Below are 72,089 nucleotides of genomic sequence, written 5' to 3'. Positions count from 1 at the left end.
TCCCACCCGGGACCCGTTTAATCTAACAATCTCCAGGTTGGTCTCTCTCTCTCTCTCTCTCTCTCTCTCTCTCTCTCTCTCTCTCTCTCTCTCTCTATATATATATATATATTCTTTTTCTTTTCTTTATTTATTTTTTCCTACCTTAGATTGGTTCCCTCGCACGCCATCTGGTGGCCAGTCTATTCCCTACCTACTTGACTAGCGTGACATGTTGTGAGTGTGATTGACACCCAGATGTGAGTATGAATGAGCAGTTAAAAGTAGGGATGCACCGGTTTCAGATTCAGCCCGAATACCTACTTTTTGAGCAGGGTTCAGATTCGACCGAATACTTAGGATTCCGTGATCCGAATCCTATATCTACCCAGACGCACATCCATTTTAATATATCCCTCCAATGTGCGCGGTTCTTCTTTAAATAAAAGACACAAATCCAGTATCAAACGTAACTTTTGTATTTAATAACAAGAACACGTTTGATGAACTCTTTTGCGGCTCTCAACTCCCTATTACTGGTGGCGCACGCACTAAACACGTCATGCAGGTGCTGACTGCAAACATACCCCCATATGCAACAGCACAGTCACATCACTGGCTGTGTGGTCCAGTGGTTAAAGCAAAGGCCTTGTAACCAGGAGATCCCCGGTTCAAATCCCACCTCAGCCACTGACCCTGAGCAAGTCACTTAACCTCCTTGTGCTCCGTCTTTCGGGTGAGATGTAATTGTAAGTGACTCTGCAGCTGATGCATAGTTCACACACCCTAGTCTCTGTAAGTCGCCTTGGATAAAGGCGTCTGCTAAATAAACTAATAATAATAATAATAATAATCACACTTTTCATGGAGTAAAGTTATGCATTAAACCTGTAATATATAGTAATGGGAAACTGTTGTAGACTTTTGTGCTTTGTTGCTTTATCTGAGACATGTTCTAGAGATCATACTGAGAGAAAAAAAAAAAAAAATGGTGCACAGATATATATATATATTTTTTGTAACTTTACAACTGTCAGATGTGCAAGACATTGTTGAACAATATTCTTTAGTAAATAAAATGTTACTTTACCAATACAAGTTGAACCATTTAGGAACTGCTGTGTTTTATTAAAATAATTTTTAAACTATTTTATAGCCTATTTGGTATGTGTTACACACACGGTGCATTTAAATCAACATGGGTTTTATTTCGCAGGGAGATTCAGGTCACTCATCACGGTAATTTTTTCCTCATAGCTCTCAGATAGGGTTGTCAACAGGCTCCAGAATCTCGGGACACTAAGGCATGTCAGGTTTTTCAACTCACCTCTCTAAACTGCAATGTATTTGACATGTAAAGTGAGTGTGAATTGCTTGAGCTGCGGTATGCTCAACTAGCCACTGAAGCGGAACAGCGAGGATGGAGAGTCCGGGTTTACCCAGTGGAGGTGGGTTGTAGAGGATTTGTGGCACGCTCTACAACCCGGTTTCTCAGAGACATCGGATTCAGTGGCTAAGAGTTGCATCGCACAGTGAAGAACTTATCTGAAGCAGCAGAGAGGAGCAGCAACTGGCTGTGGTTGAGGCGGAAAGATTCTGGCTGGGGATCTCAAGCACAATAGAAAGAAAGAAACGCTGATGTATGGGTAAGTAAGCTGGGCTGAGTTAAGTGGGGGACGGAGGGGGGTGATGCTGGGATGCCAGAATCATCGTCGAGCCCTCTTGAAGTGTCGTGGGCTAGTCGACGAAACACCGAGGATGGAAGTTGCCCACTTGAAGACCCCAGAGATGTAACCTACTTAGCTCAATCCAGACGGTTGTCACGCTGATGCGCTGGGGAGACCGCACTGTGGTTGATCCCCGGAGCCAGCATCGCAGCCGTTGTGTGTGCTGATACGCTAGGGAGGCAATAAGCTGATCACTGGAGCCTGTATTACACTTCAGCCGTCAACACCAGACAGAAGGATATCTACATCATCATATGGAAGGAAGCGCAAATGGATAGAGACACAGATGGATCACATTAGTTTACTGTAAAGCTACGTCTTAGCTGGTGCTTATCTTGGCGAGAGCCGAGTTCAAATTAGCATGAAGTTTTAACATCTACTCTCGTGTAATGGAAATCATAAATGTATTTAATTGTTTAATTGTGTTGACGATTCTATCCGGAGAGCCTCGTAACAACGATTAATCATATTGCTTGAATTTTTTTATACAGTAAACAATATCTATCAAAATAGTGCAACACCATTATTATAGATAACTTAGCACTCACCTGCACTCTTTCATTTAACCTTGTGACAGCAGGTAAAGTTTCTATTTGTTTAATATTTCTTGCTTCACACAGTCCTGCCCAGTCAGAGACTCAGAAAGCCAATCAGCTGCTGTATAGGTCTGATTGATGGAAACGATCCTCGCAGACATGTGTGTGCTTTTGGTGACTAAGTAAAACAATTCAATTAAATTTATCGACAGTTCGCACAATTCACACTCACTTTACTGAATACATTACAGTTTAGAGAGGTGTGTTACAAAACCTGACTTTCCTTAAAGTGTCCCGAGATTCTGGAGCCTGTTGGCAACCCTACTTTCAGATCAGCTGACACAGGTTAAAACATCATTAAAGAAAATAGTGGGTTATGGCAAAGATGCAGCTCTCCTTTCTTTTAAAGGTAAAGTAAACAGTTTTATATTTTTACGTGTCTATTGTGGGGGGAGGGGGCTAGCAGTAGATTGTGTAAGTTTCAAACTGAAATCTTATTCAGGGATATATTTCCATTCGATAATAAAAATACTATGAACTAAAAGGCTCAAAACAATAGATTGTGTGCGTCCCTTATTAGTAGCTGCCAGTCTGTTTTTCATTCAACAGTTTCCTTCAGTTTTCTTGACAGTTTTTGTAGATTTGGTATTTGGTTCGGTATTCGGCCAAATCTTTTGAGATAGATTCGGTATTCGGCCAAATATCAAAAACTTGGATTCGGTGCATCCCTAGTGAAAAGTGACAGCTGTTGTTATGATTCCAACATGACAGAGTCTTGAGTGATTGCAAGTCTGCCACTTGGGCATATAACAATATTCACCTCAAAACATACCATTGATTCAACACCATCATCTCTAAGGCTACACTAAAGGACTCTTATAGTAAATTATAGTTTAGTTTCTGAGCGTCTATATTTAAAAAAAAAATACGGACCCCTCTCTACAGGAGGAGGTTAACACGCTCCCCCCATGCCACATTGCTCGCTTAAAATACCCCTTTCAAAAATCTCCCGGTCAAGTGCCCTGTGACCTTGACAGGTATGACTGCAGTCACAATGCAAACCATCCACATGACTTCCAAAATTAATTACAGAAGAGTTCTGTACCCTTTAGCATTATTGAATATGGAGAATAAAATATACAGGAAATGCTGCAAATGAATAGTTTGGGTTGCTGAAAAGCAGAAAGGCACCACCAATATCTGGTATTTTATCACCTAAGTCTGCATTCAGTAACTGCATATTGTAGCCTTCCTGTCTATCTCTTGTACATTATTGAAGGTTTTCTAATCGCATACCCCAGCCTTGCTAGCCTTATACACTACATCACTTCTGACAAATCTCCAATCTATCTGCAGTTTAACTATTAATGTTACCTCGTGAGTTCCAGCAAGGCACCAAATCACACATGGCCTGCTTCCAAGAAAGCTATTTCCTGTTTCATTATTTTATAGATTATTTACAGTAATGACATGCAGTACACAGTTAGGATAGTAAATCACCTTATTTGGAGGGTAAATAATGGCATTCTATTAATAAATACAAGTACACTTGGACATACTATACAAACATACACAATGCATAGACCTCCAATACCAAATATGAATTCAATATTTTATGTAAGTAATAAATTACAAGGGAAGGTATAATGCATGGTTGTTGAAATGTATTTAATTGTGTGATAGCGATGGTGCAAAATCATTGCTATAAACAGTCAGCACTACTTTATCGGGACGCCTCGGGAGAAGAAAAAATATCCTGAATAAGCAGCTGTCCCAATTAAATGAGAGGCAGTTGAGATGACCTTAGTCACACTTTTTTTATTCTTAATGAAAAGAAAAAGAATGAAATCACATCACATTATGATTAAATGTTAAATACATAATTTAAAATTCAAGTCCATGTTTTTTTTTTATCCCTAAACATGATTAATTGCACCTGCGATGTTGATATGCCAACTTTCTTAAAGCCTGAGAAACCATAAGCAGCTCCTCCTACTCAAAGTTCAACATGGTTTACACAAGTGTAATAACGTACTCCCTGCACTGACTGCACTGTGCTACATGGCTTGTCTTGCTCTGAAAAGTGATCTCTGTTCATTATTTGAAAATACTGTATCCCAATTATATGAAGTGACATCCCAAATAGCATTGGGAAGAAACATCACCCGGAGTTGTATCCCATTTAAACAGCAATCCCGATTACCAGGATCCCAATTAGTCGGCGCTGACTGTACTTCTATCTAAACTATTTGGAATTCTGTCTGTCCATGACTTTGTAAAGTTACAGATTGTTAACCGATTGTACATTTTGATTCAATACTGGATGAAGGATACTGAACCATTACTCAATGCGACTGTGCTACTTATTCCTTTAGAAAAGTTGCTAAAATCTATTCACCAACAGGACCCATAGAGACTTTACAGAATCCAAGTCATGGATGCCCTTGTCAACGACACGTAAGCTTGATCATTTTCTTCTCTTTAAAAATATATACCTTGTGTGGCAGGGAAGGGGTTAAAATACGAAAATGTAATGGTTTAAGTGAGCGATTTATTTGTTAATTGTTTTGGCAGTTGGCTCGTTATTGTACATTAGAGCCAACTGCTAGTATTTAAGGAGAGCAGCCAGTCTGTTCTGGGTCTTTCCTGTGTGAAAAGCCCCAATTCATTGTTGTAGAAAAAGGTAATGTGTGAACCTTTTTTTTTTGGTTTTGTGTACTGTGTGTTCTTGTTTTTAACAAGTAAACAGCTTAGCCGTCCTATTTTATTAGTTAGGTTCCTGACGTGTGTAGTCAGCTCTCCAAAGTGGAGCTAGGTTTTTGTTTTTTTAATTTTTATTTGTGTTTAAAAAAAAGTGCGCTACCGCACACTTAACATCCATCTCCTGTGTGTGAGTCGGTCACTGAGTGCTGGAAAAAGAACCCGATGCGAGCCTGTGTGGCGAGTGTCTTATTACATATGGTGGCAGCGAAAGGCAGCACTCCGACTGGAAAAATAGATTTAAAAGAATTGATTGAGATGATCAACAGAAATACCGCTGCTCAGCTGGAGCAGAACAAAAGATGGAGACTGGTGAGAGGGCTGCTGGAGCGGGAGCCAACAGAGCTGGAGCGGCTGATTCAGAATTGGAAACTGGCACGGGAAGTCCCGCTGTCTCCAGCCCCAGAGTGGGTAGCACTGCAGTTTCCAGTACCAGAAGAGGTGGAACCGTTGCCAAATCCAGAGCCATGGGCTGCAATCAAGGGGGAGGAGGTGATCAGCATACCTCCATTACAGCCTCGGCCGCAGCCCATGAAAGCCACTCTGGCGCTGTTGGGTGTGGTCCCATACCCTGACATCGTGGACACCTGCCTGGAATGCTTGGTCTTCCCTCCACTCGACCTTGTGCCCAGGCCGCAACACTGCCAGGCACAATTCCTTGCCTGATCCCTTGCTCAACCCCCCCTTGAACCCCAGACATCGCAAAAGGAGGATGTCGATACGCAAGGGGCAGACATCAATGGCGTTCCCCCTGCTGGTCACTGCGTTCCCCCTACCTATTGCTTCGCTCCTCCTGGTCTCCAAGATGTCACTGCACCGGTCCACAGCCGCGCACCTCTGCCTGTCACTGCTCGCTCCCGGTCACCGGCCTGCACTGCAGTCATCCAGGGCAAGCCGTCCGGGTCCCTCGTCGCCGGGTTCTGGTTCCTTTCCATGGGCACCGAAGGAAGGACCAACCCACCCTCAAGCCCGCCCATGCAAAAGGGTGAAGATTAAATAAATAAGACTTGGGGGTGGGTGGTCCTTTAAGGGTGGTGGTAGTTGGCCTTGGTATGGCCTGTGTCTTGTTAAGACGAAGGGGAGGATGTGTGGCAGGGAAGAGGTTAAAATCACTCTGCCATATGAAAATGTAATGGTTTAAGTGAGCGATTTATTTGTTAATTGTTTTGGCAGTTGGCTCGTTATTGTAAATTAGAGCCAACTGACAGTATTTAAGGAGAGCAGACAGTCTGTTCTTGGTCTATCCTGTGTGAAGAACCCCGACTGTGTGAACTTTTTTGTTTGTTTTGTGTACTGTGTGTTCTCGTTTTTAACAGGTAAACAGCTAAGCTGTCCGGTTTTATTAGTTAGGTTCCTGACGTGTGTAGTCAGCTCTTCAAAGTGGAGCTAGTTTTTTGCTTTGTTTATTTTTATTTGTGTTTAAAATAAAAAGTGCACTACCGCTCACTTAAAATCCATCTCCTGTGTGTGAGTCGGTCACTGAGTGCTGGAAAAAAACCCTAGTGAGCATCTATTACACTTGATATCAAAAGGGGAAACTGTAACATCATTATTTATTATTATTATTATTATTATTATTATTATTATTATTATTATTATTATTATTTATTTCTTAGCAGACACCCTTACCCAGGATGACTTACAATTGTTACAAGATATCACATTATTTTTACATACAATTACCCATTTATACCGTTGGGTTTTTTTTTTTACTGGAGCATTCTAGGTAAAGTACCTTGCTCAAGGGTACAACAGCAGTGACCCCCACCTGGGATTGAACTAGAGCCCTAACCACTACTCCACACTGCTGCCATCATACAAATGCAACTGTACACTCTCAATCAGACAGGTAAGTCTGCTTAAAACCTAATTTTAAACAAAATTGCGTCAACTACTCAACAAATAACATAGCACTGTGTGTCAGTTTGCATTCTTTGCACTGCTGTTCTGAGATAGCAGCCTGATGATAGACATCTTAAAGGAAGTGCCACTGTGGAAATTAATAACTGCTTGCTGCCTTTCTGACTGAAAAGCATTTTATTTCCCGTGGAGCTTCTTTGGTTAACATTAAATTAAACGGCACACAGTTTATACAGCACAAACATGCTGACATTAAAATGAACTCAGCAAACCATGAAAATGTCACGAAAAACAGCCCAGCAGAAGACAAAATTATATTTATTTAAAGTTATTGCAATTTTCAACAGACAATTTTAAAATAAAATGTAAATGGTGTGACTTTGACAGTAACTTTAGCATAGCATTTTAAACTATTTCAAAGGGGGAACATATCAATAAATAATTAAATAAATAAATTAACACATATATAGTCAAACATGCCATCTGTGTGTACAGTATATGAATATGAGTGTATGAATAAAGAACACATTCTACCATTCTCATAGGAAACATATTTAATCACTCTGTACATTATAGTATCTTGCAAGAAGATGCAATATGCTAATTGTATACATTCAACTGATAATTAAATCTATTTTAAGGAGGATAAATCAGTATTTTTTTACATACTGTATCAGTACTTAAAAAAAATATATAGAGCAAAGCTTCCTTTAAGACAATGGCCTGCAAAAGTAGAGGAATTTTATGTTAAGAAGTAAGATGGCATAAGGGGGTTATAAATGTTAATGTCAGCAGAAATGCTCACTGGATTTTGTATTCAATAGAGCCTAATGTCCAATTAAAATGTGAATGCAACCAACACACTACATGAAAAAAAGATGTCAAAGTTATTTGTATTATCTTATTGTCTTCCAGCTAATTAAAAGGAACTGGGAATGTTACAGCTAGATGCAGTATACATTTATTAGTGTAGTATGTCATTGGAACCATTCAATATGGCATCTGTCTTGCAGTCTGCAGAAACTAGGGGTAAAATGAAGAACAAATGCTCCAACCTGTAGTTATGTATTGCTAGTAAATGTCCAATACATAAATATGCTTCTGTATTGCCTTTCTTTATTGACTGGGTTGAAATTAAACTGAATATAACCAACACTATTTAAGCATCGATGTATGGTAACTGCAGTGACAAGTAAGTGTTACTTAATGAAAAAACTGAATTGTGTCCAGTGACCATTGTTTATTTGGTCTAAGTAACAGACAAATTAAATCCATTTAACAAAAATGACACTTTAGCAAAGGAAAACAACAATACTCCAATATTTCAGAGCAGTTTCATCGCCCAGATGCATCTTGGGCACAGGTGACGGGCACATTGCAGACAGATGAGATTTTTGTATGAGGCACAGGAGACATTCGATGATGGACAACTGGATCACCTTTTCCTTTTGGATTTGAGAATATTATCTGCAGGGATTGGGTCAGCAGGCAGTGAATGGCATGAAATAGCACCATTAGCCAAAATAAGAAAAAAAAGTACAAAATAATTATTTTTAAGAAAAATAAATCAGAAAAAAAATTGAAAAATGTTCTTTCCTTTTGTAACATATCAACCCAACAAGAATTCCACCATACAACTGGTGCTGACTGGTTTATTTGGAAGAGGCACTTAACAGAACAGAGACATATTTCACCTGACACATCATAAGAAAAAAAAAACTTTAGGCAACCAGCATCCAAATTGGGATAGCATTTTTTTAAAAGAATGACAGGATGTGTTAGTTACACCAATGTAACATATTATATTTTTCATACTCTATACAGTGCTACCTCGTTATAATGGGGTCGGGGTCCATAATTAGGCGTTATTTATGTTTTCCCGTATAACGAATATTGGAATCCATGGTTTACTGGATGATTATTCCTGGCCCCTGTTCAGAAACAACAGACAGTCTTGCACTCTGACACAGCAGCTTGTCTCACTCGGCTCTGCCTGCGCTGAAGTGGGCACCCCCTATATCAGAGCTTCTCAAACTCCGTCCTCGGGACCCCCATGTGGCTGCTGGTTTTCATTCCAACCGTGCTCTCAATTACTTAACTATACCCTTAATTGAACTGATAATTTGCTTAAATTAGACCTTTTTACTTGTTTTCAGCTCTTAAACAGTTATATATTTCAAGTTAGCTATAACATTTTATAAATAACTTGAACTGCAACTGTTTAAGAGCTGAAAACAAGTAAAAAAAAAAAAGTCTAATAAAGCAAATTATCAGTTCAATTAAGGTATAGTTAAGTAATTGAGAGCTCGGTTGGAATGAAAACCAGCAGACACAGGGGGTCCCGAGGACGGAGTTTGAGAAGCCTTGCCCTATATGCTTTCATGTCCCCACCTCTGTGTTGACGTTCCTGCTGAAACCAAGCGAATAAAGCAGTCTAATTCATTGTCTTTAGCGCAGCACATTTTTTTCCCTAGAGCAGCCCTCTTTGGAGTCAATCTTACCAAGAAAACCTCTTAGTTTTTTTTCATCTTTTAGCCATCCACGCAATGTAGATTCTGCAACATTTATATATTTTGAATCTGCTGCTTGAGATTCACGTTTTCTTATCCTGTCCACCACATAGAGTTTGGACATGCGTTCACCAAATGTTCACTCAACGTCTGGGAGTCAAATTGCATTGTGGGGGAAATGGGAGCCAGGACCTTACTGTGCTATAACCGATTCCACACTATAACATGTTGCATTATAACAGAAGAGCACTGTATATATAAATGGTTTGTGCTTAACTATTTAAACAATTACTGATTGGGTGGCTTTTAGTGGATAACACCGTGTAACAATTTTTTTTTTTTTTTTTTTTGGTTCCTGGGTAGTAAGTGTTATTTCCTAATTGCTTATGCCTCAAAAGTATAGAAAATGGCTATTATTCCCCACAAACTTTGCTTTTGTGACCAGGACAGTGATATTTTGAAATTTACCTATTTCCAATGAGAAAACGGGCGAATTTATGTCTTTTCGTTCACATAAAGTCAGAAAAAAACAACATATGAATCCAAATTAACATGTATTTATTCTAAAGTAATACAAAAATGACTACAAAAGATTTAGTGAGTAGTTTTTCGAGATTTACGATTATACTGTAAATCACTTTCACGAATCAGCACCCAAATGTAGTCTCCCATCATGTTCTCGTTCTCTGTTTTCGATTATGCTGAAAATGATTTGTGGTAATTACATCATCGACTGGGCACAACCTGATTTTGACCTATTCAACTGGATTTTCAGCAGTCTCAGTTAACTTTTGACTGCCACAGCAGCCCCAAAATATTTGATAATCTCTGAGAAGCTTTATGCTGGATACTTCTCAATTCATATCATGTTCCATTTCTGCTCCACCTACTTGATGATTTTCTCTTGATTTCCCCTTCCTCAGATCCGCCAGCAGAAGCGATCACCAATCTTAAAAGTTTAGTTTTAGAGGTTGGCATCCCACTTTCAGAAGAAAAAACAATCTGCCCCCTTCAATCACTGGAATTCCTAGGAATCATACTGGACACAGAAAAGTTTGAAGCCAGCCTTCCCGTATCTAAACTCAACCATATTCGTTCTCTTATTCAGAACTTTCAGATCAGTAAAACAATCAGGAAACGTGCACGCTCTCTTTGCTGGGACATTTCAATTTTGCAATTAGCATTATCCACCAGGGACAGACATTTATATCTTGATTACTTGCTCTTTCATTGACAGCAAAAAACTTTGACTCCTACATCAGTGTTTCATCAGAAGCTAGGAAAGACATTAAAATGTGGTCTGCTCTTATACAGCATTGGAATGGCCTGTCTATATTCTATGATGATTTCATTTCAGCACCTCACGACCTGGCTTTATTCACGGATGCTTCATTCACAGGATTCAGAGGTTCTCTAGTGCTTGGCGACTAGAAATCAGAAACCTATCACTGCATCTAAAATCCACAGCTCTTCTTGAAATTTACCCAATAGTCATGGCAGCATATCTATGGGGTCATCTTTGGTCAAAGAAATCAATACTATTCCTTTGCGACAACAAATCATATTAAGCTCATATTAACAATAAAGGCTGTTTGAGTTCACCTCTTATTATGTAACTGCTGCGGCGACTAATATGGATTTCAGTATCAAATATTTTTCTAATCCAAGCCCACCATCTACTGGGCACTTATAATAATGCTGATGACACTCTTTCTCGTTTACAGATTTACAGATTTCACCATATGGTCCCTACAGCTCTGCCAACTCAGCAGTGACACCCCAGTTCAACCAGTTAATTTTAAACTAAATACAACTATCAGCGGACTACTCAATTCAGCGCAAGCATACATGGCTGCAGCACTGGCTCCTTCCACCGGCTGGACCACCTATTTCACTATTTCAAAGCAGGATTAATCCGATCCTATTCAACCAGGTCTGGATTATGGCGCTTATAGTGCACATAAAGGACTCTTTACATCTTGCACCAGCTACAATCAAATCCTATTTGTCAGGAATACAATACCAATTTCGCTTGATGTCCATTACCTCCCCCAACTCTCCTCCTGTACGGAATCTCTAAAAGCTTCTCCTTCTATTCTGAGCAGCCTGATTTCAATTCTCTGTCAAGACTGCTTCTCTACATTTGATGACCTAACAATGGAAACTATATGTCTAACTGCATTTTTAGTTTTTTTTAAGATGCTCAGAATATGCAGTTCCTTCTATTGCCAGCTTTCCTATAGTGGGTATTCACTGCAGTGATCTCACGCTCATCTTAGATTCCCACTTTATCCTCTTCTTGTGCATTTCCAAAACAGATCAGCTTAGGCAAGCTCAGTTTATTCAGCTATCAAAAATTAATTCTCTTCTATGCCCATATGCTTCCATGCAGATATATTTTGCAGAACGCAAACCTATTTCAAATTACGACCCCCTGTTAATCGATTCAAGCTGGACTGTTATATCCAGACATTGGTTCACATCTCATCTGTCTATGGTTTCCAGACCAGGACTTCCCCCTCAATTCTATACTCCTCATTCATTCAGAATCAGGGCAGCCACATCAGCAGCAAGAGCTTAACCAGCATCTAATAAAAAAATATGGGGAGCGGGACCTCATCATCAGTTGAATCATACATATGTTCTTCCACATTTGAGATATCGTCTGCAAAACAGTCTAATGCTAGTATGTCCAGAGTGGGGGCAACCCTTCCGCCGGGGCCACCAAAGGTTTCCCCCTAAAAAGAAACGTGTTTTTTTTCCTTCTTTGTTCTGTTAAATGTTTTCTTTCTTTCTCTGCTTGTATATGCATTGGCAGTTCTTTTGTTTGTCTGCACTCATAGGAATATTTAGCAGGGAGCCGGGGGTCCAACCTTTTGGGGGGTGTGACAAAAAGCGAACGAATCTGAGTCAAAAATCTCCCTTCCGACCTGTGAGGGCGCTGTGTGACAGGAACAGTGTGCCCCGGACTGGATGGTTTGACGGTTTATTCCAGGGTCAGGTGGAAGTTGGCCATCCAGGAAAGGGGCAGAACCACAATATCCAAAGTCTTCGCCATAATACGGTAGGCAAGGTGTCAGTCACGGATTGGAGGAGACGTGATTGGACTCACTAATGTAGGGGGCGGGACTGAAGGTATATCAGGGGATGTGGCTGACAATCTCTTCCTCTGTTATGGTTACAGCTTTGTTTTAACCCTTGAACTGTTGTTGGACTGTTGTTATTAAGGACTGCCTCACTTCTACACCTGTGCACTACAAACCACTTTGCCACAGGGGGTTAGTGAGTCACACTTCTTCAACCTTTATGCAAGCTACATTTCCTTTACCTACAAGAGAGAGATTCTCTCAGTGAGTCAGGCTAAACCCAACCTTTTAGCATCTCATGAGCTATCGCTCCCCTCGCAATCCGAGAATCTAAGCTTACTCTAGCTAACCTTGGAGAAGAAGCTCTTCCTCTGTAACACAAGGCAATCTTCTCGTTTCAGGTTCTCTGGGCGTGCCTCTCTGCCACAGCTTTGGAAGTCTATAATTCACCTCATCAAGGGCAGTTCTGACTGAGCCAGAGTTCCACTTTCTTTCTTCCTTTCAGGTTCTCAAGCCTCTATTTTATGTGCAGGGGATCTCCCTTGTGTGTCTGGTCCCCCAAACAGCATGGAGCCCCCTTCTATATGTTCTATGTGCAGAGGGTCTCCCCGGTGTATCCGGTTGTCCAAACAGCGGGGACCCCCTTTCTATATGTCGAGCCTTAGCAAACGGAGGGCCTTCTCTTATATGTGTTCAATCTTTACTAACTATTTCCCTGAGGGTGCCAAGCACCCAGTCTTGGAATTAGGCACATCATGATGCAGCCCTGTCATAATCTGCAGTGGTGACTTCAACGCGACCCAGACCTTGTCCTGCTGAGGGCTTGGTCCTAGCAGTGGGCGGCTCTCCGAGAAGTCAGGCAACATCTCTACAGGTAACCTGGCTCCCACCCCATGAACTGTGATATAAGTGAGTGGTTACTACTCACAAGAGACCCCCTGTGAATAAAAACTTGAATCTCAAGTAGTAACTTTAACCGTATTCAACACTTTACCCTTTAAAAAGATGTAGTATAATACATAAATAAATAAAAACACACACATCCAGTAGTGATGCAATTACAAGCTGCGTTGCAATTGGATGAACTAGGGGAAATGATCTTACTGATCTTACTCTCCTAACTGCGATACAATATTGGTACTGTCAACTAAAAAGCAAAGGATAAGAATACATGATAACAAGCAGTACATGATAGACATTTCTCAGTTGTTTGAATAATTTGCTCATTCTGAAAGACAAAGAGGAGATCTGATACCTTTTTTGTACTAACTAAACAATAATTAATCATAAGCTTTCCCGACCTCAAAGGTCTCGTCTTCAGGTGAAAATAGGAAAGAGAGGTTGATGTTTAATTCTGAAACAATGTTGACTTGCTGTTGTTTTTGTAGTAGATGAAAAAATGAACTATACCATCATGATAACAGTTTATCAGATTGAACTGGAAGTCACAGAGTCCCTCACAGTCCCTAAGGGAGTGCTTTAACACTGTAGAAAAGGGTAACTATTATCTCTAATAATTGAATCAAACAACAGAACATTCCTTTTATATCAGTAAGTGGCGATGATGCATACATTTTTCCATAGTTTGTTTTACATAATAGTTTAGGCTACTACTAATACAAATTAATTTATTATTATTATTATTATTATTATTATTATTATTATTATTATTATTATTATTATTATTATTATTATTAATTGTATATAAGCCAGTTACCTGATGTCTTTTAACAAGATATATGTAACAAGAATGTTGCTGTAGTTGTTTGTATTTTGCTGCTGAATGTCTGGAACCATAACCAACATGAATAAAATAGGTCAGTATGTACAGTATGTGTGATTATTGTGACCAGCAGCCAGTTATTACGTTAATCTCATTTAATTATTTTAAAAAGTAATAATGGTTGAAAAACCTGCTAACCCAGTACTATATACTGTACTTATATATGTATTTGTTTATGTATGTAAACACAAATTATATAGGGATTAAAGCACGAATGTGTCTAAACCCTAGTTAAAAAGAACAGTTGTGTCAAAAAGGTAAATCTGAACATTTATGTCTATCTTTATAAATGAAACACCCGTTTAAATGTACTGTGTCAAGGTTTTGGTAGGTTTCATAACCTCGGACAGCGCAGGATAAAACGGGCTGCGCAATCTATTATATCTGTTTTTTAACACAGGGCACTTCAGTGTGGAAAATATTCCAGGCAAACAAAGTCAGCTAGGAATTTATTATTAACAATCAGCTGCAGTTTTATCAACAAGCCTCTGGTCTGTTTGTAGCAAAGGCGATACAATACAACTTATACTGATATCAAAATTATAAAATTATATTAAAAGATCAAATATTTCATATATAAATAAAATATCAGATCCATATCTAGAGATAACATGTACTTCTCACAAAATTATCTGGAGTTTTCAACGTGTATTTTATTTATTTCTAAAATATTGAATACACTACAGGTAATAATTAAACGTTCATTTTCTACAATAGTTATAGTTGCACCCTCGCAAACAGACGCAGTGTGCTTTGATATAATAATATCCAGTTTCACAAATGCAGTGCCAGTTTTAACTTAGGTGTGCCAAATGACATACCGCGGATGCTTTAAAGCATACACATATTTGAAACAAGGTTTCCGAATATTGTCTGTGGACCAGTGCAAGAAGCATGTCTGTGGATGATATGAACAATAGACCTACCTCGTATTTTTTTTTTTAAACAGGAATGAGATCAAAATAGTTGACAAGCTGTTTTCTGAATAAACAAACTGACGCATAACCTTATTAAGCCAAAAGAAATGCGTTTTCTTTCAATGCATATAGAAAACGAGTAATAAAACACAAACGCTAGTATCTACACCTAAAATAACGCAACTGCAAACATGTCTGAATTGAGATGACTCTAAAGACTGCGTATTCCATCAAATCTTTATGTTTTGCTGTACCTTTCTGAGTAATGTCCAGTCGCCTGTACTCTCGGTGTGCATGTTTTCAAAACAACAAATTGAAATTGTAACCTATTTCCTCCAGTTTCTGTGAAAGAAAAACACCTGCCAGCCTTTGTTGTGATCTGGCTTCTGAAGTGGCTCAGACTATGATGCAGAATGGGAGGGTCAAAAGGACCCAGGTGGAAAGTGCTGACTTTATAAAGGATTTTTCCACCAACCTACACAGGCACTTGCAAGTTATCGGTGGTAAATTACACACACTTGCATGCATCCTTGTAGTATTTCCCCCCCAAATACAAGTATATCTTTTTTCTCGATTGATCATTGCATCATGTAAAGTCCTATTACAAAAACGTCGCTTCTTTTCACAAGGTTGTCATTTCCTCCTGGACCTAACTATTTAAATGTACATTAAGGTGATTCGTAAATAAGGCATTACTGAATACCTCAATTTATTCCTCGATGATCTCAAATAACAAGCTCTCGTTACCCTTCTCATCAAGTTTCTAACTGGACTGTTTCAGGGACACGGATATATTTTGTATGATTCTTTTTTTGATGGCGAGTTACGCTCATTCATTTGTTGTTGCTTTTTTAACCCCTTGTTAGACACGATGGACTGCTTGATGTGAAGAATAGGCTACTGTTTTATGGACAAAAAAACCGTTGAAGAAGCAAGATAATGGCATACCACTTTTTAAATCGTGTGTGCGGCTCACTTTACATTATGAAATGTGTCGGGATTCACTCTGGTAAGTTTAGAACCGTGCTTCCACTATCATCGCCTTCCTTTAAATCCAGTGTGCACTTTGAATCAAACTTGACTTGTTTATAAATGGGGTATTTATTTGACCCACCGCAGTGCTAAATAGAATTAGAATCACTTATTATGATGTATGCATATTACACACCACATTTTAGCGTACATGTTTGATGCATTACAGTATCTTTAACGTTGTTGAATCTAATGGACTACTAAGTTCATTCATACACTCAAATATGTTTGAACTAATTCACCAATTCTCTCGTGATTATTTTTTTTTAGTTGACATAGACCCAATAGAAATGTGTGTTTATGTATGTGGTGGTGGCCGTGTCTTTGATTATAAATTGCACTGGTACAAAATTAAATGATTTGATTTCACAAGCACAATTTATTGCACCAGTTTTGTCCAAAGATGTGTCATATTGGAATTATCTGATGTATACGATTTTTTCAAACACCAGGGTTTTCTTTTCTGCCTTATCTAGTTTCTCCAGATAGGTGTGTGTGTCTGTATAATATAGTGTATCTATATAATAGAGGTTTTTTTTTTTTTTTTTGTGGGGAGTGGAGATTTCAATGTGCTGTTTATACCAGGTACTGAATCTTATGAATACTGAAATTAGTTGGCATTGCAGGAACCCTGTTTACTTCAACACAATTAAGTGTCCCACACGCTGTGTACATTTACAGATATGAACCCATGCATACCATATTTTATTTTTAAAGTAACTTTAAGTCTCACTTCAGTATAATATTGTGGTAAAAGAAACATGCTTATTGGCAGTCTCAGGTAAATTAATCTGCAAGCTCCTTAAGAAAATATAGTCTTTATACATATACATGGAGCAGGACAGTGTTTTTATTTAGAAATATTTTTAATGAATACTTAAATACTGGAGTACATAGTTTTACATTCATTGGAACATGACATGTAACTATTAATATTACATATTAAAATTCTGAGGCAGTCTGCAATTTCTCTTGGAGACAATTTATACAACATTTATCTTATACATTTATAAAGCGGACTTGTTTGTTTATGGGAGTCGTTTTTGTTTGGAATGTATTCCTGTTTTCATGAAAAAATGGCAGCACCTCTAGAGATTCAGCACTGCAGTTGTGAAGTATCTTTGCCATAAGCACTAGTTTAGTCTATTATTAATCTACCCACAGATTAAATGACTGTCTGTAAAGGACATGGACTTCATATTGACCTGCCTTTGAAATATGAGATTGAAAGTTTATTAAAGAGTGGGTGACTAAATTGAATGCTTGTGGAAAATGACAACTTCAATAGTGGTACATATAGTTAAGTGAATGATAAGAGGATGGTGTATGCAGATTATTTCTGTAGAACTTTGGTCACCAGCAATTTGACATTAATCATTTTCACATTGTCTTTTCTATTTGAACTCAACAATGAGAAAATCAGGGATTAGACAAGATATGTGTCACTTCATTGTATTAAAGCTATCCCCAAGGCAGAATGTTTTTAGATGTAAAACTGCATGGAAGCACATTAGACTTGTTATCCAACAGAGCTATGCATAGTACTGCCTCCTGTTCAAGGCACATGTCATGGCCCCAGGACACAAACGGCAACGGAGTTTTCATGTTATAGAATATGGTTTAATAATCTGTGTCACAATTTAACCAAGTTATTCAAGACACTGGGTACCGTTTCAGTTAGACTGTGTTAAACACTGCACTCAGATGCTAAAAAAAATGGTCCATTAATCTAAAAGGCATGTTGTGTTTAATTTGGTCCCCATACCAACAAGAAACCAATGGTGACAACAGAACATACAATCATGTCTTAATGTTTAAAAATGTTGTTTAAGGAAAACAAATGGCATTCAATTTCAAGATCATTTATATGTACCTGAAACAGGAAAACTGTTTCTTGAAGAGAACAATTGGAGCAGTAAAAACAACATACATAGTGTGCAATGTAGTAAGTGACATGGTAGTAATTTAAGTAGTAATTTATTGCATTTTGCATTTGGGTTTGCTTTGCTTTAGTTTGTAACATTTTGTAGCATTGCATTCTTTCCTGTGGTGTGTACCGAATATACTATTAAAGTGACAATGTATTAGAAATTCACATACCATGCTTTATCTTATTATTATCATTGTTTTTCTATGACAGATTACCATCTTCCTGTATAATAATACATATTTAAAATCATTTTGCCCCCACATGTTGCATTTAAACTTATCTTCAGGTTTTACAAATTAAACCTTTCTAGGTCTTGTGCAGGTTAAGAGATCATTGATAATATATTGAGCACTGTGAATATTCATATCGCCTGTATTCATTTGTACATTGTTTCTCACCATGTAAGAAAGAACCATACATAGACTTCTAAGACAGACATATAAACACCCCTGATAGGAATCTCTCGACAATGCTGTTCCATTCCTGAACCAAACTTCAAATATAAATGCATCTGCTCTGTAACTGGTTAGACTCATTAAATGTACTGCCAACTGCTTAATATGCACAAACGTGATGAGCTATCATGATTGGTTTCAAAACACGATGGACTGATCTGCCAGATTTTTTTTTCTTCTAAAATGCATTACACTGAGCCTTTAGTAAAAATCTATATTTTAACTGACAGGCGTAAAGTAAAATGACAACGTTTTTTCCATTTGTACAGATGTATTCATCTCCAGGTTTTATGTAGTTTTGTTATGTTTCTACACAGCATAGTTTTAATCACAGGAGCTCTATATTTATTTCTACATAGTAATAATTTCTTTTTTTTCACAGCAGCTTGAAGTTACGGGGTTGTTTAAAATCAGCGCTGAGGAATACAGATGGATTCACTGCATGACCCTGTAGTTTCTACTTCATTGCAAACTTTAATTTATGTCAGCATTCAGTGCAGGTGTGTTCAAGGCTCTAAATAAGTCTAAGCAGTAATTTATATATACAATGTTACAATAATCCTATACTTAATGTTATAGCCAGGGGCCCTTTTAGCAAGACATGACAGACATTCAAGCATACAGACTGTTTATATTATATATGTATATATGCATGCAAACCTTGGCTTTAAAATGTATAGTGTTTGTACTGATACACAACAAGAACCACATGTTACTCTTCAATATCCCTCTTGGGCTCTTACAAGTGTTCCCTTTAATGATCCATTAACATAAGTCGTCTTCTGCAGGGGCTTGTTGTGGCCTTTTCACTGAGGTCCTTGAGATATACATGCAAGGCTGTAAAAAGGGGAAGTGGTTGTTTTCTGTCGAGGAAAGGACTTCAGGCATATACAAAAGGAGATAAAATTGGCTTTTCTGTAATTCTTAGTGCAGTCAAGTATAGGTGTCAGTTATGATTTTGTACCTTCGACACAATTATATACCTTTGGTATAAAACACACCAAATCAAGTCTAAAGTGACTGTAACTATAGTATACTGTAATTATAGCTACCATTTTCCTGTTTTCATTTCCACCAGGTACAGTACTCATTTACCTCTAGATCAACAGTTAAAATGATGCATTCATGGCACATCAGCTTTAAATATCAGCAGATATACGCTTTCAACTGATGATTGGTTAACTATTTGCCTTTTTTTCCCCAGTCCAGAGAAGCATAGACGTGGAACATTTTCCTTCCCTGGCAAACTGAAGTAGGAACTGGAGTCCTGGGGGAGACTGTGTCTCTGTACTCTAATTGCTTGTTTTGTGTTGTGTTTTTTTTTTCCACCTAGGTGTGCAGTTAGAACGGAAAGAATGAAGACTCCAAGTTCCCAGTGGAGGCATGATATAGCAGTGTGGTGCTGTTGCTGAACTGCTCTCTCTGATGGCTCTATGGGAGTGGATAACATTGAGCCTCCATTGCTGGGTTTTAGCTGCAGCCTTGGTTTCGGATCAGCATGCAAGCGGCCCCCTCGACTGGCTCCTTTCAGACAAGGGACCTTTCCATCGCTCGCAAGAGTACACTGATTTTGTGGAAAGGAACCGGCAGGGATTCACTACCAGATACAAGATATATAGGTGAGTGGTGGGGCCAAGTCAGAAGTCTTTAACTTAAAACCATATGCAGGCATTGAGGATGAAAGTCTACAATTAATACAAAAAATACAATAATAATAATAAAAAAATATTGTATTAAAAGGTACAGTTGTTTAAAAGGTAGAGCATGTGTCTTGTTGATATTTAATTGGTTAATAGGATGCTGTTGAAAATCAATCAGATTTCCTTGCCACTTTTGGCATGTACGTCATGTACTAATATGTATAACATAATACCTAAAGCTTGGGGTGCTTTTATACCATATTTTTAAGTAACCAACGTAGAAAATATTAAAAGAAATGGAAAGCCCCATTAATTTTATATAAATCCTAGAAACTGCAGACAGTTTTATGGAATGCATATAAATCTATGTCAATCTGTGGATTTTGAAGACAGGCACAGTTCTAATAAATTCATTTCTCAGTGTCACAGTAATTTCCACATGCTACTGAGTTAATGGACTATGTGCTGTGTGTTTCTTGATGCTCATTACTGTGCAGGGTCCCTTGTGTAGAAACTGCAAGGCTGTTTTCTGGATCTTGGGAGACAGCAAGTTTCCTTTCATTAATACCCGTCCATTATCTAGTTTTCATTGAAAAAAAAGGAAAACTACTGAATGTTAATTTATTCAGTATCTGATCGGTATATTGAACCAATGCTACATCTATAAGCTATATATATATATATATATATATATATATATATATATATATATATATATATAATTTATTTCTTAGCAGACACCCTTATCCAGGGCGACTTACAATTGTTACAAGATATCACATTATATCACATTATACAGATATCACATTATTTTACATACAATTACCCATTTATACAGTTGGGTTTTTTTTATTGGAGCAATCTAGGTAAAGTACCTTGCTCAAGGGTACAACAGCAGTGTCCCCCACTGGGGATTGAACCCACAACCCTCCAGTCAAGAGTCCAGAGCCCTAACCACTACTCCACACTGCTATACAGTACTGTGCAAAAGTTTTAGGCAGGTGTGAAAAAATGCTGTAAAGTAAGAATGCTTTCAAAAATAGACATGTTAATAGATTATATTTATCAATTAACTAAATGCAAAGTGAGTGAACAGAAGAAAAATCTAAATCAAATCCATATTTGGTGTGACCACCCTTTGCCTTCAAAACAGCATCAATTCTTCTAGGTACACTTGCACAAAGTCAGGGATTTTGTAGGCATACAGTCAGGTGTATGATTAAACAATTATACCAGACAGGTGCTAATGATCATCAATTCAATATGTAGGTTGAAACACAATCATTAACTGAAACAGAAACAGCTGTGTAGGAGGAATAAAACTGGGTGAGGAACAGCCAAACTCAGCTAACAAGGTGAGGTTGCTGAAGACAGTTTACTGTCAAAAGTCATACACCATGGCAAGACTGAGCACAGCAACAAGACACAAGGTATTTATACTGCATCAGCAAGGTCTCTCCCAGGCAGAAATTTCAAGGCAGACAGGGGTTTCCAGATGTGCTGTCCAAGCTCTTTTGAAGAAGCACAAAGAAACGGGCAACGTTGAGGACAGTAGACGCAGTGGTCGGCCAAGGAAACTTACTGCAGCAGATGAAAGACACATCATGCTTACTTCCCTTCGCAATTGGAAGATGCCCAGGAGTGCCATCAGCTCAGAATTGGCAGAAAACAGTGGGACCCTGGTACACCCATCTACTGTCCGGAGAAGTCTGGTCAGAAGTGGCCTTCATGGAAGACTTGCGGCCAAAAAGCCATACCTCCGACGTGGAAACAAGGCCAAGCGACTCAACTATGCACGAAAACACAGGAACTGGGGTGCAGAAAAATGGCAGCAGGTGCTCTGGACTGATGAGTCAAAATTTGAAATATTTGGCTGTAGCAGAAGGCAGTTTGTTCGCCGAAGGGCTGGAGAGCGGTACACGAATGAGTGTCTGCAGGCAACAGTGAAGCATGGTGGAGGTTCCTTGCAAGTTTGGGGCTGCATTTCTGCAAATGGAGTTGGAGATTTGGTCAGAATTAATGGTCTCCTCAATGCTGAGAAGTACAGGCAGATACTTATCCATCATGCAATACCATCAGGGAGGCATCTGATTGGCCCCAAATTTATTCTGCAGCATGACAACGACCCCAAACATACAGCGAAAGTCATTAAGAACTATCTTCAGCGTGAAGAAGAACAAGGAGTCCTGGAAGTGATGGTATGGCCCCCACAGAGCCCTGATCTCAACATCATTGAGTCTGTCTGGGATTACCTGAAGAGAGAGAAGCAACTGAGGCTGCCTAAATCCACAGAAGAACTGTGGTTAGTTCTCCAAGATGTTTGGGCCAACCTACCTGCCGAGTTCCTTCAAAAACTGTGTGCAAGTGTACCTAGAAGAATTGATGCTGTTTTGAAGGCAAAGGGTGGTCACACCAAATATTGATTTGATGTAGATTTTTCTTCTGTTCACTAACTTTGCATTTTGTTAATTTAAAAAATATAAACTATTATCATGTCTATTTTTGAAAGCATTCTTACTTTACAGCATTTTTTCACACCTGCCTAAAACTTTTGCACAGTACTGTATATATATATATATATATATATATATATATATATATATATATATATATACACACACACACAGTATATATATATATATATATATATATATATATATGTGTGTGTGTGTGTGTGTGTGTGTGTGTACAAATACACAGAGTCACTGTCTTCAGGTGCAAAACAAACTTTATATTTTCAAGTGAACACAATAGAAAACACAGTCCCACACAAACAGTCCCAATCACCACTATTTACACTATACTTAGATATCATTGCGAGAAGGAAACATATGCCTCCTGCTGCAGGTTTCTCCATGTTAAGTAGTGACAATGCTGTTCTGTCCGCTGGCCTAGTTCTGTTTCCACATACACCGCCATCGTTTCTCTACTTGTTCCACTGCTGCAGGCAAAGACACTGCAAGTTAGAAACAGAAACCAAAACAAAACACTGCAGACCTCCGGCTTGCCGTCCTTCCTGTCCCGTCTCCCCAAACACCACCAATCCACTGATTAACACAGTTACCTTTTATGATTCAAGCCACCCCCTCCCTGTCAATCCTCCATGATTATCTCTATGGAAAAACACTGGCTTTGAAACACTTGTGTGATTGCCCTCGCAAAGATGGCCACAGCAAGCCGACTATACTTAATGTATGCTCTATCTTGGCGCAGACCTGCGGGATGATAGCTGTAGCGTCAACACGTTGGGAGGCCAGATTTTACCTCACCTTTTAACTTCACCCTGCCACAACATTATAAAACTTATAATAACTAACTGGATCCACGCATATATATTTTAAAACTAGAAATTATATATGCATCGGACTTCAAATATATAAATAAAAAACATATTATAGTATGATGCCTAGGGACGGTAAGCAGACTGAAGTCAGAAGAGCAATGGGACTGGGTCAGTGTATAAGATCATGAACAGTTTTATGGCAACTGATGAAGGAGGATCTCAAAGTCAAACATGAAACTGACCAATAACGAGTGTAGGGATGCACAGACAGGTGTTAAACGCTCTGAATGTTTAGTTTTGTCAGAAGCCTAGTTATAGCACCCACAGCATACTGTACTACTCCCTAGACAGACATACAGAATAATCATTTTATCAGCCTGTTGAGTTGTGGTATGTTGAGTAGTGCTAGGTTTGTCATTTAATTATAATACTAAAACAGCTTTATAAGCTATAAGGTCAGAATTTGTTGTTGCCAGAGTGAAGCCTTTTTTAAGCATTTTTAAGCTTTATTTCCATCAAATTCTTCAGCACATTTGCATCTTTATTCTTGTAACATCTGAACCATTTCCAAGTTGTCAATGTTTCAATAGAACGTGTTGATACAGAGAGTCACAGCTGTACAGTAGAAAAGGTCTAACTGAATACTAACTGTTTGGCAGGGTAATGGTGTAGTGATGAATGTATCAGCAGAAACTGTCAAATGTCTTGCCATAATGTTTTCATTTATCATGATTCTTACCCTTTTTAAAGACAGTTTTGTGAAGAAATAACATAAAGAACACCAGTTATGTGTAACTGTGCCATGTAATATACAGTACATTGCTGTCAGGAGCATTGAAGACCCATTAAATACAAATTAAAACCTAATTGCCGCTATGTTAAACATGCCGCTGATGAAAGAGGTCAGATTCTATTGGTGTTTTATTGAAAGAGTTACATGCTACCTCAATGATTAGTTTTCTGACATTTATTACACCTATCCCCCCTGTTCTAAAATGTTAGTAACACTTTAGTTTAAGGATCTGTTATAAACATCAAATAATGCATCATAATTGCGTTATAAAGGATTTGATGAACAATATTAGACATAATAAATGTATAGCAATCAGTGGCTTACATTGCATGTCACGAGCCCCACAGCAAAAAATTAATTTCGCCCCATTTACCGCTCTTTACTGACAGGTAACTGCAGAATGCGGAGTTAGTATGTATACTTACCAAACAATTTGTTAAAACGTCCGTCTTCGGGATTTCATGGCAGGGAAATCATCCACAATCTTGGCCGTGTTGCTCGGGCTTGTTCTATACTCAACAAGGCTAGTCCCAACAGCCTTTCTTGACACATGGTACTTCTAGTGTATGTTTTCTTTTAAATAAATAAATGTAGTCGTCGCCAATGCCTCTGAAACGTGTTCCTGCCAATCTGTCATTTTTCACACTGTGGATCCACAGCGAAGCCACCAGACCTATAGTGCCAGGGACAACACAGATCTGAATGGCTCCACTGCAGACCTGCAGGTGCGCTATCAGCCACAGGGGTTGGTGGTGCACGGTGAACCGTGGATTCCCCTGCCAACCTAATCCCTCCCTACCCGGGCTGAACTCGGCCAATTTTGCGCCGCCTCCTGGGAACTGGTCATAGTCGTCAATGACATAGCCTGGACTTGAACCTGTGATCTCCAGGCTACAGGGCGCAACCTTTACTCCACATGGTGCGCCTTTACTGGATGCGCCACTTGGAAGCCCCAAGTGTATATTTTGATCAGCTTAAGTTTAGAAAATGATCTCTCAGTAGTGGCAACGGTGACAGGAATGGTTAAAAAAAAATGTCAGGAAAAGAAGACAATAAGGCACAACGAGGAGCTGGGTAATCTCTTTAACTGAACTGAGTTTCTGAATGTCATTCTTTAGAGTTGTTTGGAAATTAGCATTTGACTTGGAAATGATGGTGATATGTCACTGCTATATGTTTTCTGGAACTCTTCTGCTTTGTCAAAAAGCTCACCATCTGTTATAGACACCATTCTACACTGTGGTTGTAGAATTCCAAAACTCTGAACAATCGTGTCCATGCCACAGAATTGGTTTACCAGCGTTACAATGTCCAAACAAGAGTAAAACACTGTATTTTTACATTTTTCCTCTGGATCTCTTAGTCTCTCATCCTCGCTTAAATCATGAAATTGTCGTTTCACTTTTCTGAACCTCTTTTCTTCGAATTTGCAGTCAATGCCCCACTTTAAATGCAAGAGGAACAGCAGTCTCTCTTGCATTCCCAAATTCGTTACAATAGGCTAACAGTGTTTCAGCAGCACTTTGAATCAGTTCTACAGCTTTCATGAGATCAAATGTCTCTCGTGTAACATTTTAGAGACACCAGTCACAGTTTCAAAAATTTTAATCTGAAAGACTACAAGAAAAACAAACTGAAAACATTCAAGCTTCTTTTTAAGCCCCAGTGCTTCAGATACTTCAGTGCTTCAGAAGAATGACCCTAGACAGCGCTTTCAATATGTCCATGTAGCGAAAATGTAAGGCTATCACGAGACTCATAACGGGATAACCAGCACGTTGGACACAGCTTTTTCAAATGCGCCCCTGACTCATGAAAGATGATCAAATTGTCCATTGTTTAACATTTTCAGCAATTAAGGTATATAGTTTCTGCACCACATCAAAAAAACATGACACTTCGCGGATGTTTCACAGCTGCATCATTTAGTACTGGATTCAGATTGTGTGCTGTGCAATGTACATAAAATGCATTTGGCTCTTTTGCAGCGTTTCTAGATTGTACACCACTGTAAACGCCACTCATTGCTGCTGCTCCATCAAAGCCTTGCCCCTGACATTTATTTAATTCCAACCCTTTCTTTCTATGGACTTTAATTTCAGATTCAAATCCTGAAGCTCTTTGATCCTGAATTTCAACAAAACCTAAAAAAACAAAACCTTTAAAAAACCTTTAAGTTGGTCTGTCATTTTCATATTCAATGCTGACATAATGAAAAATGTGGCTTATTTGGTCAACCTTATTAATGTCCTTAGTTGTATCCATTATGATTGAAAATAATGGTGCTTGTTTTATTTCACTCACAGTATCGCTTTCAATATTTTTAGACGGAACCTTGATTACTTTATTTTGAACTCTAGGGCTTAGGTAGTTAATTGTGTTGCTTGGTAATTGTATGAGCTGTTTCAGCACAGGATCCTACTCAGCTAAAAGCTCCATTACAGAAAAAGGGTAGGCCGCGCGTAGCTAAAGTTAAAGTCACTGTAACAACAAGCTTCAGAATTTGTCTCCAAAAGTTCATTTCTTTCTGGATTTCTGATTTATTGTGTGCAACCACTGTGCAATTAAAGTCTCCAGTGATCATATACAATGCATGCATCTTTATGTGTTTGAGGTGTTTTTTGTTGATAAACCTTTACAATTACTGATTCCTTTAGCCCAAGCAGGCTCAAACCCTAATTTACTACAGTCGCCAAATAGCCAGCAGGGTTCACAGTATACTGAATAGAGTTCAGGTGAATAACATAGCCATGTTATACGTAACTGGACAACTGCTTTTTTTGTATGATAATAATACTGTTCTGAAAAATGTCTTCCACCTTGTTATTTATCCCTTGGGAAAGCTCCTTTCGGTTGACATGATCCATGATCTATTATAATTCACTTCACTTGGTAATCACTAATATTAATAGGAAAGTTAACCCTATCTGTTGGATATTCCTCTCCTTCAGGGAAATGATCAATAGTAACTTCAGCACTATCATTTTCTAGTATTCTTTCAACTATTACTTGATTGTCACTCTTTCTATACATTTAATTTTTTTTGCTTGTATTTGCCATTGGATCAGGCACAGACTGTTCGGTGTCCCTCACTTCATTTTGTGTTTCGATGCTGTCACTCTAGGGCTGTCAACTGGCCCCATTCCGGGACAGTCAGGTTTTTTAACTCGTCTCTAAACCAAAACAAGTAAAGTGAGGGTGAATTGCGTGAGTGGCCTTAACACTAGAACCGCCGCGGTTATACTCATACCTAAAACCGCTGCCGGCAGTCATTATGACGGTTACATTTTAAACATCAATATTAAAATGAAAGGCTACCAGATACAGCTCAAAAGGTTTATTCAAGCACGACATATCAAATATCTGCAAAGCCGAAACGCAGCATTTAAATGACAATTAAACATAAAAGGGTTTATTTTCTAACTTACCACATATAAAGCACTACTTCAAAAAATGAAAAACTATTAAAATAAACATTTCAAAAGAAACTAGGGTGTAAACAGGTATATCTACATAGAAAACTGTAAAAAGTAGTTTTTTAATTTAAAACAAAAGTAACATATGTTTTCTCTTGCATGTGTCAGTGCAGCACAGGATCCAGGTTGAGCTGCTGCAGCCTGCTGCTTTGCAGTTTTCTGATCGAAATGCTAGCTTCAAGATGAAATCTCTCCTACCGATATTTTCCCTGGTGCATTCCTTGTACAAAACAAAGGAATTGATGGCTGCCAGGTCCAGTAGAGATAACAACATACTTGCATATATATGAAAAAAATAAAATATTGCAGGTTATATTCAAAATAAAAACATTTATTGTAAAAGGCAGTCAAAATTACTGCTTTTGCGGTTCTAGGTGGGCAGGATTATAATCTTCCTTATTTTTGTGATCCTGCCTTTCAAACGCTGTCAGGGTATTTAATACATGTATTTAGGAGAAGTCATAAACGGACAGCTGCATAACTTTCAGACATACAGAGTAATTTCAATTTGAAAACCTCAAACCGTCAAAATGACTGCCATGGCAGTTCTAGTGTTAATTAATGTGTTTAATTGCAGTGGCGATTCTATTGGGAGAGCATCATATTAAAATCGTATTGCTTGCAATTCCGTCATTGTAGAGAATTTTGCAGTCACCCACACTCTTTCTTGTTTAACCTTGTGGTTAAGTTTCTATTTATTTAATATTTCGTCGTGCTACACATAGTCCCACCCCAATCAGAGTAATTTCTGCTACCGGACAGGTGTGTACTTGTGGTAACTAGTTAGCAAAACCATTCGATTCCTTTAGCGACAGTTCACACAATTCAAACTCACTTTACCTGTACATTTCTTAATCCTTCTTTTTTCTTTTTCATCTTCTGAGCTCCACTTTGGTAGTAATATTGAGACATACTGCCTACCTATCTGTTTCGAGCTCTCTGGTTTTTCCAAAAAAAAAATCCCACACTTCCCATTAAGTAGTTCCTTAGCAACCAAAATCAAAAGTACTCCAAGTGAGTTGGCCTTTATCAGTCTCATGACCTTTGACCAATCAGTTAAGTGTTTACATTAGAATTTTGGCTGGGGTTGCAGGAATATCCGTAAAAAATCTCTCTCTCTCTCTCTCTCTCTCTCTCTCTCTCTCTCTAATTATTATTTTATTATTATTATTATTATTATTTTTATTTTATATTATTTTTTTATCTTCCTCCTGGACCCCCTTGGTGCCCGTGCCCCGTAGCCGTGCTATGGCTGCTACGGTGGTATGTATGCTACTGATAGCAATATGGGCAGCAGTGTGGAGTAGTGGTTAGGGCTCTGGACTCTTGACTGGAGGGTCGTGAATTCAATCCCAGGTGGGGGACACTGCTGCTGTACCCTTGATCATGGTACTTTACCTAGATTGCTCCAGTAAAAAACCCCAACTGTATAAATGGGTAATTGTATGTAAAAATAATATGTAAAAAAATAATGTAATTGTATGTAAAAATAATGTGATATCTTGTAACAATTGTAAGTCACCGTGGATAAGGGCATCTGCTAAGAAATAAATAATAATATTGTTACAAGAACCTAGGGTAATTATAACTGAAGTGTTACACTGGCACTGAAAATGTTATTGTTATAAACTATTATACTTGTTAATAATTTCCAAACCTTTAATAACACATTTATATATGTTTTATAAATAGATCTAATTTGCAATGATCCAAAATCAATATTTTACATGATATTCTGAAGGCTGTGTCAAAGACCACTAAGTCATGGTTGGCTTTAATTACTTCAAGCACCCTTAACACAAGAACCGCCATGGCAGTTATTTTGATGGTTTGAGGTTTTCATATTTAAATTACTCTGTGTGTCTGAAAGTTTTTATTTTGAATATAACCTACAATATTCTATTTTATTTATATACAAGCCTGTTGTTATCTCTACTGGATCTGGCAGCCATCAATTCCTTAGTTTTGTACAATAATGCACCGGGGAAAATATCAGTCGGAGAGATTTCATCTTGAAGCTAGCCACAGCGCTTCAGCAGAAACATTTTGATCAGGAAACTGCAAAGCAGCAGGCTGCAGCAGCTCAACCTGGATTCACTGCTGCACCGACTGACACATGCAAGAGAAAACATGTTACTTTCGTTTTAAATTAAAAACTATTTTTGTTTTTTACATTTTTGTATGTACATATACCTATTTACACAGTAGAGTCTTTTGAAATGTTTATTTTATTATCATTTTTCATTTTTTGAAGTACTGCTTTATATGTGGTAAGTTTATACCGTGTTTTGGTTGTGCAGGTGTTTGATATGACGTGCTTGAATAAAACTTTTGAGTTGTACCCGATAGTTTGTCTTTCATTTTAATATTGATGTTGTTTAAAATGTAACCATCATAATGACTGCCAGTGGTGGTTTTAAGTATGAGTATAACCGTGACAGTTCTAGTGTTAAAGGCCTTGGAGGTGATTATTAAAGGTTGAAGCTCTGCATAGGCTTAAATTACTCCTTTCATCTCTGGTGGTCATGGTAAGCAAGTAAACACAAATAAACATTTATATGTATACATACAGTATTGCATACCTGCCTGTAGTAATACCCAGTGTTTTTCAACCAGTGGCATTAATGCTGCATGCAGCATTTTGTACGTTCTATGGCATTATGCAAAATCTTCAAAAAAAGCTAAATGTTTTGAAAGCATTTATTGTAATTCTTCCACATTTTTTTTATTTCCATCCATAACGTTTTCTCATCAATCACTTGAAGGTAATACCGGCACAGCTATGTTTCCACTTCTCCCACGTACCTTTGCAAGAAGTTTAAAGAGAGGTCAAAAGGTTACAGTTACCTTGGAAACAGTACCATAGCAACAACCACTTCGTCCTCATACATCAAACATCTGTATAACTTCACTGTAAGTGCTGTACTATTAAAATAGTTAATAAATAGTTATTATTTCAAATGCAACTATGTTTCTAAGAAATGTATGCCAATATGTAGAGTCCTGTGTTTTCTGCAAATATGAAATACCACCAAATAAAATTATGATAAAATAAGAAAAATGAAAAATCCCTATGGGAGCATCTGTTTGCTGTTTTTGAAAGAGAAGGAAAGCCATTTAGTTGTCAGTGCAGGAAACGTTTGTGTGCAAGTCAGATGTTGTGAAAAATCACTGCAAATCAGCACACGACAGTCAGAAAGGAACGCTGGTTTTGGAGACGGAACTTATCTCTGTTAAAGCTGCACAAGAAAGCTTTTCTTGCTTTGGTAGGAGTGATAAGACAACAGAATTGTGGCAGAACATCTTTTCACATCCTGATTATTCTGAAATGCACAGACTTGCTGCCAATTTGCTATCAATGTTTGCTTCAACTTACTTTTGAGACAACATTTTCTGTGTTGAATGTTTTATTAAGGAATTAAGGAACAGAACTGCTGATATGAAACTGGAAGCATAGCTGATCATTGCAGTTGACCAGTCCTTTAAACCTGATTTCTCTCATTTGGTGACTGAAAAACAAGCTCAGATTTCCCATTAGATTTATTTATCAACCTTTACTTCTTTTTCTCTCTAATAATTTTCCTTTAAATCTGTGGAAGTAAAACCTTTGCTTCTTTTTGTTGTTTTAGTTATCCTTTCCTGGTGTAAAGATCATCATAGGCTGTATAGTACTTACTTGTGTGAATTTTAGTTTTGGTCTAAAATGATTCCAATTTTATTAGTGCCGGCATTTTTCGATTCTCAAATGTAGCCACTGTGGCATTAGGGCCTAAAAAGGTTTAAAAACACTGGCTATACCGATAGATATAGTGACACAGTAGTTATTCATACTCCTATCTATTTTACTTATAGGATTGATCTTATTCTGATAAATTTTAATCTTCCTCGACATCATGTCAGCATTGGAACAGTTATAAGTAGGGTGGGTGAACAGAGTGTGATCGTGTTCATCCTCTATGGGAAGGACTGTGTGTCCTGCAGCAGTTTTAAAATTGATGTCAAATTATCTCAGTAATCATCAGTTGAAAAACATACACATATATTAATAGGACTTTTTGTCCACTACACGTCTGTCTTAAAATATTTAAGTATGTTTGAGTAGTTTTACTTTTACAGAGTCGCTACATATCGCAATAGACAATGAAACCTGCCGTATTAATATTTTGAGAAACTATTATTATTATGCTGACACAAAAAAAAAACAATTGTAAAAAACAATTATATCAAACAATGTTTTCATTTGCATGCCACAGTGTAGATCTTTTCATTTTTCCCCTGTAAAATGACATGTTACATTATCTTTCAAAAATCTAAAAGTGATAGACTGAGCTTGATTTCAAATGGAGGACCCCAGAATAAACTACATAGAAAGAAATGAACAAATGAAAGAAGAGATTGACTAATCCAGTTCCCTATGGCAACCCAGGGACAGGTTAAACAGTTATATTCCATTGTTTCCTTCAAACTGTATTTGCACTTGCATCAGTTTGTTGTCTGCCCAGGGTTTACGATATGAAAGGCAAAGCTTATCACAATCTGTTGTAACTGAAGGAGCATATAATGGAGGGGATTTGTTTCAATCTGCACTTACACATGAATTTGTGTAGCCCTCTGCCTTCCTCATTTTTCAGTAAACAAATTGAAACTGCTAAAATAATGGCTTGACATTATAAGACTAGCTTTTTTGTTATAAAAAAAAACTGAAATGGAGGATTATTATTAATTAAAACGTCTGTGGCTATGTTGTCCTGCAGCCTTTAAAGTCCTTAGTACCATAGTATAGCTAAAACTGGGCCGTTGCTACATATGGAATTTTTGTTTTGTTTGTTTTTCCTTTTTTGATTGTGTGTTGTTCCAATGTTGTGCTTTAGTTAAAATGTCAAAATCAACAAACAAAAAGAGACAAGACAAAACCACAACACAGACCGATAGCCTTTCTCGAGGGCTCTTTTTGGTGCTATTGTAGCTCAGTATCTAAATGTAACTTTCTTCTCATTTAATTCATAAATCTAAGATTGACCCTGCATTCATATTTTGTGCTTAATACCTGCTCCTGTTATACAACATGGAGAAGATTTCTTCTGTAAAAAATGGGAAGACAGTCTTCATAATTCTACATAAACATATCATTCTGTAGCGCTAGGCTGTATTGCCTGTCAGTGGCACACTAATCCATAATCCATGAGATTAGAATGGTGGTGCAGAAAGATTCAGTCCAAGTTTAAAACATAAATATTGCAATGAGACTTAGTGACTCGAGTCTAGTTTATACACTCCTGATCTTCACAGCATCGATCTGAGCGAGTATTATAAACCATGGATGATTTGGGGGATAAAAGGAGTCTTTATTTAAGGGCTTTATATGATCATGTTTGCTTGACCTTTGTCAGGAAAGGCCCTCAAAACCAGTTTAAACTGTTTTTTGGGAGTTGTTTTTTTTTTTTTGTCAGAATGTGAATTTAGCACAGTCTACAAGGCAAACATGGTGAATGTAAAAGCAAAGAAGCTTCATGAAAACAAAACTTTTGTTTTTAATAGTTTTTTTTAACACATTGCACTAATGCAAACAAGCACTAAACAAGTGGAGAACAGTCATTTAATAACCAGAAATAAAATAAAAAAATAACACAAACTAATATGTTTATAACAAAAGAAAGAACAGATTGGAAACACACCCATATAAACCTGTTCTATCAATGAAAGGAGGAACATGCTGTCTAAATAATCAGAGATAAATGGGTATAGAATCAGGCAAGAAAACATTGTTGTCAACCTATTCTGGTCATGAAAACACTGGTCTTTTTATTCCAAATAAAGTTAATCTGGAACAGGTTATTAACAGTGTGTTTCCAACACAATTTTCATCTGTAGCATAGTACACACCCAATCAAATCTTTTAGAGTAATATTTTACTGTTGTTCATTTTATTAAACCACTAGTTGGATGGTCCTTCAGAACCATCTCCACTTCAGGATTTCAGTTAACCACTAAGGAGGTTTGTCTAATCTATGTGCATTGTGTGTGTGCCATGTCATAACATTTTGTTTTCCTCAAAAACAGAGAATTTGGTCGCTGGAAGGTAAATGACCTAGCATTTGAAAGAAGGGATTCCCTTGGCTCACCTTTACCCCTTGCCCCTGAATTCATCAGGAACATCAGACTGTTGGGACGCAGACCAAGCCTTCAACTGATCACTGAAAATCTTATCAAGAAATACGGGACCCATTTCTTGCTGTCGGGGACATTGGGAGGTACTATCAATTTTATAGGGAGAAGATGATTTATAGTACTGTATTTCTATGGTTCAAGGTCACCAAATCCATTACTTTGTTAACTGTTTATGGGAAAATTGCCCATCTTCAAAAGCTTTTAACTTATCAGATACATCCTATGGTATGCACACCGTGGAGTGTCTTATTGCTTAAACTCTTTCTGTTGTATTAACACTGGAAACATAATCTGAACTTAACCAAAGGTCACACTGAGATATTTATCAATGTCATCTGGATGTTAGAAGACTGTTCTTCACTGAAGGAACAGTAAAGTGTTTAAAGTACAAAATGTATTAAAGCAAGAGAGATGTGATTCATGTACAAGAGCTTCTTGAGATTCTCAACCAACTGGTGGGAATGGTCTGACATAAAGCACATCTGATCACATTACCCTTTTTCTAGCTCAGAAAAAGGTCAAGGTTATGAATCGGTCTGCTAGATACAAACATTATCCATCTGGAAATGAAATAAAGTCCCAAAGCCTGGCATCCACCCAAACATCAGGGGTCTTAAGGAACATATTGCAGAGAACTGGACCTGCATGGATATGGATTAGTGCCATAAACCTGCAGTTTATAAATTGGTTTAACTCTCCTTATACTTGTAATGTGCAGCATGCATTTTAGTCAGAGGTGATTTAGTAAGAGGTGATTTTGACAAATGGAACATAAAATTATTTTGAGCAACAAGTGTGCTACGATATCCTCTTGTCATTTTGTGTAGTAACACCGACTTGCTTATAAAACTGGTATCTGTATTTTTTTATGTACTCTGGACATAGCAGATAGCATATGACAACAATCTCTTCCACTGTCCTTATAACTGTGTCAGTGCCACAGAGTTGATGCTGCAGATACCTTGACAAGAACAGGTAGTCTGCAGTGTGACGACCTGCTGTAGGTGACTCTAAATACTCTTTAATCTACCCACATAAATAGAATTGCTTTCATGTTTAGAACTTACTGAAAACTTATTTTGTGGCTACCAGTCTTGCAAAGTCCAATCATTTCTTTACAATGTCTAAGGGTAGCTTCTTCTAGTAGTAGTCTATATTTAGAAAACAGTAATCTGTCATAGCGTGTACTTATTAATGGATGGTTCTTTAGTAAAGAATGTATTACTTTCAAAGTGCGTACGTTGGTCTACAGTCCCAGTTTTCACCAGGTTTATGTTGGTGCTAATTTCATGTATTAGTTATACTGAAACATTGGATAACTAAAATGTTATTTGGTTTGCAGAGCATAATAAGCTTTCATCAATAATGCTCTTAACAGCTAATAACACATTCTGATAATTACATAAGAGATTTTTTTTTTAAGTATTTAAACTTGTCCTTTATCTGTGCCACTTAACCTGCTCAGATCAAAGTTTTGTGTTCTTGGATTCAAATTCTTCTCACACAAATATGCATTTATTTAAACCATTCAAAGGAACATTAATTTTGGGGTGAAGACAGCCGGATGCTTAACACAACCCTAATGCTTAACACAATGGACCTGTCATTCACTTGCAATTAATTTAAAGAGATGTGTCATTGGGTTTCCTGATTGGCAGGTAACCGCTTTGTTCAGCTGTTGTACAGGCTGTATGTACAGGCTGTATGTACTGAATTTATTAAAGAACAAATAGGCCAGTGAAGTTGTTTTTCACATGCAGGAGAAGAGGCACTGACCATATTTGTGGACCAGCGGAAACTGAGCAAAAAGTTGGATGTGAGCGACTACATGACGAATAGCTCCTCAGTCTCACTGGAAACGCTACATCAGCTAGCTGCCTCTTACTTCATCGACAGGGAGAGCACACTTCGCAAGCTGCATCACATTCAGATTGCTTCTACAGCTATCAAGGTAAGTGTTGTGTTACACAGCTTTCATAGCCAATATTTTGGTTTCCAATCTGAATAGTATCCAACTGTATTTTTGAAACTCACTGTTAGAAAGGTTTTTTTTTTTTTTAACAGAACTAGACTGACAACTAGACTAGCAACTGATGACTGCTTGGTTCATCCCATGAAAGGATGACACAAAATAGCTCATATCAGTATTATGAAGGCCATTAAATGGTTTAGTCACCAATGTAACACTTCAAGAAGGGACTTGATATTACGCTAAGTACGTGTTCAAACCATTTTTAAAGGCAAATAATGCAATTGTGTTCTAACAATTGTTTAAGTTTTCCCTCTAACACAGCTGCCTTTTGCAACTCTTTGCATCCTTCAGTATTGGAAACTTTTCTACAATGTTCAGGTTATTGAGATATAACTTATCAGACCTTGCTTCCCCTCGTAACTTCTATTTGCAGAAGTGTAGAGGATTTAGGGTAAATTGTGTGACCAAACCTAAAGTGGGTAAAGTTTAGGACATGTCTACTTTTGACTGGCTCCACCCAAATCCTGCACTATGACATCATACAATTTAGCAGGAGATTGACCAATCAGAACTTTTGTTGTTACATGACGTACATGTCTGTGATTAAGATGCCCACAATGGGGTCTACTTTTAGGGAATTAACAGAGGCATATCTAATAACTGCTGTTTAACATTAATATATACTGTAAAAACTTAATTAAATGAGGTCTGCAAAAATTTAGGTTTATACATTTTCAGGGTTGGCAGTTTTAAGATCAGTGTTTAGACCATTGAAATAGCTAGCTCTATAGCTGTCATAGATTTGTACTTTCAATCAAATAAATTAAATGGTTTATCTGCATTTTTGTCTACTCATTGGTCTGGATGAGCAAAATTTTAATAAACTAGAAGTAATTTACTGAGTCATAAATTAAGAAACCGCCATAAAAAGTACATACAGTAAAAAAAAAAAAAAATGGACTAACGTTTTACCACCAGCAGATAGGAAAGTATTTGTCAGTGACCAATCCAAGTCTGTGGTGCTTCTGAGTTAAAAAAAAATATATATATATCTAATTCTTTTTATTCCCCCCCTAATCCGCTTGTTAGGTTTATCAAATAAACTTGTGGTAAAGGTAGTGCTTGTGGAAGAACAGGAATTGGTAGCAGTCAGAAAGGAATCCAGGGGCCAAGCATTGAACAGATGAGTACACTGTTAGGATTTTCCAAATTTCTCTGCCAATCTGCTTTGGACACCCGGATTGATAGTTTCGGCTATAATCGATACATCTTTCCTATCTGACATGATTTTCACTAAGTGGAGATGCAAAGCAATATCACACAATAACAGTGATGTACTCAGTATGTATTCAATTAATGTGTATTCACTTTATTAAACATTATTTTCACGAACAGAGAACACAAAAAATACCTGTACAATGCAGTCGCGCGTCTTTCTTTTTCCTGCCATGTCGACACACACAAACTGCACTACTTGCTTATGTTCACACTGTGTATGTGTCTAATCACGAGAGACGTGATCAAATTAATATCTAAAAACAGCTTTATTGGTTGTACACGTCACTGCACTTGATACAGTATTGTATTACATGCAGTCAGTTTGCCCCGAAATGGTTATTATAAGCGGATTGCTTGATTCTTACAAGCGGCATATTTTAGCATGGTTCGTATAGGAATGATTTTGTCCCGGTGGTTTTAAACACTATATGCAGTTGATTCTTATATCAGTAATTCCTATAAATGGAGTGCTCTGTATATATATATATATATATATATATATATATATATATATATATATATATATATATATATATATATATATATATATATCATCCAATTAATTACAGTATGATCAGCAAACAATATTATTTAAACCAATTATGAAGGAGAGTTTCTCTGCTTTAAGAAAACTGCATGTAAACCCAAATTGCCCGAAAGGTACTACCAAAATAGCATGCAAAAAAGGTGTGACTTATTTTACATTGTTTTTAAGTTCCGCTCCAATCAGTTCAGAATAACCAGTGTACATGTCCAAAGATTTACAAGGGGAATGGCATTTGACCTGTCACAAGCTGACACTTTTCTGACACCTTTCTCAAAGTATAAACCTTTTGGACCTTTGTTCCAAAAGGTTTATACTTTAATAAATGCAACACAAGTTTAAACATTTTGAAATAAAAGTTTTTTTAAAAAAAGCTGTAATTGCCATGCAGGAAATTCCTATTTTAAGACAGGCCTGAGTAAGTAAGTTGAAATATTTTTAAATAAATAACAAACGCATTATTTAGACAGACACATACCCCCATAAACAAAGCATAACTAGATTTATGTTTGAAAACATGTATATGTTTAATGCTTTATATAGTAAATCTTGTATTAGCATGGTTCTGTTTCTATGAAGGGCAAATGAAAATACTGTACATCATTATGCTGTAAGAGCATTACAGATATGCCTTTAAGCTTGAATGGGTTTAAACCATGGCTACATTTTAAATAGACTGTGAAGCTAAGCCCAGAGTTATTAATAGCTAAATTAATCCCTCTGTTTTGTTCTGCAGCATCATCACAATTAAAATGCATCCCTGTAGCAGTAGATACTTTTTTGGGGGGGGAGGGAGAGGGGAGGGGGGTGGATGATTTGGAGAACATTGACACTTTGGTTTTGAGAAAATGAAGTGTTAATGAAGTGTTTGTTTTTGTTTTATTAAAAGCAGCCTGGACAAAATAGTATATTGAATTTGGGCAGCATATTTAACCTTCTACCACTTTTATTTCCATCAAACGCAAGTATTAGAACACTCCCGTGCTCTTACAAAACTATCTGAAATAGTGTTCAAAAAGCTCCCTTTCTTTTCTAACAGCATAACTTGTCATCAGATGTACTATGTTGGACTCAAAATGAATAAAACAAAAAAAAAACCTTTGGTATTAATCTGTAAGACACAATTCACTGGCTACAATTCTATCTCAGTCTTCTGAAATATATACATGGTATCATATTAAGCTTTTTGTATTGGAAGACGCTTTCTCATTATTATTGATTGGTACTGAAAAAATGCAATAAATGAAAATAAAGGAAAAGTTAGGAAATACCATTTTGCAATTTTTTAATAAGTTCCTATGATGTTGTGTATGGTGTACTCACCTATTTCAAACTGTGCATATGATTTGTATCAAATTAGCTTTATACTGTGCTTGTTTGTATCCGAATATCTCATAGAGAGCTCAAAGTAACCCACAAACACAAATGAGTGAGTCTCTACAGGGCTGATGGACCACCCTGTAGTGTATGAACTATCCCTAAGAGTGCAGAAAATATAAACAGTGTTCACAGCTCTGTACTGGGGCATAACCAGAGAACTATATAAGAGCAATATAGGCTATGTAATAACCGCAGACAGATGGACACACGTATGACGTTTCTCACATTTTTATATGGCACAAATGCAGCTCCACAATCGGGAGAATATATATTTTTCACTCCACAAAGAATTATAAAGTGCAACAGCAATCACATTGAACATAAAAGAAAAAAAAAAAATCCAAGTCTGCAGAACATAAAAGTGCCTAATTTTGGTTTGAAACTGGAAAATTAGGTTAACATGCACAGGCATGATGGAAAATACTGTAAAGTGACTGCATCTGTTTTTGTCACCTTTTTAAAAAAAAAAAACTTTTGTGCAAACTCCATGGCCGAGCATGTATTTAAGAAAAAATAAAACCGTCCTCAGTTCTTTTCAGTGTTGTGAAATGTCTGCTCCGCGCTCTGCTCCATATACAATTGGAGTGCTCCGCTCCGCTCACACTCTCTAGTCTAGAATACCAACTGGATCTTAGAGTGCAGTTACACAGTAACTCCAAACCCACAGTATTTACTCTACACTATCAGAGCATTAGAAAGGTCAGCATACTTTACATTATTTCATTTACACATTAAGAATTCAAATAAAATATGAATAGCACTTTAGATTACAGAGCGTATAACCATGTAATAAAAGTGTAATGACTGGGTAGCTACCAACATGTCTTTAGCACTGCTCTTTGATGGTCACTACTGGTGTAGTAAGTGTGTAATTGCATGTAGATGGACTGTGCCATGGTTTTACTGTGTAATTACAAAAAAAACTAAATTAAGCCAAATTAAAACCATTTCACATTTCCTGACACAGCTTAATCTACATTACAGTTGTATAGGCCTTTTTAGGACTATATCTTTTTATATTTTAATCTACTATTCTTCAAATAGTGGTCAGTTACTTTCTGGATCATAAATCATTTCCCTCACCTCCTGGAAAAAAATAAAATAAATTGGCACTGTGATGAAATATAAACTAAGGTTAAGGTTTATATTGACCCCATCAGACTTGGATCTTTTTAAATTAAAGAAGAAAAAAGAAAGCAAGAAAAAGAAGGCGGCTTCAATATATAATGCCTTTTCTTATCATTCTGCAGCCTTTCCAGCCCAAGATCAAATGTTATCTGACAGATTAAAGCCAAGAAGCTAATGAAAATGTGGTGCTGCACCAATAATGAGAACACTGTATCAATTATACAAAAATACAATCATACAAAAAGAAAGGAAATAAAATAGCTTCACCCTAGCTTCCGCAAAGTTAATGAGGACAAATAACTGGGCAGAAACGTGGCAAATGACATTTAATACAAAAAAGTGCAAGGTACTGCAAGCAGGCAATAACAATGTACATTATAAATACCATGTGGGAGATACTAAAATTGAAGAAGGAATCGATGAAAAAGACCTAGGAGTTTATGTTGACTCAGAAATGTCTTCATCTAGACCAGGGGTTTTCAAACTTTTTTTGAAACTGTACCCCTTCTGTCTGGAGTGTTCAGCTCAAGTACCCCTTTACAATTTTCACTTGACTGAAAGGTACCACAGTTGCAATAAAAATGCAGAATATTCTGATTAACACATTTCTTTTTTCCCTGTTTTATTTAATATATAATATATGTCACAACAGTTTGGGACTGCTGGTTTAGGACAGAATACAGTAGGCTTAATTCATTGGACGCACAGAATTAAAAGACAGTATTTGTGAATCTCTTTGGAAACACTCTATTTAATTTCTATTCAGCAAAGTTATTATAAATAATACAAAACAGTCTGCACTGTAAATGTTTATCACATTTACTTACCATCTCAGCATAATTATGTGCCATTTAAAATGTTTAAAATATCAACAAAATTAACCAAGATACAACTATAATAATAACAGTAATAAACTTTTTTTTTTTTTTTTTTTATTAAAGTCAACATAAAAATGATCCAAACGGATTCGGTATAACTTTCTGTCGCTTTGCATTTTCTGTGCTCTTGTGTTTTCTTCCTTCGTTATTCTTTTGCAAGTCCGTTGCATCCGTTATTGCTGTTTCTAAAAATGCAGCCGCGCCTAATAAATAAAACAAAAAACGTTAAAGTATGAGTATTGTGATTGTTATTTATGTTAAAAATGCATAAGACCTCATCTAGAATGCTGTGTTCAGTTCTGGTCACCTCGCTACAAAAAGGATGTTGCTGCTCTAGAAAGAGTGCAAAGAAGAGTGACCAGAATTATTCCGGGTTTAAAAGGCATGTCATATGCAGCCCCATAAACAGACATAACAGGAAAAAATACAAAATAAAAATAAATGTTTTAACTTCCTTTCTGTAAGACTAGTGGAACATTTATAATGATGTAATTATAAGTGAGAAATGTATCTCTGAAAAGAACAACCCACTCACTGCTTAAGAAATTAAGTTAATTTAGGGATTCTAGATTCTTCTTCGTTTTCTCCATAGTAGGGCAATTATTATTTGAACGATATAATGGCTAAGAGAATGTATATAGTGGTACTACCTCACTAGTACCTGATTCTCTCTCAATTAACAATAATAATAGAAAACATTTGTTGTCTTTTATAATTTGTTTACAGAACCATCAGGGTTTTATTCCCATACTGCATCATTAGAAATCGTGTAGATATAGATTTAGAAAAACCCTATACAAAGACACCCACTTAGTAAATGACAAGTACAAGCATGTGTTAACCAGTCACTTTAAATAGATACAGATATTAGGTTGAGAATGTGTTTATGGACTAATTAATTCTTATCACTGGTGCATTTCAATTGACATTCACACATTTTAGATTACATGTATTAAATACAAGTCTTAATTGTGCATCTGGTTGTTTCCAATACATGTTCCAATCCTTGTTGATTTATTGATTTGTCTTCTTCATATTTGGATTCATGGCTTAATAAAGTAAAGATTTTATTTGTTGTTTCTCAGGTAACTGAAACTCGTACTGGTCCCCTTGGATGCAGTAACTATGACAACCTTGACTCTGTTAGCTCTGTTCTGGTTCAGAGTCCTGAAAACAAAGTCCATTTGCAAGGTAGGTGTCACTTTTTGTAGAAAGGGGAGACGTTTGTGTGTATTTGTCAGAAAATGTATTTTCCTACTATTTCTTTTTTTATTACTTATATTTACTGACACATCCAAAATTGCTTTTGTCATATACTGTATAAACTAAAGCACAGAGCTGCAGACATTTCTGATGTTTTCAGTTAGCACACCATTCTGTTGTATCTTATACCATCATAATTTCCATATTATTATTATTATTATTATTATTATTATTATTATTATTATTATTATTATTATTATTATTATTATTTAAGGTCTGCAGGTCATTCTCCCAGACTATCTGAAGGGACGCTTTGTGCAAGCTGCTCTCAGTTACATTGCCTGTAACACAGAAGGTGGATTTATCTGTAAGGGCAATGACTGCTGGTGCCAGTGTGACCACAGCTTCCCAGAATGTAACTGTCCTTACATGGACATTCAAGCAATGGAGGAAAGCTTGATTCGAATAAGTGAGGCTTGGACCACCCTCTACAAGGAGTTTGAAGATGCAGGTAAAAATACAATAATGGAACCAACTTATAAAGATATGTGTTTATGTACCAGTGTCACATAAATTCAGGCTCTTGGGATGGAATATAACTTTAGCAATCTGGCAGGTGATGATTTTTGTTAATAGAGAAAGTATACTAAATGTTACATGTCTGCCTATCTGATCAGAAGATAAATGGCACATTGTACTATATTATTTTATTACATTTCTGTATTATTGGGGTGATTTTTTTTTTTTTATTGTATTTTGTTATATTGTATTAAGTCATTATTCATCTGACCATTACCTTGCTTGGATTTTAGGGGAGCCATTAATGTAAAGCAGGTGTGTTTTCAGGTCAAATGCAAAACAAAAGTACATTTGCTTTATTTAAATATCCTGTTGTGGCATGGCATTAACAGCTGTTTTTGACTTTCCCACACATCTGTGAAGTAGTGCGACTTGTTTCTAAACATTAAAGACAGCACAATAATAGTTATACTTTTGTGCTGTACTGAATTTATAAAGTCAATGTTAACAGTTTGCTGTTAATCGTGCTTTGAAAAACATGATTACTGTTAAGTACATTCAGTTAGTGTAATAAGACGTTTTCAATGTCCCCATCTGTTCTTTTAAAGTGTCACAGTATAATCAATATAAATATGTAGATGCCCAAACAATTCCAGTTTCCTCAATTATGTACAGCTAAAACACATTACAGTATTTGTAAATAGTATCCTTAGAATATAAAACCAAATTCATTTTCCAAAAAAGCATTAGCATACAGCAATCGGTGCACTATTTAAGCATTCATCAGCATACTAATGAAGTTTCATGAATGCATGTGGCAAAGTTGCTTCCAGTGTACAGGTGCAGGAGCAGAGTTAAATGAAAGGCAAACAATGGTAATCCAAGTGCAAGTGGTTTTATTTATAATCCTGGTCTGGTGACCGTAAATAATATTTCCCAGGCAATACTCAGCAATGGGTATTGCACTGTTCTAAATAAAGGAATTGCAGTTCCAAATAATAAACACAGTCCTGTTACAAACACAATACACGGCTACCAGTCCTGGGTGCGTGCTGTAGTGCTTGTGGTGCTATTACAATTATTTATCGTGATACAGGTGGAGTGCTGTCTGGGTTCGTGCTGGTCGCTGGCGACAAGCTCCGGACGTGTCAGCCATCTACTAATAATAATAATAAACAATTACACACAAAACAAACACTCACAATACGATTCCACAATACACAGGTCCATCCAGGTTCTTTCTTTAACCAAAACGAAGGAACAGATTAAGTCGCTTCGTCCCCTTTTTGTACCGTCACACATGACCCCTTGGTAAACGATTGCAGTCGCTCCTCCAATCCGGGGCTGTCACATCATTTCCATTTCGGGTTGATGAGTTAGTGCACCAAAGCTCTGCCCCCTTTCTAGATGACCGACTTCCTTTTAACCCAAAGAATGAATTGTCAGGCTAAACAGTCCAGGGAACTTGGTTCCCATAACTTAGTGCCCTCACAGGTAGGGAGGGAGATTTACCACCAAAGATCATTCTATTTCTGTCACATATCCCACCGCTCAGAGTGGAGCCGAAGGAACACTGGGCTGAATCTATCTCTCCCATTACTCCCCCCTCCCGGGAAAAATAATCAGCATTTTGACGGTCTTTCTCCGCACTGTGTACCATGTGGTACATGAAGGGTTGCAACGCCAGATACCACCGAGTTATCCAGGCATTGCTGTCCTTCATTGTGCTTAACCACTTGAGTAGGGTGTGGTCTTTGACAAGATCAAATGAATGTCCCAGGAGGTAATATTGTAAAGAGTGAGTAGCCCATTTAATGGTCAAACACTCCTTTTTGACCACAGAGTAGTTGTGTTCCCAAGGGAGCATCTTTTTATTGATATACAGTATCGGGTGATCAACTCGGTCTACCTTTTGGGTCAAGACCGCACCCAAACCCACATCCGACGGATTGGTGTGGAGGATGAATCTCTTGGTGAAATCAGGTGTGATGAGAGTGGGGGCCTGGCAGAGTCTTCGCTTAATAGTATCAAACACCCCCTGACATTCTATTGACCATTTAATTAAATTTGGTGCACTCTTTTTGGTGAGGTTGACTAAAAGTTTAACCACTGTGGCATACTCGGGGATAAAGCGGCGGTAATAACCAGTTAATCCCAGTAGCGACCTCATCTGAGTCTTGGTTTTGGGGCTTGCAGCATCTACCAAAGCCTGGATTTTGGTGACAACGGCATTGGCATTTTTCCAAGTTAGCTGTCAGCCAGGCTACCCTTTGAGACTGAAGGATGGCCGTAACCCTAGCCAAATGCTCTTGCCAAGTGGAGCTGTAAATAACCACATCATCAATATATGCTGCTGCATATTCATGATGTGGGCATAAAACCTGGTCCATCAGTCTCTGAAAGTCAGCAGGCACACCTTGCAGCCCAAAAGGCATGGTTTTGAAGTGAAACAGCCCTACAGTGGTTAAAAATGCAGTTTTCTCACTAGAGCTGGGATCTGCCAGTATCCATTTGTCAGATCCAGAGTAGAGATAGAAGCTTGTCGACCCAAGGCATGGGGTACACATCAAACTTGGTAATAGCGTTTACCTAATGGAAATCAACGCAGAAGTGGTTGGTGCCGTCCTTTTTTGCCACTATCACAATTGGACTGCACCACTCGCACCTGGAAGGCTCAATCACCCCAAATTCAAGCATCACCCTTACCTCTTTGCTAACGCCACTTCGTCGACTTTTTGGGATCCGGTAAGGTCTCTCTCATACTGTGACACCTGAGGGAGAGATAATGTCATATTCAACCAGGTTAGTTTTGCCGGGCAAGTCAGAAAAAAACATCATTGAACTCCTCAATAAGCTTACGCAGCTCCTGTTGCTGATCTGGAACCAATTGTTCCACCATCAAAATGAATTAGTGCTAGGGGTCTGTAGACATTGGCCTAAATCATCCTCTACATCATCTGGGGCTATAAATAAGGCCTCCCTTGCCTGCCAGGGCTTTAATAAAATTACATGATAAATTTCACATTCATTACAGGGATTGTGCTGTCTAATTTCATAATTCACCTTTCCCATAGCCCGAATCACTTCATATGGCCCCTGCCATTTAGCACATAATTTTGATTCTGATGAGGGAAGTAACAGCATTACCTTGTCTCCTGATCGAAAGGTTCGAATTCATGCATTTTTGTTGTAGTGCTGCTGTTGCCGGTGCTGAGCCGATTTGAGGTTGTCCTGGGCCAAACGACTGACCAAATCCAGGCGATGTCTTAGTAGGAGCACATGCTTCACTACATTTTTGACCGAGCCTTTGTGCTCCTCCCATCACTCTCTCAGCAGATCAAGGATGCCGTGAGGCTGTAGGATGTACAAGAGCTCGAAGGGGGAGAACCCTGTCGAACTCTGCGGCACATCTCTCACTGCAAAAAGGAGGTAGGGAAGAAGCGATGAGCAATGCTTTTGCTCTTGATTCACAAAACGTCTCAGCATCTACTTTAAGGTCTGATTTAAAGTGTTCCACCAAACCATCCATCTGTGGATGATAAACAGATGTCTTGATGGGACGTACTTTTAATATTTTATAAACCTGCTGTAGCATGTTAGACAAAAAGTTGGTTCCATGATCAGTCAAAATCTCCTTGGGGATCCCTACTGTGGGACATATTCTCTGAATATGATAATACATGAACGTGTATTAGAAATGTAACTGGATTCATTTCTGAAACTGTGTGTCTTGAGAAACAGGGCAGACTGCTGTGTCTTGAGAAGGGGGCCTCTGACTTGCAGACAAACTGAACTATGTGACCTACTGATTAGAGGACCAGCACCTGAACTGGATTAGGCTGAGTGGAGTGTTGAATTATGTACAGATAATTCACACGTGCAACAACAACCGTTTTGAAGCAATGAAGACATAAACTAGTGATGTCCCAATGGAAAAGGACATTAACACATCAAAGGACTGTGAGTTTAAAAAAAGGTAAGATACACAAATGATCTTATGAAAGTGGCTATTTAGCAGGGTGAAAAAGACTATAAATATCCAAGCAAAACTAAGCATTTTGCACTCCACATCGAATACTAAACAAGGTGCTGTCACTCTGCTAAGCAAAGCTGCAACTACTGGACTCTGCCTAAAAACTGAATCAAGACAGGACTCTGCCTGAAAACACACCCAAGACAAGGAAGCGAGCTGCAAGTGAGTCAACGACCACAAGCAACGAGACTGAGGCCCGGCTGGAGGACTGCCGTAAAACTTACAGCGACTGTTATCAGACAACAAGTCTGGGTCTGCTGTAGACCTAAAACCACAGTATCCAAAAGAAACTGTGCCCTGCTACCTGCGTCGCTAAAAGATTCAGCGAAGAGGACAGAGCGGATGGGTGCTGTTGTGGATCCTATACCGAGGACTGAAGACTTTGTTGCAGCTGTTTGTTCATTCTATCGAGAATTGAAAGCTTTATTGCCGAGTTTGATCCAATGTGGGATTGAAGACCTTGTTGCAGAGAGGAGTGTTTTTGTACTGGACACTTCAACAGATTGAGTTTCCAAGCCAGCAGACCAAAAGTCTAAGCTTCAAGGAACCATTGAGTATAATTCCAGTTGCATTTTCCTTTCATGGAACTAAATTAATTAATTGTAACACATTCATGTAGAATCAAACTGTTAATTATTTAGTTTGCACACTTTGCGCATGAAATAACATTTAGTGAAACTTGATGAAGTAACTATAAGTAATCCACATCATATTGTTGTATGAAGAAATTTCTTTATACATGGCAAGTATATGACAAGTAAACTAGATACCATTAATAAGCTTAATGTGATATATTCTAAGACTGGCTGCATTGTTTCAGTCTGAGGCTTTGATTGTATGTGGGCGTGTGTGTGTGAGCAAGCTACTACGTTACAGCTTGCTCGAGTGCTGCTGGTGTGTGAGGAGACAGGCGGTGTCATATTTCAATTGCCTGCTAGTCAGGTTAAGGCAGTGAGAGTTTGGAATTGTGTTTTGTACTTAGAGACTAAGAGATTTACAACTTTTCTGATGTCTGTTTATTATTTGTGTACTTAATAAAATTCTACTATTGATTAAACTTTCCTTGTGTCTGCACATGAATGTGTGTTGATAGTAAATCCTCGATCTTTGTAACACGTCAATTAAATATTGTTAGTAAGAGAACTAATCAACCCAGATAAACATTAAATTATCAATTATTGAATTATTCCTACACTACTCTAGCCATAATCTGCACTAATTCTGTGGCTATTGCAGCGGCACGAGTGGACCTCAATGGAATTGCTTCTGGGTATCACATTGCATAATCTACCACCACTAATATATGAGTATACCTGGAATCAGAAGGTAGCAAAGGGCCCACTATGTCCATTGCAATGCGTTCAAAGGGGGTGGAAATAATCGGCAGTGAGACCAAAGGGGCGGGGCGCACTTAACACAGCGCTACTCGGCAGTCTGGGCATTTGGCTATATATTTCAATACATCAGTATGAAGTCCTATAGAATCGAGACAATATCAGTTCCCTTGTCTTGTCAGCTCCGAGGTGCCCCGCAAAAGGGATATCATGCACCAGCCTTATGACCTCGGTCCGACAAGACGGGGGAACCAATAATTGTGTTACAGGCTGTCCTGTGCCCGTGGCTAGGTTTACCCTATACAGTAATTGCCCCTTGATACTGAACTGCGGAAATACTAGCGCCCCAGTGTCGTCAACATCCTTACCTTCAAAAGATCGGACCTGTCTATTGAATTCTAAATTCTACTTCAGTTTCTCAGTTTAAAGCTTCTCTCAAAATGCAGCTCTTCTCAGTTGTCTTCTTAGGCTTCCTAGGTTTTGAAATATGAATTGAGATTTTGTATCTTGTTTTATGCTTACACTGTTTACCAATGTATTTGGGAAATTATTCTTTTATCTTGTTTGTATTGAAGTTTACAATGTTTATACATTTGTGTTCATTTTATTGTGCAGCGCCTTGGGAGACTTCGGTGTGAAAGGCGCTATATGTAAATTAAAGTCATTCTATAAATGAAATGCCCCTACCAGCAATTAACTACCTGAGGTACCGATGTTGCCACAACTGATTCCATGGAGTAGAGCAGTCTGTTTAAGTTATCTTCATTTGTAAATATGGCAACAACAGCGAGAAAAGGAAACAAGGTAAAGAAGAAGGGACAAACATTTGTAGTATTGACCCTTTGCGGTCCTAAGTCGGACCTGGTCCGACATCGCAATTTTCCCTTTCCGGTCCAATGTCGGACCCTGTCCAACACCATCAAAAAGACGCAAAAAACAGGTCTCTAGTCGTTTTTTCTCTGGAAAAAGCCAAGAAAACCATTCAATGGCCGAGTGAGACCGATAGGAGCCGAGAGAAGTCGAAAAAAAAGGGGCGTATCTCATGAATACTGGTAGACCCGACACCACATAGATAACACGGACATAAACAAACAAGATAGCTGCTTCCGCATCCAGCGCTCAAAGAATATCACAGGCATTTGCAGAACTTTTTTTAGATGTTATAGTAATAAAATAATGACTTGGATCGCATTATTGAGGAGTTTGGTGATAAAACGAGTGATCAAGAGATGATTTATCGGTATGTACTATGATTAAGAGGCATTTGAAAAATATAGTGAACAAGGGGTGGGGCGGGGTTGGAGATGCAGTACTGAGTGTCCTGTTGATATGCAGTGCCTTTTAAACCTGTTTTACTTTGAAAAAAAGTACTTTTAAACAGCGCGTCTAAAATAAACTGTGCGTGTGAAAATAAATTGGACATGACGCACCTGACAAGCGCTGAATAAATGGACCGCTAAGGGTTAAAGTACACACAAGTTTGAAGAAATGACACAGCATTTGGAACTAAACAAAAACAGGTGGTGTGTGGACAGTGCTATTTTTATTAACTATATATGTGGAACATAAATCATGGAATGAAACTAAAATAATCCAATAAAACAATATGAGCCTCATGTTTATATAGGTTTAAAATTGGGTTCTGCCTCCCAGTCTTGGATATGGGAGTTCTTCATTTTTTCTTCCCTGCTGCATTAATTACATATGAGCTTACAACCAGCTTTACTGACTTATATATCTGCAATATTGTCAAAATTGAAAACATTACACAGTACTTTGAAATGCTGTAGCATTTCAAAGTCAATCTACATACAGATTAACACTGGAGTTATCATTTACGACCTTTTGAAAATCCTGCCCTTTGAGTCATGTTCAGATAGCATTAGGTTAGAAAATTCCATAAAACTAAAAGAAACTCACCAGCAGTTTGACAAACTTTGACAAGATTTGTCTTTATCTTTACTTGTTGTTTACTTTTAACAGATGAGTTTAAAATGTTTCTGAAAAGACTACCACAGAACTATTTCCTGAACATCTCAACGTTACAACAACTATGGTCAATGGACTCTGGCTTTCAGCGGCGGTATGATCTGCTTGAAAACAGCATGAAAGCTCTCTACAGTAAGGCACAAAGAGTTGTCTACAAGCTTTTCGCTCTTAGTAAAAGGTGTCAGAAACAGCCCCAAGTCGCTCTGACAAGAGAGAGGTAGGTACTGTTGTTCACTGGGATCATACTGTAAATTCATATTCATTGAATATCCTGAACTTAAATTATATTACAGTATTTTGTTTTCTCTAACAGTGTTAATGAATGTGCATTCATGGGGCTATGTATTAAAACCCAATCTCAAGAGACAAAATAGTAGAAAAAGTGGAAATAGTATCAATGTGCCCTATATTGTTGAACATGATTAAAAGTCAATTCCAACCACTAATTAACTCCACTTCGTATACATTCCACTATCTTCCCTCTCTGATTCTAATGTCACTTGGGAAAACAAACTGATGTATGTTTTATAGACATTTTTCAGGAGGGTGGTATTTTGGTTTGGGATTTTAAAACATTAATATAGCAGATCTAATGGATTTCATTATGAAACAAATCCTGTAAAACCATGACTCATAGTTAAGCTGTGACTTAAATTAGCTTATATACCAGTATAAATAACCTGAGACTGATAATAAGTGGCTTTCACAGTAGCCAGTGATATTAATTATAATGCTGGAATTTATTAATCTTCTTGAAAAAAGCACAGTTTAATTTCCCTGGTTTAAAAGTGTCAAAGTTTGGGGAATTGCTTTGTTAAATTACATTTTCAGAAAGGGTTACAACTCGGGTAGGTGCAAACTGATCCCTATTAGAGTTGCCTTTAAGTGAGCAGAAAGCATAGTACAGAACATTCTAGTTAGGGATTCATTAAATTAATAATTGTATTGGAATTAGAAAGTATGATGCAACTAGTACAACATAGGTCAGCTATTTTCCTAGAGAAAACAACTTGTTTTTAACAGGGATTGTTCTAAAGAGGTTCTTTGAAGCAATGCCTGATTGATTAGTGCATCAGTGTGACTGTAGCTGCAACAGGGACATCTAAGAATGTTGTCTGTCATGTCTTCAAGGACTGGCAAACCTCCAAAAACTACTGAGCTGTCTAAATAAAAGCTTGAAGCTTGCCTTTAACCAATCTAAGGGTTTTATGATGCATATGTCCAAGTACTGATGGCATATATTCCTTAGTGTTGAGAGATGTGTATTATCCTGATTGATCTCTGGAGGCAGAAGATTTTAATATCACTGGTCAGATTTTTGGGAAGGGGCAAACTAATAGCTTTGGGGAGACCATTACTTTAAATAGAAAAGGGGAGAGCATAAAGTGTAGTTGTGAAAATCTAGAGGACAATCCATTCTTAGAATTTCTTTGAAATGATTCTTTGCAAGAGTACAATCTGCTTACACAATATTTGATAAACACAATTCAAGTTTTGTTACTGTGGAGTTTGGCCTAATGAAAGACTGGAGAGTTCTTTGGATTCCAAGGGGTTTAAAAGCTGTGTTTATCTATAAAAGTCATCTGGTTCACAGTGCACGGAGGTCTGCAGTAAGAAATTATGCATGGAAAAGCAAATGCATTATGTAGGGAAGAGACGGTCCTGCTGTGCACACTTGAACTCTGTATCACCATGTACTTTAATAAAGACTGCATGAGGACAGACATTGCTGGCAAACAGACCATAAAGTCATGCATTTCTACAGATTATATTACAGCCTTTATGTAAATGGTATAACATGGTATAGCAGTTCAAACTTATGTTAATTACATTACAAAACCTGGGTAAGAGTAGACTGTTGTAAATAGCAAGTAATCTATAGATGGGATGTTATCTAGAAGCTAAACTAGTATTACTCTATAATATAGTCTAACAAAGAAAACAAATGCTTATAGTTGCTTATTACAAAGGATAGAAAATCCTATTAAAAACCAGTGGAATCAGGGCAGTGCACAGGTAACCAGGGTAAATCACATACATGTAAGTTATGGTGGAGCAGTGTACAAAATAGTAAACTACAAAATGACCATGCACATTTATAATGTACATTTTTTTAACATGTCATCCAAAAGAAAGTCACTTGTTTTGGGGCTTTATATACTTTAACAGTCCATACCAATTATCCTGTAATATTTGCAACTTGTTATATTGCTCATTAATTATTTATTTTATCTTTAGACCGCTGACCTATTGGTTGAGATATATTCAATCATTGCTTTACTGCACAGAGAACAACCAAGAGGGGTCGTTTTCTGAAGAAACTCACAGCTGCCTTTGTGCCTATGATCACAGTTCCTGTCAAGTAACCATTCCATGTGCAATAGGAGAAGGGCAAGGCTGTGCAGCCTGTGCTTCTGACAACCACACCCGCTGTGGCAACTGCAACCCCGGGTATATGCTGAGCCAGGGGACCTGTAAACCTGAGGTGGCTGACTCTACAGAGAACTACCTTGGATTCGAGACAGACCTGCAGGATCTTGAATTGAAATACCTCTTGCAAAAAAACGACAGAAGACTTGAGGTCCATGCCATCTTTATCAGCAATGACATGCGCCTCAACAGCTGGTTTGACCCTTCATGGAGGAAACGCATGCTCCTCACCCTCAAGAGCAACAAGTACAAGTCCAACCTTGTCCACATGCTTTTGGGTATATCCATTCAGATTTGTCTCACGAAAAACAGCACTCTAGAGCCTGTGCTGGCTTTATATGTCAACCCTTTTGGAGGCAGTCACTCCGAGAGTTGGTTTATGCCTGTTAATGAGAACAGTTTTCCTGATTGGGAACGGACTAAGATTGAACCTCCCCTGGAGTGTTACAACTGGACCTTAACTCTAGGGAACAAGTGGAAAACGTTTTTTGAGACTGTTCACATCTACTTGAGGAGTCGTATCAAGGAACCTGGTGTTAATGGCAATGACAGCGTTTATTATGAACCGCTGGAGTTTATGGATTCATCAAGGAACTTGGGCTACATGAAAATAAACAGCATCCAGATGTTCGGTTACAGCATGCCCTTTGATCCAGAAGCCATTCGAGATCTGATTTTACAACTCGATTACCCCTATACTCAGGGATCGCAGGATTCTGCTCTGTCACAGCTGCTGGAGATTCGAGACCGTGTAAATAGACTGTCACCCCCTGGTCAGCAGAGCTTGGACCTCTTCTCTTGCCTGCTTCGTCACCGACTCAAACTGGCCACCAGTGAGGTGGTGCGGATCCATTCCTCTTTGCAGTCTTTCAATGCCAGAATGCCAAACTCTGTGAATTACAAAACAACAAAATTGTGTGGTTAACCTGACAGCCTGATGTAAGAAACATGATGTCAATGAATGGAGACAGTCTGTAAAAAACATATAGAAATAGTCCAGATAACACCACTAAATATAGTGCTAAGTAATAAAAAAAAAAAAGAGACCAAACAGTAACAACCACTTTTAAATACATTTGTTTATACTTTTTTATATGTTCTGTTGCAACCATGGTGATATGCTTTCCATCATAGGTGAAGACATAAAGTGATATAAATAAAGTTTTGTAGATTAACTATTATTAAAAAAAAAAAAGTAATGGTGTGATTGTTTTTTGAGGAAAGGATTTTACTGCAGTGAATGATATATAGAATAATATTTTCTATCCATACAAAAACATTAGGCACTCAGGTCAGAGATTTAATTATTTATTGTCAAGATACCTACAGGAAGATTTGATTTGCTCATTAAATTAAAATGTGTCTCCAGTGAATTGTAACCTTATTGTCCTGCAAACTCGTTTGATTGTGTATAGAATTGTATACAAAATTAGTTATTAGTTGGCATTCCCCAGATCAATTGGTCAAGTGCATCCCATATGATCCTAATTGGATGGAGATCTGGCAATTGGCATGGCCTGTAGGGCATTTAAAAAGACCCTTACTGTGCTTTACAAATCAAACAAACACCCTTGTTCAATGAATATGGTCACTATTGTATTGATATCAGCAATGACTTTGAAAAAATGTACAGTGCAATTCAGGCAGAAGTGAATCTGCCATGATATTCAGGCACGACTAGCCTATAACTTTCGCCTAACAAATACTTCTCACACCATCTAACGCTGATGTGCAAGGCTATGCCAAAACAAAGGGTACTCAATGTAAAAACAGTCCAATAACATTATAGAGTACTGTAATATTATTGTGATACAATTCCATTTCAGACACCAAAGATGCTTCAATGTTAGTTTCACTTGATCAGTGAGCCATATGCATGAATGGATCAGCAACAGAGTGGGGCAACAGTCTACAAGAACAACGGGTTAGGGAATTTTACAGTGGAGGTTTATGTTAAATGAATTGCTTTACCAACCAATAGAATGTTAGAAGAAGCTGGGAAGAGGCCGTCACCCCAGCAACCAGTAGCACCACTCAGTCAGTCAGTTAAAATGTGGTGATGAAAACAATATGGCGGCTTAGCTTAGAATTTACCAAATGGTAAATTGGAGGTGGCGTATGGCGACAGCTCTGGGGTCTGTTGAGGAGTAACCTATAATTATGATGCTTAACAGCCTGCAAATCATTCTGGACCCATAAATGCACAGGTGTAAGTATTGACCTGCAAAAACAGATTGTGATGACCTTCTGTTATGTGACTGGAAATTGCTCTGGTTTGGATGGTCTTTTGTGTTAAATCAAATTCTATGTAGAATGGTATTAATTAAGATAAACAATGACTGCAACCTTTTTAAGCAGTCAGTTTTAAAATCTGCAGCAGGAATTAGATCTGACCACAAGTTCTGTATGTTTAATGTGTAAAATGATGTTTCTGCTCGTAATAAAGCTTCATCTCAAATCTGTAATACATTAAACAAAAATATAACACATTTCCCAAATATAAACATGCTGTATAAAGAGATTCAAAGTAAGTATCAGTGTTAGCTTGTTGGGCCTGCAACATTTTTAGGGGAAGGTACTGTACAGTATGATCTGTCATTCTTGCCTCAATAGCTAACCAACCAAGGCACATAAATATAAACTGTGACCATTTTGCATTTGTTCATTACATTTCTGACAGATTTGATAGACCTAAATAATCACATATACAAGTCACAAGCACATCTGAATCCTGACCTAATTGAAATTGAAGAAGGAATCTATGAAAAAGACCTAGGAGTTTATGTTGACTCAGAAATGTCTTCATCTAGACAATGTGGGGAAGCTATAAAAAAGGCCAACAAGATGATCGGATATATTGTGAGAAGTGTTGAATTTAAATCAAGGGAAGTAATGTTAAAACTTTACAATGCATTAGTAAGACCTCACCTAGAATATTGTGTTCAGTTCTGGTCACCTCGTTACAAAATGGATATTGCTGCTCTAGAAAGAGTGCAAAGAAGAGCAACCAGAATTATCCCAGGTTTAACAGGCATGTCGTATGCAGACAGGCTAAAAGAATTGAATCTATTCAGTCTTGAACAAAGAAGACTACGTGGTGATCTGATTCAAGCATTCAAAATTCTAAAAGGTATAGACAATGTCGACCCAGGGGACTTCTTTGACCTGAAAAAAGAAACAAGGACCAGGGGTCACAAATGGAGATTAAATAAAGGGGCATTCAGAACAGAAAATAGGAGGCACTTTTTTACACAGAGAATTGTGAGGGTATGGAACCAACTCCCCAGTAATGTTGTTGAAGCTGACACCCTGGGATCCTTCAAGAAACTGCTTGATGAGATTCTGGGATCAATAAGCTACTAACAACCAAACGAGCAAGATGGGCTGAATGGCCTCCTCTCATTTGTAAACTTTCTTATGTTCTTATGTAAAGTCACCACTGCTTTTCAGTTGTGGGATTCCCTCATGCAGGGGCTGAGATGTGTACTAAACATGTGATGGTTTTGTGGTATGAGCTAATTTTGAGACCAAAACTAAATACATTTGTACTTGAAAGGCAATTAAATGATCATGCTTAATCACCAAGCCCCCGGCTAATATTTAGACCATATGGAAGAGTGGGTTTGAGAAAATATAACAGTGAACAAGAAAAAACAGTCTTCATCTAATACATCAACATCTAGCAGCTATATTACCTGCATTAAGAGCAAGATTCCACAGAGAGATCAATACTATTCTGGAAACTCTTCTCCTGCAAGAAATTGTTGACTTGTGTCTGCCTCTTTCCTGCTGATATCAATTTAGACTTATTACACAAAGTATGTTTTCTGCTTGATACCGTTTATATAAACACAAATCAATTTAGAATTGTACTTCCAAAGCTGATGTACTACCAAATTGCACCTTCCAGCCTTTTTATTTTTATTTTTTTCCCTACCAGATGTACAGTAAGTGATATCAGAGATCAAGGTTCAGGTTTTGAAGGCCCATAGAGCTTAATTTAAAAAAAATACTGTCAAAGTGTCCAATGGTACTTACGTTATTATCTTTGAGGCTGTTGATATCTGATGCTAAACAAACCTGTATTTTCATTGGAAAAGCATATGTTCATTTTGTGGGCAGATAATTCCCCATCGGGAGGTACCTGTGAAATGCAGGGTATTTTACAGCAGAGAAAGCTCAATGTTCTGCCCTAGCTTTCATTTTCATTTTAATGAGCATGCCTGGGTTAAGATGAAGACTTCAAAACCCCCAATGATGATGTAGCCACTGTGTTGAATGTGAAGTATAAACGTTCCACAAACATTTTTTTTCCAAAGATTGATTGATTCCATGAGCAGTTAAATTGCCGCTTTCAATATTAAATTTCAGTGTATTTAAATAATTTTACTGCTGTAAAACTGGAGCCCAGGTGTCTGACAGGACGTGCGCTATAAGGTATGATCCAGTGCAAGAAATGTTTATCACTGCAAATACATACAGATAACAAACCTGATGTCTGTTTTAATGTCGAGTATTTTAGTGTGAAAGGATATTCTCCAGTTTTTTTCTTCCATCAGGCCTTAACTTCACAACAGCATTTTTTTGACATCTATTTATTCAACTCTTGCTTGTCTCATCTACATTTATATAGTGAGTGGGGGCTTGCAGATTTGAATAGTCAGTGTCACATGATTTGAATGGAATGAGTAAGGCTGTTGATCCCCAATACGTATTCAAAGCCAGGTAAAGGCAGATTTACATAAAAATGAAAATCCAGTACAGAAGCAACTGAACCCAGAGCCACACAGAATGATTTAAAACACTATTCAAAAGTTACTGACTCTTTAAAGATCTTAATTCAGTTGCATTTTTCATAATCTCTCATTTATATTTGGCCAAGCTTTACTGGCCCATAATTTACAAAGACATTTTATTGTCTCTTCATCGTAAGAAATTGATTCCAGTACTACAGTTTAGTGATGAAGGAAATAAGAAACATGAAAGCTGTTTATGGATTATTTTTTATAGGTGGGATTTAATGTAACAATCACTTTTAAATTATTGAAGGTCTGACAGTTCCAATATGCATGGGGTTGAATATCTGCAATATATTATAGATAGTGCTGTCGAATTTCAGTAACGTTTTATTATTTTGACACCCACCCAAATACACTGCAGACTTAAGGCTCAAATATATATATATATATATATATATATATATATATATATATATATATATATAATTATACACACAATATGCTGTAATATGGGGAACGAGCTGTATTGAGTTTTAATATCACTTTAAACCAGCACAGCTTCTCTTTTGTTCCCAAGGGGAAATGCAAACCTTTTTTAATGTTGTATTGGTTTCTGGGCACCAGGAAAGGTAATTAATTTAGCGTTTCTTTCTGAATTCTGTGAAAGCGTTTAGTTTTTTTTTTTTTTTTTAAAGCTGTATTTACAATACATACTCTACAGCAATTTGCCAGGTTTCCACAAAGAAATGCACATTAAGCAATTTTATACTAAATGGCCCTGCCTGAACTTGAACATTATGATGGCATTTAAACCAATTTACATATATTGCTATGGCTATTAGGCCAGCTGCTTAATGTACATTTATATACAGAGTATAAAATACCTTCCTTAACAGAAACAAACAACTTAGTACTACTATTATATTAAAATATGACAGTACAAAAATATTCCTAAATAAGAAGGCAAACCAACCACCAAGAAAATGCTTAAATGAATATGTTGGCTGCAAAAGAAGAAATTACAATTTTTGTAGTGTCATTGTAATATATAATAATAGTAGTACTAAGTTTTATGCTAAGAAACTTGTTCATGTTGTAAAACAGTACTGTATGTAACAGGATTTATCAGACTCGGATAAAATCCTGGGTGAAATTCAAAAAACGTGTTTGCAGCGTGATGTAATGACGTCTGTCCCCTTGACTATTACATCCCATAATACCAGAAGGGTCGTCATTAGTCACATGTGTAAGCCTAATTTTGCATCGCTGTGAGCTCAGCATCATGGAGACGAGCGGGAAGGTAAATTGTTTACTTAATGCTTAAATTAGTGTAGGCATTTAGGGATTTGGAGATTCACGCTTCTATGTTGAACTGTTGTTTTTAAGCCACAATTAATGTGTAATATCAGTAAGTATCGTATGTGTTCATATTTTTAAACGATTACACACACAAAGTTATATTTGTTAAGTATTGTTGGTTCATTAGATATAGCATTCATTCATTTTACTTTGTAGCAATTCCCATGCTACATAATGTGGGTGTAAGTCTCACCCACCTGTCCCTTTAATTAGGGTCAGTAGCCTGGCCAGGTCAAAACTTCATTTCCCATAGTTCCTTGCAACCACCCTCTGTTCATCCTCTCTCCCCAATGGCTCATTCAGATTTCCACCCCTCCAATCTCAGAGCTCCTTAGTAGCCAGCACTTGTATTAAAGCTGGCTAATCAGGCCTGAGAGAGACTCCCTTTCTCAGAGGAATCCATTCAACTACAGCATTTTCTTTACTTAAATTTCAGTGAATCCATTACCATCCTTAGATAATTCCAGTGCATCCGTTTATTTTCTTTTGTCACTGCGCTTTGTCTAAACTGCTCTTTTTGTTTTCACTGTTACTTGTTTAAGTTTAGCTGTTTTTTCTAGGTCTGTTTAGTGTTTGTTGTTTTATGTGTGACAGCCTCCATTTTTTCCTGATCCTCCTGATTTTTTCCAAACAACTGTTCACCATTCAACTCAACACTACTGGACAGTCTCAACAATTTCAACGTACTCAATGTTTTCAACCTTCTACAATCACCATCATTTCGGGACACTTTGCTGGACTGCCTTATTTGTGGGTGAGATCATTTCTTTTTTGTTTGGATTTTTTCTACTTTAATTTGATACTTTGTTTCCTGTATTTTTTGTTATTTTGTTACTTTGTATGGATTTCAATTACCCTGCTTTACTGGACTCGTTGGGCCTACCTGTCATTTTCCCACCATTGCCATAGAGTTTTTCGTCTGTATCTATTTATTTATCCTTGGTCTTTATCTGTGTGTGTTGTGTTTGTGAGTGTGGGTTTATTGGAGACCCTCCGGACACCATTCATTTCTACTTTGTGAATCTGTTTAGCCTTCTGTTTGTCCCTACATCTGTACCAGCTTTATTCTTACCTGTTACCTGCAATTATTTGAATTCCTTACTTATCATTATTCATTTCATTCATTTGTTCATTTTTTCATTTGTTGACATTATTGTTCACAATAATAAACCGATTGTTCGTGAAATTGACACCTCTGACGTCCCTGCTTTTGCTGTCTGTCACTCTTGCTGACTTATTTAGCTATAGGAATAGGGCCAGTAGTATCTCCTTAGGGAGGACAGTGCAACTGCTTCTCAGTTGTGCAGAGTGATCGTTACAGAATTGGTGGCCCGTACGGGGACCCTTTGTGTCATTAAATTCAAATCTAAATTCATCAGTTTAAATTGTTGGGAACTTAATGTCAGAAATGGAAAATCAGACCTTGATTTCGCTAAACTTCTCTGAGATTGGAGATAGACCCCATGTGACTATCAGAGAGCCTATCACAGAGATAACAACCCGCATTAGTGACCTGTACATTACCCAGGAAGGGGCAGATCTTTCTGGAGGCGATGATGATGAAGGGAACCTTACTGACAGTGTTGCGATAGGGCAATTGACTGAGCACTGTTCCCATCTCACTGACCGTGTTGAGCAACTGGAAACACAGCTGTCTGAGTTACAGGAGAGCAGCATTAATCGTGAACAGGTCCTGCGAGGTTACATCGAAGGACGCTTCGCAGATATGGAGAATCGAAGGCAAGAGGCCCTTGACGAAATGGATCTGGAAGTGGTGATGTGCCTGAAACGCCGCGATGTGCTGTGGGGAGAAGAGCTTAAGAAACTCTTCAAAAAGACCAGCACCCCTCGTCTACCACTTTCTTTGCCGTCTCTCTCCTCTAGAAAGCGGTCTGCACCACAACAATTCTCCTTTGATGGTGGGTCTGCTGATTACCATGGCTCCAGAACTGAAGGAAGTCTTTCCCAAGCAAAGCTGCCCATTAAAATCAACTTCCCAGAGTTTGGCGGGGAGGCCAGCAGCGATGCCATTGACTTCCTGGACAAATGTGATGAATTCCTAGCGCTACGACCCATGACACCAAATCCGATCCTGGCAACCATGTCCAGTGTGCTGAAAGGCTCAGCAAAGAGCTGGTGGGTTGCTGAGCGCAAGGGAATCCACTCCTGGGAACAGTTCAAGACTGTCTTCCGTCAAGCCTTTCTGCCGTCTGACTTCCAGACCGAAGTGGAAGACCGACTTCGCTCCAGATTCCAACTTCCTGACGAGCGAATCCTTGACTTCGCCTATGACTACCGTGCCCTATGTCTGCGCTGGAAGCCAGACTTGGAGGAGACTGAGTTGGTTTGTCGCATTCTAAACAGCTGTAATCCCAAACTGGCAAGCTGTCTTAGGGGAACAGTGAAGACAGTGGCAGAACTGGTGCGCATCGGGACCCAGGTGGAGAGAGACAACGCTGCTCAGCGGGAATACTGGGTCAAGGCAAAATCCAGCAAAGCTGTTCAGGACAATAGGAGCCATAAAGGAGCTATGAAAAAACCGGCAGAGGTCAGCATGGTTAGAAGCCAGGAGAAGAAAAATGTAGTTCCTGCTGCAAGCCTGACTCTGCTGATCGTGGATGTGGGCGTTCGAGGGCTCCAAGGGCCTGCAGTCCTGGACACTGGGAGCACCTTCACTCTGATGAGAGAGAGTCTCTGGAGGAAGATCGCTCATCCAGGGGAAGAGCTGGAGTCTGCACAGGACCAGTATTTCATGCTGGCGGATGGACAGTCACACCAGGCCAAAGGTCAAGTTCGCCTCACTTACCTTCTCCACGGAGAGATCTGGTTTCTAGGCACATATATCCTACCGGATCATCACCTGACGTTTCCCCTGGTTCTAGGCTTGGATTTCCTGGAGAAAACTCATACCCAGATTGACATTGTCAATAGGCAGTATGGTGTCAAACATCAGAAGGATTTCTCCTACCATCCTTTTTTGCCACGGTATGAGGGGAAAGCTTCCTGGGACAGGTCCTTATCGAGTGTCAGCCTCTACTTCCATACATCTTGCCAGCCACCTACCACCTCGGATCCAAAGCCATGCCAACCGGCGAAGGTGACCATGACCATCACTTCAGCTGAACCATCTCCTGTCGAGCAACAACTCCAGAACCTCCAGCAAAAGTGGTCTTCAGTCTGCACTGATCAGTTGGGAATGACCACCGTCACCCGTCACTCCATCTCCACTGAGGACGAAGTCCCTGTTCGGGGTCGACTGTATAGAGCGTCTCCACTGAAGAAGGCTTTAATCAAGGAACACGTCCAAGACATGCTTCTGGACGGAGTTATAGAACCATCTAACTCCCCATGGTCCTCTCCAGTGGTGCTCACAGAGAAGAAAGATGGTGGTTACAGGTTCTGTGTGGACTACAGAAAGCTGAATGCAAAGACTGTCTTTGATGCATATCCCATGCCCCTCATTCATGACATCCTGGAGTCCCTGAGTGGTGCTGCGGTATTCAGTTCCCTTGATCTACGCTCGGGTTACTGGCAAGTGGCGATGGACTCAGCAAGTAGAGCGAAGACTGCGTTTACCACACCCTTTGGTTTTTATCAATTTAATGTAATGCCATTTGGGTTAAAAAATGCTGCAGCCACTTTTCAACGGCTGATGGAGAGAGTGTTAGGAGACCTCCGAGGGAAGATCTGTTTCGTCTACATAGATGATATCATTGTCTATTCACCAAACTCAGCGCAGCATCTTCAAGACCTCGAAGCTGTCTTCCACAAACTTCATCTGGCCCGTCTTACTCTCAATCTCAAAAAATGCCACTTCTTTAAACACACTCTCCATTTCCTTGGTCATGTGGTTTCAGGTGAGGGTGTAGCTGCTGATCCCCACAAGCTCCAAGCCATCCAGGAATATCCCATTCCTACCAACTTGAAGGAGGTTCAACGGTTCCTAGGTTTGGCAGGGTGGTACCACAAGTACATCCCCAGGTTTGCGGATATTGCTGCCCCACTTAACAACTTGAAAAAGAAAGATGTCCCCTGGAAATGGACAGGAGAGTGCCAGAAGAGTTTCAAACTCCTCCAAGAAGCTTTGATCAGTCCTCCAGTCCTCGCTCACCCGGACATCAACAAGACGTTCCGAGTCTTTACTGATGCCAGCGATGTAGGACTTGGAGCGGTTCTGACTCAGCTAGAAGGAGATGATGAGAAGGTAATAGCCTACGCCTCCAAATTACTGAACTCTGCCGAAAAAAACTACTCCACATCTGAAAAGGAGTGTCTCGCTGTCGTGTGGGCAGTAGAAAAATGGCGGCATTATCTGGAGGGGATGGAGTTTGAGGTTGTCACTGACCACGCTGCACTCTCCTGGGCATTCAATAACCCAAAAACCTCTTCCAGACTGACCCGCTGGACTCTTCGCCTACAACAATTCACTTTTACCGTTATTTACAGGAAAGGTAGTCTGAATCTTGTACCTGATGCACTCTCTAGAGCTCCACTTGTACCACCTTCAACTCCTTCTGCGTCAGTGTGTGCTAGCAATGCCCCTGCGAGTAGCATGGATCTTCCCACCACCATGGACCAGATTGCGGCCGCTCAGTCCAAAGACCCAGCTATCTCTGACATCATCAATGACATTGCTTCCAATTCTGCCAATGATAACCGCATCTCCTTCATCCAACATCAGGGACTTGTGTATCGCCGGGTGCCCATTCCTAAACAGGGATTCCGATACCAGCTGGTTATTCCGGAACAGCTGACGGATTCCTTCCTCCACCACTACCATGACAACCCTTTGGGAGGTCACCTGGGCAGGATGAAGACCTTGTTGCGCATGCTGGAGGTTGCATGGTGGCCCTCCATCCGTAAAGATACATGGCGCCACATAAAGGAGTGTCAAACCTGCCAGAAGTACAAACCATCCAACACCAAACCTGCAGGTCAACTCCAGTCCACTACTGTGAAGGAGCCCGGAGAGATGCTGGGTCTGGACCTAATGGGACCTTTCCCAAGAAGTAAAAAAGGTAACACTTACATCCTGGTCATTGTTGATTACTTCACAAAGTGGGTTGAGCTGTTTCCATTGCGGGACAGTAAGACCACCAAGATTGTGAACATTTTAACGCAGGAAATATTCACTCGATGGGGAACACCGCAACACATTCTTTCAGACCGTGGACCTCAGTTCACGAGCCAGCTACTCGCAGAGGTGTGCAAGACCTGGGGAGTAGTACAAAAACTCACCACCAGCTACCACCCACAGACCAACCTGACAGAACGCGTGAACCGCACCTTAAAGACCATGGTTGCATCTTTCGTCGGGAAAAACCATCAGCTGTGGGATCAGTGGCTACCCGAGTTTCGTTTCGCCCTCAACACAGCCAAACATGAAACCACTGGCTTCTCTCCTGCAGTACTAGCGCTCGGAAGGACCATCAGAGGCCCATTGGACCGATTAATCGCTGTTGCTCCTGCTCCATCCACCGATCCCTACCAACTGCTAGATCGCCAGCAGCAGATTGCCGAAGAGGTGAGGGATCACGTTGCCAAAGCTCAGAAACGGCAAGCTCGGAATTACAATGCCCGGAGAGCACACTGTCAGTATGAAGAAGGTGAGTTAGTCTGGATAAGATCTCACCCCTTATCTGATGCCTCCGGAAAGTTTTCCGCAAAACTTGCCCCTAAATGGTTTGGGCCAGCTCTTGTAACCAAGAGACTTGGACCCAACAACTACAAAGTCAAGTGGGGGGAGCCAGATTATTTCAAAGAGGATACTGTCAATATTGTTAATTTAAAACGCTACTATGGCGTTCGTCCCTTGCACCTCCAGTGTGGGGGGGGGGAATATGTAGCAATTCCCATGCTACATAATGTGGGTGTAAGTCTCACCCACCTGTCCCTTTAATTAGGGTCAGTAGCCTGGCCAGGTCAAAACTTCATTTCCCATAGTTCCTTGCAACCACCCTCTGTTCATCCTCTCTCCCCAATGGCTCATTCAGATTTCCACCCCTCCAATCTCAGAGCTCCTTAGTAGCCAGCACTTGTATTAAAGCTGGCTAATCAGGCCTGAGAGAGACTCCCTTTCTCAGAGGAATCCATTCAACTACAGCATTTTCTTTACTTAAATTTCAGTGAATCCATTACCATCCTTAGATAATTCCAGTGCATCCGTTTATTTTCTTTTGTCACTGCGCTTTGTCTAAACTGCTCTTTTTGTTTTCACTGTTACTTGTTTAAGTTTAGCTGTTTTTTCTAGGTCTGTTTAGTGTTTGTTGTTTTATGTGTGACAGCCTCCATTTTTTCCTGATCCTCCTGATTTTTTCCAAACAACTGTTCACCATTCAACTCAACACTACTGGACAGTCTCAACAATTTCAACGTACTCAATGTTTTCAACCTTCTACAATCACCATCATTTCGGGACACTTTGCTGGACTGCCTTATTTGTGGGTGAGATCATTTCTTTTTTGTTTGGATTTTTTCTACTTTAATTTGATACTTTGTTTCCTGTATTTTTTGTTATTTTGTTACTTTGTATGGATTTCAATTACCCTGCTTTACTGGACTCGTTGGGCCTACCTGTCATTTTCCCACCATTGCCATAGAGTTTTTCGTCTGTATCTATTTATTTATCCTTGGTCTTTATCTGTGTGTGTTGTGTTTGTGAGTGTGGGTTTATTGGAGACCCTCCGGACACCATTCATTTCTACTTTGTGAATCTGTTTAGCCTTCTGTTTGTCCCTACATCTGTACCAGCTTTATTCTTACCTGTTACCTGCAATTATTTGAATTCCTTACTTATCATTATTCATTTCATTCATTTGTTCATTTTTTCATTTGTTGACATTATTGTTCACAATAATAAACCGATTGTTCGTGAAATTGACACCTCTGACGTCCCTGCTTTTGCTGTCTGTCACTCTTGCTGACTTATTTAGCTATAGGAATAGGGCCAGTAGTATCTCCTTAGGGAGGACAGTGCAACTGCTTCTCAGTTGTGCAGAGTGATCGTTACAACTTTACTATTACATTGGTGTCTCATCCGTTGTACTTCTTTTTCATAAAATCGTTAAATTAAAGAAAAAAGATTGTGTTAATGTCAGTTTTGCTTGTCAAGATCCTAAGTTTGTGGTCATTTGGCAGGAGAAAAACTATAATTGTAATTCTACTGCAGATACTAGCGTCACTATTTACATGAAAGAATGGTATATAAACGTGGTATATGGATTATATGTCTTTCAAAGGGATTAGATAAATGTGTCATGTATCCACCTGTTGAACCCAAAATATAAATAATGCGATTTAATTACATAAATCAGGTTTTAAAAATCACTTTGAGACTTAGTTTTCATTTTGCCCCTTTGAAAATAAGGCCCCTGGTCTCTTAAGTAGGCCTACAGCACTAGATAATGGTTTTAAAGCAGGGATAACTACATGTACTTGGTTTGTGAGGCAATTCTGAATACACATAAACAGTATGTATCTTTGTAGTTCAACTGTACTGGTCATTAACCTTCTTATCAAGTTGAAACAATGTTAGGCTATATAGAATTCATGCCCTTTAATGTAATCATTGGAAATTAAATAATAATGCTAATGCATGTATTGCGTATTATTTTTTTTATGGAAAAAATGAATGAGAATGAAAAAGAAGCAAGTCAAGGAAAACCTGGAAGCAAAATAGGAACAAGCAGCAATATATTTAGGAGGCACATTTTTTTATATGTTCAAGGCAGTGTAAGATGTATATAAGTGAGTGCTTTTTCAAGTTGTAAGTACAACATATGTTGCTATTTGGGTTTCAAAGTCTTGACATAAGTACTTGTTTTCCAGCTGATGTTTGTATTACAGTTTTAAATAATAAAAACATTTGAATAAAAGGAAAAAAAACATTCAGGTTGTCTTTCTTAAATTAATACATGTTGACAGCCAAGCGAAAAGAAGAAATCAAAGGGCAATGGAAGATCTACACAGTTGCATGTGGTAAAAATATATATATATATATATATATATATATATATATATATATATATTTCCATGAGCACTTTGGGTGCATCTTTTCTGAAAACATCAAAAGCAAACACTTCATTGTAAAACATGTTACACTTAAGAAAAGATTGTTTTGCCATTATCATAATTATGAAGGTATAAATGACTTTAGATTTGGGGCTGAAAATGGTTTATTGATGAGTTATAAAAAGTATACTTTATATACATTTATAATTATATAATAGATTAGAGTAGTGCATCACTTTAGTTTAGGGGTTGCAAAATATGTTATTAATATCTTATAAATTGTTAATAAATAGTACTTTAATAGGAAACTTGACAGCATTTCTGATATACAGTACTTTATATAGGAGGCTGTGTGGTCCAGTGGTTAAAGAAAAGGGCTTGTCACCAGTGTGGGGAAGGCTAAACAAACTATGCTTTAAGGGTATTCATAAACCTTTAAGATCACAACATGAGGTACATTTTGAAGAATCTGTAAATGTGTGATAACGAATTTGAGTGATATTAGCGAGGCTGGATGTTTAATTGGAAAATAACTTAAAATACTAGCAGTGGAAAGCTTTGTGTTGTATAATAAAGTAAAACATGTTTCTTGCCATGGCATATGTTCTAAGAGTTGCTAAAATGTGTCATTGTCAGTCTAAGATTATGTTCTGATAAACACAATTATTGTTAATAGCAATACTTAATTTACATCAACAGACATTAAATCAGAAAAAAGTAGTATGAAAACAGGCAAAATAAGGCTGTATTGTTTTATAGATATCAATCAATAATTAGTTTTAAAAAGCGCCCTTTTCAGATTGGCAGCTATGGGAACAAATTATATATATATATATATATATATATATATATATATATATATATAAGCCAGAGAACCAAAGTGTATTGTGGCATGCTTTAACATAGTGAATGAAAGGTTCTTGGGGTGATTAATATATTTCTAGATAGTTGTAATAAAGTAATCTTATAAAACATACAATAACCTACATAATAGGATACTTATAATATGGAATTAACACATCTTATAAGATACTTTATAATAGCTTTATAAATTGTTATTAGTGGGCAAATAACATGTTATATATTACATTATAAGCCCTGTTATAATCAATATTATAACGTGTTATAGCAAAAGAAATGGCAAAAGTGTATTACAACAACTTATTATTTCTAATCATACTTTATAATGGTTAATAACATAGCTAACAACATGTTTATAGATTGTTTATAAACACTTATAATGGATACCTAAACTAAAGTGTTACCACAATAATTACAATAAAATATAAAACCCTAAAATCATTGTTTCAATTTAAAATAATCTTTTATTCGCATTGTACATAAATGTGTACAATGCAGCAGCGTGATTTATTTTGTGTTACCAGTAGGCTAAAGTAAAAAAAGTGTGCCAGGTATTCATTTGATTTTACTACTGTACTGTATAGGCCTACTGTACAGATGTATATGTTTACATAATGTAATGTGTAGCCTACCCAAAACACATTAGTGTTGTTTCAGTGCAATGATTTATATTTAAAATACATGGAGAACTATAAATGTATGCGATTTTATTGACACCTCCTTATGTCAGACAAACATGTCCAGTTTAGCAAGGGGCTACTTTATGATTATGAAAAGCTTTTTGGGGGTGAAGGTTGGGGCCCCACTATAGAATGTGATGGGATTAAACTGCCTTTCATTTTGTATATACTGTATATATGACAGTATTAAAATAGGTAAAATGAATACGGAACAGAATGCATTGTATAGATGATATTTACATTTAACAAACTATGTTATTTTGATTCTTGCACCCTTGCATGTATAGACAATATCCTTTGGTCACCCTGTGCTGCAGCAAACCACAACTCAACTCCCGCTATTTATTTGAACAATGTTCCATGCTAGAGATCTCGCTAAGAAGACGGATATTTAAATTAGTATATTGTGGCTTAGTATATTAGTATATTTTCTCTTAGAACATATGACAAAATGTATGCTTTGCGAATTGTTGCAACGAAAATGCAAATTGTGGTATGTTTGCGCTGCGACTGGCCCATCTTCGTACATTTACCCCTTAATTCATTAAGCTATTTATTCTAACTCTATCCACTTCTTTCCACAACTCAAAGATCAAGTACACAGACTATAAAATACACTTCATGGTCTTTAGCATAAGAAATACTAAATGCATGTACTATACTGCAAGTTCACATTAAGAAAAGTCAAAATAACTTCTTATTCGAAGGCATGCTTTGTAGTAAGCAGGAAGGGGGGCATTTCTAAACATCACCATTGTTTGTGCATATAAAACCACAAATACAAGAGTTTACCCAACATAAGACAGTCTTGTGCTTACTTAATATGACAAATACCTATAGCTTAAATGTTCTTTACTCGTCGCCAAATTATTTGACGAATGAAACAGCATAATTTTGAAGATATAGACCAAATATCTCAAACCGTAGATGCTCATTAGAGATGAGTTTTGGTACAGTGCATACTTTTGAGAAGTAAAAATCTGTCTAATTTAGGAGTAAATAGTTTCTTTATGACTAAGTATTAGCCTACTAATAAAGCAGTTTGATTTATATAAATTGCTCCAACTGTACAATTTAAAAAGAGACTTTGATATGACTTTAATCGTAGTAGTGAACATTTAATAAATATTATGTATTGTGCTTGAAATCCAAATACTGTAATGGAAAGTTTAAAGGGGTCATGACACTAATCATGTGGGGCTGTGGCAGTTAATATCGTTGCTTACTCCATTTAGGGATCTATAAAATAATACTTTTGCTTAATTTATGTAAGACATTGTCTTTCTCAAGGCTAGTTTGCATTACACCTCCTGCTGATTCATCTCACTGTGAGTTTGATTTCTAATTCAGCGCTATTGTCAATCACTTTTTACAGACCTCCTTATGAGACTCATTAAGAAAGGTAACAACATGACGATGATAGGCAGAGCAGTCATAGGTACACACTAACCTACAGCATATGGTATAAGATATGTCAGGAATAATAATGACATCTAAAATAAATAGCTGTAAACCTTTTCCAAAGAAGAAAGATTGTTTCATGTATATTTTGTAATACACACTTGAGGTTTTAGTATCTGTGGAGCAATTGCTATCTACTGTAGCATGTCTAAAAATAAATTAAAGGTTATTCTTGATTATACAATAAGTAATTGTAGCTACAGTATTATGCTTACTTTATTGCTGCATCAAGCTGTTTACTGTATATCTATTAAGCTAGCACAACATATTATTATTATTATTTTTAACTAATTTATGTACCACCTTTTAATGTGTAAAAACACTGGAGGTTGGTTGTCAAGAATATTTACCAGCACTGCTCTCGTTGTAAAAAGCAGCTTAATATGAGGCTTCTTCACTGCGCTGATCTGCATTTCTGAGGTTATTAATGTCAAAGACTGGCAGCCCACCCGCGTATGAAATGATACAGAGAGAGAGAGTACTCTGCCATTCAGCCTTGCCAGATTAATCCAGGACTGTGATCTTCACTGATTTTGATTGCACCTGGTCTAAATGCTAACGCTGCCCGAATAAGTCTGCTTGCCACAAACAAGCTACTAGGATGGCTTTTGAAAGTCAGTCCCACTAGTTATTAACTGCACATCGGATCTTATCTGAATCTGCGTAGTTTCTCCACACTGCAGCGCTTATTGGATTCCTCCAATACCATCTCCCGCACTGGCTGGGCCCTTAGGCAGCAATGGGCAAATTGTTATCAGAACCCCATGGATTTCAGTGTTTTCAATTTTCCCTCAGGTTTCTCAAAAAGTAATTTGTACTATACTGGGGTTTATTTTGGTCTGGTAATTTTTTTGGGACTGTCCATTTTAAACATGGCCACATACACTTTTTTTTGCTTTGACTTGTATTGATTAGCCACTCTCAGGTGGAACATGTTCAAAAACACTCTGTAATCAGTGAGCTTATTAATGAAAATAACAGTAAGAAAACATAAACTGGATCAGGAGCTCAGAAAATCAAGCCTTATTTTTTTTTTTTTGTAAGAAAATGGTAACAGGTCTTCGGTTGAGATTGCATTTAAATTATAGCTTATCTATCTTTATAGTGGCTACAAGAATAAGCAGAACATTTCATGTATTTCAGAATTTTAGCGCTTTGCATAACAATTACAGCACCACTATAAGTAAAGTTGTGTTTTTAATGGGCTTTAGCAAATGTATAGTATATTAACACTAGAACTGCCACGGCAGTCATTTTGACGGTTTGAGGTTTTCAAATTGAAATTACTCTGCGTGTCTGAAAGTTATGCGGCTGTCCGTTTTATGACTTTTCCTAAATACATGTATTAAATACCCTGATGGCATTTCAAAGACAGAATTGCAAAATAAGAAAGTTATAATCTTCCCACGGAGAACCACCAAAGCAGTCATCAACTTGCCGAGCACCGCCCAGGGGGATGGAAGGCTAGGTCGGCCAGGGTGTCCTCGGCTCATTGTGCACCATGGACCCCTGTGGTCTGACCGGGCACCTGCGGGCTTGCCTGTCAGCTGCCCAGGGTTGCGTTGTCCTCCGACGCTGTAGCTCTGGGTGTCTGCAGTGTGTAATGAAGCGGGCGGCTGACGGCACACGCTTCGGAGGACGGTGTGTGTTCGTCTTCGCCACTCGCGAGTCGAGCGCAGGGGTAGTAGTGGTGGGCTGAACCTAAAAAAAAAAATAGTTGGACATTATTAAATTGGGGAGAAAACAATAAAAATAATTAACTAACTAACTAACTAACTAACTAACTAACTAACTAACTAACTAACTAACTAACTAACTAAATAAATAAATAAATAAATAAAAAAAATAATTCACAGACGGGAGCTAGAGCTGCGTGAAGAATATGGGTTAGTATTTAGAGACTTAGCCTCGAGGGAATGATGATGGTCTGCGCGCCAGGAGTGCTTGTTTTGAACTGTTAGTGGCCTGTTGGCCAGGGAAGGTTTGAGCTGTTAATGGCCTGCGGGCCAGTGCAAAGTACGGGGTCTGGACTTTATACCGCAAGAACCTCATACTGCGGAGGTCGGCCCCATGGGTCCCCAGGACACCCTGAAAAACATAGAAATCCTCTGACTCTATGGCTGGGAACCTGGATAGTGATGGTACTGTGAATTCTGCACCTCTTAGAAATCCGAAAAAAGCTGATGGGCACATAGCCTCCATCACCAGATCGTCAAATGGGTTGAAACATCCTGAGCGCAAAATTGAAATTAATTGGGAAAGGAGGATGACGAGCTTTAATTATGAAGTTGTAAGAAACTGAAATCCATATGAGATGGCAGAGAAGTTGCATGATGAGGGGGGAGGAGGATCTTCC

General features: G+C 38.0%; 1 protein-coding gene across 2 annotated transcripts; it reads left to right on the top strand.

Annotated features, from left to right (window-relative positions):
* The first annotated feature begins 15,638 nt into the window (after positions 1–15,638).
* On the top strand, positions 15,639–57,784 carry LOC117416979 (BMP/retinoic acid-inducible neural-specific protein 3-like). 2 transcript variants are annotated; one of them, XM_034028509.3, is made up of 8 exons: positions 15,639–16,167; positions 19,909–20,194; positions 33,828–34,018; positions 35,696–35,886; positions 42,201–42,306; positions 42,593–42,829; positions 50,188–50,410; positions 52,432–57,784. In XM_034028509.3, the coding sequence occupies exons 2-8, from the start codon at positions 20,001–20,003 to the stop codon at positions 53,546–53,548; spliced, it is 2,259 nt and encodes a 752-aa protein (XP_033884400.1). In that variant the 5' UTR covers positions 15,639–16,167; positions 19,909–20,000; the 3' UTR covers positions 53,549–57,784. The 2 variants fall into 2 exon arrangements, with proteins under 2 accessions (XP_033884400.1, XP_033884401.3); XM_034028510.3 differs by lacking the exons at positions 15,639–16,167; positions 33,828–34,018 and having other exon boundaries at positions 20,074–20,194.
* The last annotated feature ends 14,305 nt before the right edge of the window (positions 57,785–72,089 follow it).

Source organism: Acipenser ruthenus, chromosome 12 (genome assembly GCF_902713425.1).
Source record: "Acipenser ruthenus chromosome 12, fAciRut3.2 maternal haplotype, whole genome shotgun sequence".
Lineage (NCBI taxonomy): Eukaryota > Metazoa > Chordata > Actinopteri > Acipenseriformes > Acipenseridae > Acipenser > Acipenser ruthenus.
The sequence above is the reverse complement of the archived record's forward strand: the minus strand, read 5'-3'. Positions and strand labels throughout refer to the sequence as shown.

Excerpts from the sequence above, each read along its gene's own strand:
- LOC117416979 (XM_034028509.3), top strand. The coding sequence starts at position 20,001 with ATGGCTCTATGGGAGTGGATAACATTGAGCCTCCATTGCTGGGTTTTA. Across the intron at positions 42,307-42,592 it reads AAACAAAGTCCATTTGCAAG|GTCTGCAGGTCATTCTCCCA; the intron begins GTAGGTGTCACT and ends TTATTATTTAAG. Across the intron at positions 42,830-50,187 it reads CAAGGAGTTTGAAGATGCAG|ATGAGTTTAAAATGTTTCTG; the intron begins GTAAAAATACAA and ends TACTTTTAACAG.